Source organism: Papaver somniferum, chromosome 5 (genome assembly GCF_003573695.1).
Source record: "Papaver somniferum cultivar HN1 chromosome 5, ASM357369v1, whole genome shotgun sequence".
Classification (NCBI taxonomy): domain Eukaryota; kingdom Viridiplantae; phylum Streptophyta; class Magnoliopsida; order Ranunculales; family Papaveraceae; genus Papaver; species Papaver somniferum.
Genome location: NC_039362.1, coordinates 5,905,567 through 5,977,655, shown reverse-complemented (window position 1 = coordinate 5,977,655; position 72,089 = coordinate 5,905,567). Strand labels below are relative to the sequence as shown.

At 36.2% G+C, this 72,089-nt stretch overlaps 4 protein-coding genes across 6 annotated transcripts; 2 read left to right on the top strand and 2 right to left on the bottom strand.

The window, feature by feature from the left end:
* The first annotated feature begins 23,386 nt into the window (after positions 1-23,386).
* Positions 23,387-25,011, top strand: LOC113280936 (presenilin-like protein At2g29900). Of its 2 annotated transcripts, XM_026529545.1 has the most exons (2): positions 23,387-23,795; positions 24,042-25,011. In XM_026529545.1, the coding sequence occupies exons 1-2, from the start codon at positions 23,582-23,584 to the stop codon at positions 24,896-24,898; spliced, it is 1,071 nt and encodes a 356-aa protein (XP_026385330.1). In that variant the 5' UTR covers positions 23,387-23,581; the 3' UTR covers positions 24,899-25,011. The 2 variants fall into 2 exon arrangements, with proteins under 2 accessions (XP_026385330.1, XP_026385329.1); XM_026529544.1 differs by having other exon boundaries at positions 23,387-25,011.
* Positions 25,012-25,520: 509 nt separating this feature from the next.
* LOC113278684 (ankyrin repeat and protein kinase domain-containing protein 1-like) lies at positions 25,521-30,208 on the bottom strand. The gene is made up of 11 exons (XM_026527453.1): positions 30,124-30,208; positions 29,851-30,030; positions 29,322-29,453; positions 28,387-28,526; positions 28,071-28,160; positions 27,223-27,345; positions 26,700-26,852; positions 26,098-26,199; positions 25,824-25,994; positions 25,664-25,743; positions 25,521-25,557 (listed from the first exon to the last, which is right to left on the bottom strand). Exons 1-11 carry the CDS (start codon positions 30,206-30,208, stop codon positions 25,521-25,523), a joined length of 1,293 nt encoding a protein of 430 aa, XP_026383238.1.
* Positions 30,209-30,941: 733 nt separating this feature from the next.
* On the bottom strand, positions 30,942-41,190 carry LOC113280935 (ankyrin-1-like). The gene is made up of 13 exons (XM_026529543.1): positions 41,177-41,190; positions 35,804-35,806; positions 35,622-35,717; positions 35,332-35,541; positions 34,835-34,966; positions 34,049-34,230; positions 33,862-33,948; positions 33,343-33,468; positions 32,840-32,992; positions 32,171-32,272; positions 31,634-31,804; positions 31,473-31,552; positions 30,942-31,365 (listed from the first exon to the last, which is right to left on the bottom strand). Exons 3-13 carry the CDS (start codon positions 35,689-35,691, stop codon positions 31,308-31,310), a joined length of 1,371 nt encoding a protein of 456 aa, XP_026385328.1. The 5' UTR covers positions 35,692-35,717; positions 35,804-35,806; positions 41,177-41,190; the 3' UTR covers positions 30,942-31,307.
* Positions 41,191-54,840: 13,650 nt separating this feature from the next.
* On the top strand, positions 54,841-58,536 carry LOC113280933. 2 transcript variants are annotated; one of them, XM_026529542.1, is made up of 5 exons: positions 54,841-55,135; positions 55,832-55,975; positions 56,649-56,798; positions 57,094-57,937; positions 58,140-58,536. In XM_026529542.1, exons 4-5 carry the CDS (start codon positions 57,361-57,363, stop codon positions 58,244-58,246), a joined length of 684 nt encoding a protein of 227 aa, XP_026385327.1. In that variant the 5' UTR covers positions 54,841-55,135; positions 55,832-55,975; positions 56,649-56,798; positions 57,094-57,360; the 3' UTR covers positions 58,247-58,536. The 2 variants fall into 2 exon arrangements, with proteins under 2 accessions (XP_026385327.1, XP_026385326.1); XM_026529541.1 differs by having other exon boundaries at positions 55,832-56,555.
* Positions 58,537-72,089: the final 13,553 nt, after the last annotated feature.

Here is a 72,089-nt window from a genome sequence, read left to right as displayed (position 1 = left end):
CCTGTACGCATACTGGCGAAATCCAACGCTGGTCCAGGTCATCAAGGTTTTCGTACCAGTTCCCGTACCTTGATGAGATATGTTCTATTTTGGTTTTTACATAACATGAACTATTTAATAAATCATAAGGGATGCAATTACTTGAAAACCGTGGCTATAATTTTTCATGGTTGATTTATGTGAATCAAAGAAAATCGATCATGGTTCAATTGTGTCTTGTATACTTCTACGAGATTTTATAGCAACTGAATCATCTCCAAGAAATAGTTTCATTTGAGTCATTAGAACTAGTATGGGTAGAGATGAATATAGTTGAGAATAAAGTGCTCATGTGGTTAAGTTTGGTTGATTATGAATGAACCAACAAGGTGCACACGTTTAGGTACGGTTAGCCAAACCCAAATGAAGGTGCATTTCAATGGTGTGTAAGAGGCCAAGTTTGATCTAACGGTCTAAGTATATTGTCTTGAGTTTTAATCAGGTTTCATCTAACTGTGAATATTGAATGCTTTGTTACCAAGGTAACTTAGATTGAAAACCCTGATTTGAAAACTATATAAGGTAGAACTCTAGCAACTGGAAACCTAATCCCCACACCTCATGTGTGTTACTAGTTGCGACTATAGTCAATTCTCCTTTAACCTTATATTTTTCTCAAAACCCCGTAGGTTAACGACTTAAAAACTTCATCGGTATTGTGAAGCTAGACCCAACTATTTTCTCTGTAGTTGCGTGTTATGATCTTGCCCTATTCTGTCCTATTGAGTACTATCCTTTCTAAGATTTTCTCGATATCGAATCTCCGATAGGCAAGATTAAAAGTAATCACAAACATCTTCGTCCCATCGTTTGTGATTCCACAATATCTTGTTTCGCTACCATATGATTAAGATTATTGTGAGGTGATTCATATTATAGGTTGTTCTTCGGAAATATAAGTCTGGTGTATCAATTGGTTCTTGTTCACCTTGATTTATAAAAAGACGGAACAAACATCGTAGGTATATCTGTGGGAGACAGATCTATCTATTTCGCACTTTTCTGTGTGATACAGATTTTTTCTTAAAGTCTTCTTCTTTAAGTTGAAGAAACTCTTAGGATTGGGTGAGATCAACTAAGGGAATCAGGTGCGCAGAATCTGGCGTGGTTCAAGAGGAGTAAGGGAACGCGAATGTACCTTGATCAGTGTGATATTGGATAGATCTCAACTACATTCCAGTCCGAAGTTATCTTGTAGTAGGATAGTGTCTGTAGAGGCTTAATACAATATGGTGTTCAATCTGGACTAGGTCCCGGGGTTTTTCTGCATTTGCGGTTTCCTCGTTAACAAAATTTCTGGTGTCTGTGTTATTTTTATTCCGCATTTTATTTCGTATATAATTGAAATATCACAGGTTGTGCGTTAAGACTAATCAATTAGGAAATCCAACATTGGGTTGTTGATCGGTTTGTTTAGAACTTGAGCATTGGTCTTTGGTACCGTTCAAGTTCTTTCTCTTATATTCAATCGGGCTCGCAGATTTCTATTTGCTGATTGTAGATTGAATTTACAAATTGTGATTCAAACTCATAGAAACACTTTCTTCAAGTTTGAAGTATGGTTGTTTAGTCGATTCACTTGCAAATTGTTTTGGAGTTTGTCCATACGGATTGCTAAACGAAAATTTTGGGTGAGGTTGTTAGACCCCTGCTTTTTCACAAATTAGGTAAACAAGACTCCCAATTGAAGACTTAAAATGCCATTCATTAAAACACTAATTAAGAAAGACTACAATCACAGAACAAAAACAGAATCTCCAAAACTGCACAAAGAAAAACCACTTAGCCCCTTATCAAACACACACATAAGATAATAGATTCAACAGCAAACAGAATCTACACCCCTGATTCTGGTTCCTCAATCACAAATAATAAAACCCACAGCCTCAATCAAACGCAGAAATCCCTACATCAAATACTTCAAAACTGTACTTTGAAGTTTGATTCACTTAATCGAAACAACACCAGTATTAAACAATCCCCAGCTTCAACTATTTAATCTTAATCCACAAAAACCCCCGTTCTTCCAATACACCACTGAGGATTGATAATTAGTTGTATAAACCTCTCCCTTGCAATCAAACCACAAAACCCACCACTAATTCAACTTCAATTTCACCCAAATGTCAATCTGATCGAAAAACAACCTAACCCTGGGTTTCTCGGAAATACCTCTTTCAATCAAAACGAACCCTGTCCAATTCTACACTAAAAACTTTCTTGATTCAACTAACACACCACGATTCTGTGAATCATCCCCATAAAAATCCCCAACTGGTAGATTGATTCCCGACAAAAGAAAAGAAAAGAGATGAAGAACAAAACAGAAGAGGGTGCGAGAACAATCTAAAAACTTTCTATAATCGAGACAACCAACCAAGAAAAAACCTAAATGGGTTTCGATTCTCAGAGAAAAGATGATGAAGAAAAGAAGGGAAGAAACGGAAAAAAATCAAAGTCCCTAAAACGATCTCAGGGAAACTTTTTATTATGAAAATAACAAGAGTAATTATTACACGTTGGTAGGATAGCCAAGCAACAAGCTAGGCAACAAGTTATTATTATTATTATAACAGGTGTCACCGAGGCTTTTATTAGAAAAATAAATAGTATTACACTGAAACGGCAGGTAACATGCCAAGCATGAACTCAATATGTTTTCGGTTTAGGAACATGCCAAAACTTCATAGTACCCAACTAAGTTTCAATCCGTAAACTCAACAACAAATTTACAAAGTGTCCAGTAACACTTTGGAATCGGATGGTTCATGAACTGATTTCAGATCATGAACATCTGTGCACTTTGGAGTTTAACAACATCTTGAATTGCGTCGCGAATTGATGGTTTTAGTCTTATATTTGATAGACATATATTTTTGAAAAATAAAATTTTTCTCAACCTTAGAAGTGATAACACTTATGAACATTCAATTATTGGTCAAGTACAAGCTTGAATCAAAACTTCTTACTTGTAGTTCCTCATATACTAAAGCCACATGACATTGTCTCAAGAGATATAATGATAAATATAATGAGTAAATAGGATAGTAAGTCTTCACATACATTTGTTGATGAAGTTCTCGTAGATGTTTTCGATGTTCTTCAGTCTTTAATCTTCGAGGGTCGATGATTTATGATACTCAACTACCCTGCTCTAATCTTAGACGTCCTATACTGAATTTAGTAGACTATAAATCAATACATCGTTTTGATAATCTAACAATGACAACAAGCTTGACATATCAGTACTTGTAGGTTCAACCGAACAATACTCTAACATTAATAATCACAATTTTATGTTATAGGCAGTTGCACTTAAATTATTTCAGTGAAAATGCACAAGCTACCCTGTCAATAAATTTTGTAATTTTTTTCCTTTAACTCAACCTAATTTTATAATCAATGCAGTCATTATTTTACGTATATATTGGTATGAAACTTCCCAGATGTCATAACCCGGCCATCCTAATTTTTTAAGAATTAAAAATTATTCCATCTATGTGAAATCATTTAGTTAAAAAATATATAATTTTACTAATTTATGATTAATCAACGATATGATCTAATAAATAATTTTCCATTTTAACATTATCCTCAAGGTGTTCACGATTTTCTTGTTTTTGATAATTCTTTTGGTCGTCATTGTTTTTTCATTCGTTTCCAACATTTATCGTTTTTATCTTTTATTGGACTACCATCAAAAAATTTCTTCTTTCTTCGGTTAATTACCTCCATAGTTACAGCTTTCTACATTTTCAAAGAGTTTCGCATGGGGAACATGCAGCCATGTTGTCGTAATTTGTTTCACATATACAAACAACTTTGTTAGGTTCATATAAAAATGGATTACATGAAAATTACATAATATACAACATGACTTATAAAGATAAACACACAATTTTATCCATCTTCCAAGCTATGTGTCTTCTTATTGCGCGTATTTATATTTACACCAAGAGTATCATACCCTATCACAATCCCATCAACACATTTTATAGCTTATAGTACCTTCAACTTGAGTATGAAAATCATAAAAAAATAAGTAGCTTATTCATCGAAACTTACTTAATCAAAATTATGTTATAAAAATAGTTTATTTACTAAGATGCCTTTATGTGTAACTCTAGGGTTCGCAGATACTTATTCATCAAAACTGACACATAGTTTTATTTTTTCCCGTGTACGGATTCCACACCCTAATATCGGCGTCGGAAAGCATTAGACATACCAAACCGAAACAAGCACAAACAATTTGAATATATCGCCACATTAAATCTTTGTATGGAAAATCAGATGGTATTTTCTCTTTGACCTCCAAAGATAAATCCTCAATTATTGATTGAGTTAGTTAAGCGTATACTTTGAAATTTTGTGAACTTCATTTTTAATTGGAGATGATCTATGAAGTTAAAGTACAAGAATATTGATAACACTAGTGTGCTATGAATGAATTAGGGTAATTCAAGTACAGTTCGGTTCCAAAATTGGCTTTCCAGTCGGAGGTGGCTCATTGAAAGTGTAGAGCAAGACTGGTAGAAATTATTTATTATAATCTCCATCAGATCATCACATATAATAACATCATTTTCTTGGAGATTATGTAATCTTCATCTTCTTATTTGCTCTATATTTTTTTTCTCCATTAGATTTGCGCTAAAAACAAACACATTTATTATCTTACAAAAAGAAAAAGGTTTTTTTCTTTTTCTTTTTTTTGAAGCATGCATTTTATTAAACAATATTAGGTGACGTGGTATGTAGTACCCATGAAGTCATGTTATACAATTTGACTGAGCAAAACCGGGATTGCTTGGTCAAAAAAAAATGGTTGAGAAATTTTCCATTTGACTTAGAAAACCTTAATATTCTTTTTTTCTTCTTAGACTTTATTACAAATAATAATTTTGAATTTGTCCCTAAAGATCTGTCCTACTATTTTCTCTTTTGCAACTCTAAAAAAGAACTAAGAAACCTACGATCATATTTAATTTAAGAACTTTATTAAAATGGGGTAAAGCTTAACCCAATACTCAACGGAGGAAGCAAAATAAAAAAATTTACTAACCAAAGGTTGTTAAAAAATGAATAAATAAATCTTGATTGTAAATATTAAAAGTTTTTATTTTTATAATGAGAAAATAAGATGAGACCTTTTCGGCACGTCTTTAATTTCTAGTTTTCTTTAACTCGAAAATAAAGAATGAAAAAAGCAAAGTGAACTACGGATTACTTTAGAAACAAACCACATAAAGTAAATTTTTAACTGCTTTTCACAATTGTTAATGACTTGAGTCATTCCATTTTGTTTGCTTTTGGTTTATACCAAATTTAGGATACAAATTCTTTTATATTAATTTTTTTTTTTTTGCATATCAATTATAATACATTTTTAGTATGGTATGAACATAATTAGATGATTTTTTCTTTATTAACTTTTTGAAGAACAAGGATGAAAAATTAATAACAAAAACTCAAAAAATGTTTTTTTCTAAATTATCGATAAGTTTTCTATGTAAAGTCCTACCATTGATAAGTTTAAAGCCTAAGAGATTGTTTTTCGGTTCAATTCAACATAGTCTCTTAGTAAAATGGCCAAAAGAGGGCAACACTTATGTTGTTTGCTTTGGGCATCAATAATATTTGTTAGACCACTGCTCGGTCGAACTCGGAAGTTTTGCTATCTCAAGATTTGTCAATGTTAGATGCATAAAATTATATCTTGATTTTTAATCTACTAATGTCAGGTCTCAGACTAGGATAAGAGTATAGCAGTTGATTATCAGAAATCATCGAAAAACCTTGAAGATTGAAGACTGAACGACAACGAAGACATCAACGAGAACTTCATCAACAAAGTTATGTAGATACTGATTTCATTTGGAACTCTTGTTTAATTCTACTTTTCTAGTCTATCGAAAAAAGTGCTCACTCTATGGAACATTTTCTTTGACGGTACACTTATGCATGTACTCGAGGATATTTTAGCCAATAATTTTGTAAGAATTATTTTTATCCCTAGAAAGGTCCACATGAGAATACGAATTCAATGAGCCATCACTCAAATTCAGAGTTATAATGAATAAGTTATGAATGATTGATGCATAGTGGTATTTATGAAATACCATTTCTAGCCTTTCATTTATGTTCTCCATTTTACCTATTTCTCTTGTATTTTCTAGCTTAATTATCTTTATCTCTACTATATATTGTAAAACCCTAGATTTACTCTGGGGAGTTAAGTTTGTTTTATTTAGAAGAGGTGTGAGAACCTTGATCCTTCCTTAGAGAAGAGCCTCTATCAATTTGTAATTTTCAATTTGTAATAGGGTATAAATTGCAACTTGTAAGAGATGCCTCTTTTATTTCTAGTTTCCAATCTTAAAATTGGGTAGAAGTCGGAAGTGTTATTAGAGAAGAACCTTAAATATTTGCATCCTCCTTGTTCCAAAGGTAAAAAAAAAAATCCATTTGAAGGCTGGTTACTTTTGTTTTATGGTGTTTGATACAATTTTACGTTCCAATTTCAATTATCACTTTACATTAGTTGGTATGAAGATCTTTGGTTTGACATTTTTGGGAAAGGTTTGGTAAAGATATTAATTGTTAGTTAAGAACTACTTATATCATCATCAAGTATTTTGGGTTGTGTTTCTTTTGCTTGGTAGTTTGTTCAAATTGGGTTTTCAATCTTATGTTGATTTCACCATGGTTGCAAAAAGAAAAGTTAATTTAGGTAGGATGCATTCAAAGGATGTGTTAATGAATATTGTGCATGAAGTGTGATAATATGTATCAAAGAATGAGATAAATTTGTGAATAATATTATTGGAAACTTGAAAATCTCCATAACCAAGTAAGGATTTTCCCTAATGATTGTGATGATGAAAAGGAATTAAATGTATCAATTTTGTTTGGTGGATATGAGGATGAACAAATTGCTCACAAGGTTCTTGATAAAATGTCTCCACCAAGATTTGATGGAGATGAAGTGGAACTAAAGAGTTTAATATTCTTTGATGGAAATGAGCATCATGAAGTTTCCCACCATATGTTTGGTAAATTTTCTCCACCAAAGTTTGATACTTTTTCAAGTTGTGGGGAAATATTAGTGAAGATGTTTACTTTGATCCTAAGTCGCCACCCATATTTGATGAAGAACCTAATGAAGAATTTATCGTCGGTTATCAAATACAAAGATTGTGTGTCATAAACAAATACTCCATGCTTGAAGTTGACGATGGAGATCAAGGGACAGGGCATGATGCATTCCATACCACTTGTACCGTGGGAAGAAAGATAAGCAAGCTTGTTAATAACTCTGATAGTTATGTTTATGCAATATCCGAAAATGTAAAGAGATGAAATTTGGAACAAAAGTTCACCTAAATATTAAGTATTAGCAAAAAAAAAAATGAAAATTTACCTTGTGGATCCAATCTGGGTTTCCTTTGAAGATAAATATCATGGCTCTAGCCACCGTGCAAAGTTGGGAGAGCTACTTGGTGTTTTTTTTTCTTCTTGGGTATACACTTGACTATCACCATAAGAGGGTACACATGGTGAGTAATTATAAAGGAAAAAATCGAGGTCGAGTAGTTTTTAAGAAGGGAAGAAGTACATTCATGAATGAGTTCATTTTAATTTTGGACCACATAACATTAGAGCACGTCAATTTCCAAGAGAAGTTCTCGTCGATGCATGATAACTTGGTTTCTTATTTGCATCAATTCACTTGGTTTCATATTGGGGAAAAAAATGATACGGATGAAGAATATGACAATTCGAGAACTAATTTCTTTCAAGAAAGGGAGGATGATGCATAGTGGTATTTATGAAATACCATTTATAGCCTTTCATTTATGTTATCTAGTTTACCCATTTCTCTTAGTTTATTTCCTAGCTTATTTTTACCTTTACTATATATAGTATAAACCTTAGATTTACTTTGGGGAGCTAAGTTTGTGTTGTTTATAAGAGGTGTGAGAACCTTGACCCTTCTTTAGAAAAGAGCCTCTATCATTTTGAAATTTCCAATTTGTAACTGGGTAGAAATTGCAACTTGTAAGAGATTCCCCTTTTATCTTCTAGTTTTGAATCTTAGAATTCAGTAGAAATTGGTAATGTTATTGGAGGAGAAACTCAAATCTTTGCATCTTCCTTATTCCAAGGGTAGAAGAAGCTTCATTTCAAGGTTGGTTACTTTAGTTTTATGGTGTTTTTTACAATTTTACATTCGAATTTCAATTATAAGTATCACTTTGCATTAGTGATTTATTAAAGAAACACTTATTTTGTGCTATTAAGGAAGTTCGTGAATGGGAAACAGTCCACGAACTTTGAGCGAAGGTTCGCGGACTAAACCACAAAGACGTGACTAGATAACTATTTAAGGGATACACTTGGCATATAGCATAAGTCTGAAATGAACCTTAAATTATAGGGATCAACCCAAGTGTTTGGATTAACGAGGTATCAACACAAGGGATCAACCCAAGTGTTTGGATCAACACAAGGGATCAACCTAAAATAATAATTATAATTGCAAAAAGTAAAAGTAAAGACGTAACAAGATTTTGTTAACGAGAAAACTGAAAATGCAGAAAAACCTCGGGACCTAGTCCTGTTTTGAATACTCTAAGAATTAAGCCATTATACAAAGGCTAATACCAACTCCGTATAGTTGACACCAAGTAAACTACCCCTAGTTACCTAGTTTCGTCATTATCCTTGTTCCTATAACCATTATGGCAAATAAATGAGAATCCCAAGATAGAGTCCTCTATCTTAAGTTGCTCCATCTGTTGTAAAGATTTCAAGCACTCAACTCCTTTGGATCATCTTTCGAAATGGTAAAGAACTAATCTGTTCGATCAGCACTCTTTCAATCTCAAAAAGTAAATCAGAGATTATAGTTGAGTTACACAAAGGCTCTTCCGTTTAATCTAATAAACTCCTTTGTTGGGTAAGATCTACCAAAATATGTATTATCAACATAACCAGATCTAGGTATACAATTATAAATTCAGATGTTAGAGTACCACCAAATGATAGATTGCCGACTTACTATGACTAGCAATAATATGTCTATCAAAGATAAACAAGATCTATTCGGATCCCAACTGATTAGGTATGTGTACACGAAGTTAAATTACAATTATATAAAATCAATTATAAATCTTTTGGTCTTCAAATATTCTTATATATCTGCACAAATAAACTTGATTTCCTTGTGATCGATCACGCACAAAATGGAGTGTATTAACAATGGATGATCACAAGCCTACCATCATATCAAAAAATATATTTGATATATATGTTGATCCTTGGTCTAGTTTGAGTGGCCTTATATCAGAAGAGAATGTTCTCAGAATAAACAAACTAGGTGCAATCAAGGTCCAACCACCATTAGTCAATCAAATCAATAAACGAAAACTAAAATAACAATGTGAATTTTAGTTTCACACTAATGATACTATCTATACACTTTTTGATCTCACAAAAGTCTTTAAACTAGCGGACATAAGAGATTTCGCCTAATTAGGTTATTCTCCTCTATAATATAGTATTACAAGTAATGCTATTAGTCGGCTACAAAAGTGACTACAAAATAAAGTCCTCAGCCTGCCTCAAGATAAGATTTTAAGACGAACAAACTTCACTATTTATATACCAAGGTAGTTTGGACACCAAGGAATTTCCATAACCGAAAATATTCTCAAGATATGCAATAAACACCCATTTTCGGTTTTCTCTGATTCCAACCAAAATCTGTAATACCGAAATCCATGTTAGATTTCAACTTAGTATTAGCTATCATACAAGGTACTTAGCGAATATATTTTCCAGAGATATGTTTTGCTTGCTGGAAAAATAAAACATATATATCCAAAAATCTTAAAAGATAATTCTCAAACATTTCGGTTTGATATATCACATGTTCAAATTACTCACAATGTCGACATCTTAAACTTTCCTATTTCTCAAAACCAACTTCAAAATCACACAAACCCTAAAGTGTAGTGAGATCAGAGATCGATTTTTCCATGGGGATCAGTTCTGCTATAGATCCCTAATATGTAAGGAACAATTATTCTAGATATCCCTAATAGGGATCGGTCCTTCTAGTGATCCCCAAATCATAAGGATCAGTCTTATTATATATCCCCAATAGGAACCGGAACACCAATCCATTGATTTTCTTTCAACTACGAAACAAGTTTTTAAGTCTACTTCCTTACTCATGTAATCAAACATAGTTTTTTAGGCATGAAATCAATCCTAACATATTTACACAATCTAGTAAAAAGTTACCAAGATTATGTCTATGTCGCAATTACGAAGTTCAAAAGATGAGTGTTATACTTCGTGATTCAATATACCACAGTTGTCAAACAACTTGTACATTCTTCCTTGAAAGTTTGATTACAATAAGATGATGTTAGAGCATTTCTCGGTTGAACCCGCTAGCGTTGGTAGTCAATTTTAGTTTCCGAAATGCATTCTTGATTTAGTATACTAAAGATAGATCGGACTAGATTAAGTCTAAGAAGTAGAATCGAAGCTATCCTTGAAGGATGAAGTTTGAAGACTACAAGAAGACATAAAAAAGGAATTCATCAACAAAGGTATGTGATAATTTATTTCATTTGGATTCTTGTTCAATTATACCTTTCTAATCTATCGAATCAAATGCTCACTCTATGGAACAATTCCTATGACGGTAAATGTATATTTATGTATATATACTTGAGGTTATTTGAGCCACGATTTTTGTGCCTACAACCTTTATCCTTAGAAAGGTTCTCATGTTACAGTGAATGATCTTACGAATTCAACGAGCCAAGAATCACTCAATTCCGAGTTATAACGATGAAGTTATGAGTGATTTATTAAAGTAACAATTATAAGTATTGTTGTAATTGTTACAGTTCGTTAGTAGGAATCAATCCATGAACTAACTGTGACGGTTCACGGACTTGATCCCAATTACGTGACTAGAAGCCATTTTTGGTCAAGTTTTTGATATTTCCTTATCTAGGCAAGATAGATCCAAACATATTTGATACCATATTAAAGTGTTTGTGATTCCTTTCTAAGAAAAATTGTGATTTACTCACATAAATACAATATTTGCTAATTTAATTATTTATTTAATTATTTTGGTAAGAGATGTAACTCAAGAAAGACTCCCAAAATTAGAAGAGTCTTGAAAAATAAAAATAGCTTTGCTTATATTTCAAGCTATTGTTCACTATAAATAAAGGGTTCGTGAGTGCTACACGTTTTTCATCCCCTTTAGAAAATTGGTGTAAGCTTATAAGGTTGTTTTCCATGTCTTCTGTTCTTCGTGAACAAGAGTGAGATAAAGGTCTTTTTATTGGGGATCACAAAGCCGAGTTGGATTTAATATTCGTGATTGATCATACAACTTGTAATCTAGGTTTTTCACCTCTTGTTTATTCTAAGGTTTTCTCTTCTGATATAAAACCATTCAAGAGTTGTTGATCATAAACCCTAGGTTTTGATAGATTTCAGTTTCCAATCATATACCAACACTTGTTAGTCAAAATCGGAGACTAGAAAAAAAAACTTTGATTATGGTATCTCGTAAAATCCTTAAGAAGTTTTAAACAAGATAACTCTAGACTTATTCTAGTTGTTCTTGTTGTAGAATCATTAGGTTTGTCTTTCTATTTTTGAAGAGTATAATAAACCCTAATCTACAAGTTTGTTTTGATATTACTTTTACCTAGTAATTCTTTTTCTCAAAACAAACACAAGATTTCCAAAACCTTGATTCACATCTAAAGGGAAATCGAATCGGTGTTTTGTGAAAACAAAAGATCGAAAAGTATCAACCGTGTTGTTGCATCTTCTAAAGAGAGCTAACGTTCCGCTAGAAGATTTTCGAGAAGAATTCCTAAAGAGAGTCGATGATTCTTCTAGGAGTTTTATAAGTGATTGAATACATCTTATAATCAGTGTGTGTTTATTCTGGACTAGGTCCCGGGGTTCTTCTTCATTTGCGGTTTCCTCGTTAACAAAATTCTGGTATCTGTGTTATTCCTTTTTCCGCATTATATTTTTATATAATTGAAATATCACAGGTTGTGCGTAAAACTAATCAATTTGAAAATCCAACCTTTGGTTATTGATTAAATTGATTAGCACTTGAACATTGGTCTTTGGTACAGTTCAAGTTGTTTTACCTAATAATCAGGCTCACGGACTTTGTATGTTTGATTTGTTGATTAGTTTCTAAAAATGAGATATCAAACTCTTGGATACACTTTTCCTAAAGTTTGAGTATGATTGTTTAGTCGATTCACTTATAAGTGTATTGGAGTTTTTCCATATAGATTTCTAAGCGAAATATTTGGGCTGGTTGTTAGACCCCCGCTTTTTCAGATGATCAAGTCTCTAATACTAGAGTTTAATTTTAAACGACTTGAAAGTAACGTAAATAGAATTGTAAACAATTCAACTTGTATTATTAACCTCAAGTAAAAGGATATTTTCTTCTTTGATGTCGATAAGTATTTAGAATCTTCAGGTATTCAGAGTAATACTTGTATGTCTCAACATTTCTAGATTTCCTAGTCTAAGTTGACGCTAGTAATCTAGTCAAGTGACTTTGAGTTTTGACACTAAAATATGACAACCGACCTTGACATACCAACACTTGGTGGGTTCAACCGGTTAATGTTCTAACAATCTCCCCCTTTGTCAATTTTAGTGATAAAACTCTAATACATATGGAGAATACAGGAATTAAAAGATAAAGATATTTCATTACATAACCATCTTTTAACTCATTCTTCATACGCTTGATTCTAAGTTTCAACAGCACAATAATTCAAAGATAAATGTCGTTGTTGAAGCATTTGAATAAACAAAGCACTACTCCCCCTAAGGACAGCTAGGTAGATATACAATCCGAATATATTTGTTATTCCCCTTTTGTAGCATGATGATATGTTTCCACCCCCAAATCTACGATTTACTCTCCCATTAGATATATACTTTTCAACACATATATCATTTCTCAGTGATTAATTAAGTCACTGTATACTCCATATATTTATCCCCATTTTTGTCACAACAATGACAAAGAAATGAAAAAGTACATAAGCAGCCGAAAGGATTTACAAGTTCATAAGAACCCATACAACCTATAAGAGTTAAGAAAAAGGTTTAACATACCAATTTAGATAAGCAATACTAAAACTGAAAACTACTTAAGTAATTTGTTTTAGCCTCTTATCAAGGAAACAATTGCCCGAAGCAATTTTCCCTTTGATTTAATAAGTCAAACTAATATCATAATTATTTTAGTTACTTATCAGGATCCAATTATTCATAAAAAATAGTACCTCATTTAGACAAGACAAAACTAGGTTCGATAACTAGTTTTGAATAATCGTACCATGTTTTGATAAGCCTAAACTAATATCCAAATCAACTTAGTTTTTTTCTTATCAGGAATCAATTGGATTAAAGCAATTGAACCTCCTTTTGTTAAAAACAAAAAAAAAATAATCAAAATTGAATCAGTTTTTCTTAACCGGAACCAATTGCAACAACAACAAAAATTATATTGTATTTCTCTAAGCAAAAGCAAGAATAGGCAATTTAAATCAGATTTTATTAACATGAAAGCGATTAACGAAATAAAAATAAATCGTTACCTCTCTTTTCGATATGACAAACTACGTTTCGAACCGATCAAATTTTCATATCAGGAAAGAGATCAAAATAATTCTTTCCTCGATTTCCACAACACTCACCTCAAAGATATGACATTTAAGCACCAGTTCAATATATAACTCTCTTTATGAATTTTTTTATTCCCTGCTAGAAAATAAAATAGAAAAATAGACAGCCTTTGCCAGAGAAAGGTTGACAAGATGTTAGCTATTATGTACCAATGTAAAAAGCTAAAACTGAAATTCAAATGTATACTAAATACACAACTTATGAAACATAAATGGATAATAGTATTATCGTGACTTCACACATGAATTTACAAAATATCCACTTATGATATTTTTGATAAAGAAACCCAACAGGTTAATTAGTAAATCTTGTTAAATCTAAAAGTCACAAAATCATAAGAGATAAACCAATATATCGATATCAGAACATTAGGGTTATTGAAAACCGAAACTAAATCTCATAAATCGGAAGCAAAGTAAAGAGATGATCAATCGGAACAAGCAATACAATCGTAACTATCAAAAGAATAGATTAAGGCAAACTATTTTTATTGATATTTTGACTAAACTTTATATAAATATTGAAATCAATCAATAATTGATTAGTTTATTCTAAGAAAAACACAAAGAACCACTTCTAATCTTTAGACTTTTTCAAATGATTTCGGAGCAGTCTCCACAGAATCTAAGAGATTCCAGTCTTATTTAGTGATCAACAATCTTAATTCAAGACTTACAAGATTTTCATTAACTTCTTTTACTTCCCTTCGCAAATCCTTATTCATGTTTCGAACCTAATCAGATTTAATTCTAGAGAAAAATTCCTAAGATGATTATATTAAAATATGACAAATCTTTACAAGAACATCATCATTACTTAGATCTGAAACAAGATTTGATTCACCGTCATATGATTCCAGAAGAAGCTTTTTATTAGGAAAAAATATAGTCAAAAGTTTTTCAACTTTATGAGAATTACAACTAGATGAAGAAATTGTGTTAAAAATCTGTGAAATAAAATGTTATTTTCATTTATCTATTGAATTAATAGAGTTTCCTAGGAAATCTATAGAGATAATATATCTATAGAGATAATATAATATAGGAATGTGTCTTTATCAATGCAAAATTGTATTAACTGAAAATAGTTATTCAACAATATATTCAAAATAAATTTCGAAAATCCTTTGCATATTTACACAAACATATTTTCTGTTGTTAAATAACTTCTCTTAGAAATCATAGCTTTCTTATAGATCTTCTCAATCCAAGAACTCTTTGTGCCTTAAATGTTTGAGTTCTTTTCTTAGCTTGGAGATAAGATCCTGATATCCTGAAATCAAGTTATCTATGTTATCCATTTGACCCATCTTTGCATTATTTTTAACCTTAGATCGGTACATCGATAAATTTTTGATTTAGTTTTATCAGATAACCGGTGTGACCCCGTTCCTGAATTGTGTCTGCATTTATGTAACTTGTAGAGGAACTATTTCTTATGATGTCCCCGTTACTTACATAGGAAACACGACGTGGACAAGTTCTAAATACAAACCATGGATTTGGTAAAATTATCGAATTTCTTCCTTAAGTGTCTTTTATGTTTCCCAGCGATATATTGGGTTGATTTATATGAGTAATCACGAGTATTCCTTAGCTTAGAATTTACTACTTTCAGTTTCCTAATTTCATCATGAACACAATCAATATGATTGATAAGTTTAGATACACGTTTCTTTTTATAATCTAGAGAGAGTTCGGATTTTATTCTTTCGATCTCAGATTCCAAGGACCAAATATTTCTATCTTGACAAAGAAGCTTTTGTGAAAAACTCTTAGAGTTGAGCTCATTCTGTGTATATAATGTTCAACATGAATCAGGATTGTGGTTTTCTGCAATAGTTGCAACATATTGTGTTTGACAATCTTGATCGTTCTCATCAAGAGAATAGTCAAGAGTTGCAGTATATGCATTTATCTTACTTCAAATATCCTTAGTAGGATAGTCTAGAGAGATATGAACCAAATACTTGACACTTGTTCATCATTATCATCCCATGTATCTTCCTTTTTAGTGACAGGTAGTTCATTTCTAGCAGATATTCAGTCTGACAATCTTGATCGTTCTCATCAAGAGAATAGTCAAGAGTTGCAGTATATGCATTTATCTTCCATCAAATATCCTTGGTAGGATAGTATGGAGAGATATGACCAAAATCCTTGATACTTGTGGCATTGAGGAATATCATCTTTATCATCCCATGTATCTTCCTTTTTAGTGACAGGTAGTTCATTTCTAGCAGATACAAGATGAACTCTCTTTCGACGGCTCATTAGATTTTTAAACTATTAAGTAATGAGAAATAAATGATTAAATTCAACTTCCTGTGTCTTTTTTTTGTTATATTTGAAATGACGTTAAATGTCGTGCCTGTGTCTTTTTATTTATTAGACCTAAACTCACGATAATTTTTTATTATTATTATTATCAAGAGATTATAGTTGATAAAAAAACCTTTTTCTTCTCCTACAAGTGAGCTTTTTTCAGAGAAGAAAGATCAATGGTTTCAATGATGACATGTTTTCGTATCTGGAAGGAAACGATATGAGAATTTTGCATACGATATCCTTTTCAGAGATAGACTTTCCAAGAGACGAAAAAAGCATTAACAATCTCAAAGAGTTAAATATGAAACTATTCAAATATGTCATTTTCATCCATTTGAAGTTTTTCCCAGTCATAAGTAAGAGTTTGAAGTCTAGCTTCCTTTTCAGAGGAGTTTCCTTCGAACACCTTTCTAAGATTGTCCCATGCTTATTTATAGGTTATACATTTATATAAATGATGCTAAAGATATCGACTTACTGTATGTATTATATCATTTAAACCATCTGAATTCTTCTTAGCGAGAGCCTTTTCTTCACTTGAGTATGCAGATCTGAGAAGGAAAAACTTGTTTCCATTTGATGAAGAACCATTTATCATTTGTAATCAAATCTAAATATGAACTATAAAAACAAATCTGAATCTTAGACGACTACACAATTGAGAATACCGTAAAACTCATCTAAGAAACACCAATTTTGATCACCAACAGAAGAATGATATGATGAAGAAAAAATGAAAATTGAAACCTTAATTCTTATCAAAGACCAGATCAAAAACGTGAAATTGATTTCATCTGCGAATGACACGATATGTGATTGATTTGAACTGAAGTTTGCAGGAACATTTCGAATATCTAAGTTAAAAGGAGACGAACAACTTAACCCTAAACTTTCAGAGATTTTCTAGCACAGGAACGCAAGAATGAATGAAAATAGAAAAGAATAATGTACAATTTTTTGTATAAAGGGAAATTTCGTTATTTGAAAAATACAGTTTTGGAAAGAAACACTCATTTTAAAAATGTGAAATTTGGATCTCCGAGTACCAGGACTGAGGAAGCTGGACTAGAAAGTAAAAATCCCAACTAATATAGGATTAAACGACAATTTCTACTTCTTACAATCGAAACGAAAAGAATTTGTTCTTGCCCTCTCAATTTGAGGGTTAAAAATGTCATACAGTCACACACGCGGTTTGTCGGTTTATATTTTTCTTCTTTTCAGAACTTTCCTCGACGGCTAGTCCCTTGTTAGAGCACTGCCCGTTCGAACTCGCAAGCTTTGTTATCTCAAGATTTTTTGTCAAGTTTAGTTACCAAAACTATAAGTCTTGATTTATAGTCTACTTATAGCTAAGTCTCGGATTATGATAGAATGTTTAGTTGAGCTTAGAATTCATGCCATTCATCGATTGAAGACCAATAACTACTAAGGCCTTTTCCTATGCACATGCAAAACTCATATATTTGGCGTATACGCACCCACTATGGGTATGCCAAACTGCCAAACTCATATACCTATATGCCATGAATAACATATAGGCATACACGACAGATTGTTTATCGAACGATGAGAGTCCATCGCTCGATGGTCATAACATCGCTCGCTAGTCTTTATAGCGCCAGCGATGATCAATCTCTCGCTCGCTGGTCTGATCATTGCTTATCGGATCTTCATTCAACGGCTACCAATTTCCCCCTATAAATACCTAATTTCAACTCATTACAACCCAACTTCAAATTCATTTCAACATGCATAGTGCTCGCATAACCGAAGTGGATTTTACTCCAAAGGAAGATGCTTCTCTAATTCAATGTTGAGTTTCAGTTGCAAGTGATAAAGATTTCTATTTATAGAATTTTAACTTATGGGACACTGTGTTTCAAAGGTTTACAACGTTAAGTCACGTAAATCCAAGAAGAACAAATGAGTGTCTTCAAAATCGTTATTGTTTCATCAATAACAATGTTAGAAAGTATCAGCAAATTATATGGTTGATAAAATCGGACAATCCTAGCTTGTCAAATGAAGAACTAAAAATTAGAGCTCGTACCAAATTCGCCAAAGACAATGGAAGATGGCTTAGTCATGACGAATGTTATGAACTCTACAATGTTCATGTGCAGGGATTCAAATTTTAAGTATTGTGTTATGCAATCAAGGTTAATTTTTAATAAAATGTAAAACTAGTTTCTATTTGAATATTAATATAAAAAAAAAGATCCCATTAATTTTTTTTTAAATTACATTTCAATTAAAAAAAATACATTTCAACTAAAAAAAAATTACACTTCAACTAAATTGCTTACATTTAAACTACTTATTACCTTGTCCATTTCCTCCCGGACCAAAGATCTAATTGCCCGCGTTTTCTGGATCAAGAGTGTTGTTCAACATATCAGTTAGCGAGGCGGTTTGAGACTCACTTGGTTAGTAAATTTTCCATGTGAAAATAACAAACAAATAGTGTGAAAAATATTGGTTCTTACCTCCAGAACTCCCCAAAAAGCATTAAAACTATCTTTGACACACGATGAGCAATCACCGAGGGCCATGTAAATCTCTGATAAAATCGGAGACCCCCAATCATATATTGGTGCTTTCTCTAAATCTTTTAATGCTTCAAGAAAACCAATTAACACCACTGAGCTAGCATTTGGAAATAAACATTGGCCTAGTGTCTAAAATACAAACAGACGTTCGAGCTCCTCATAATGGTCAGGGAACAAATATTGATTATGAGCTACTCTGTTTGCTTCCATTTTCATAGCATAACATTGTAAAATTATTTTCAACCCAACCATTTTTAACCCATGCGCTTTTATTTTTCTATGTGTATCATTTCCTTCTACATCATTTGAGTTTAAAGGAAGTCTTTGTTTCCATCTATCTTTTGATAACCAATTTAGTTTGTTAAATGGAAGTAAGTTCCAACACATGGAATTCCCGTTAACATGTACAAATCTACCGGTGCAACTCCTGTTAACAACAATTATTCATAATTAGAGTTTGTTGATTTTTATTTAAAAAAAATAATTTAAAATTTAAACTACTAGAAAAAACTAACTTACCGCATACAAAGTCCTTGAAAAAGAATGTGTTTGTAGTCTTCCACCATCATTCTAATATAACTTGAACTCCTTGAGTCATGTGGTTCTAGGTTGTATATGATATAGATGTTGCCAAGGATATCTTCTAACTCTCTCTTGCACAACAGGGGGAAGTTGTTGAAAAATCGTATGTAACTCACTCCACCCACCTCTTTGAGCTACCGAACTACTCGCTCCTCATGGTCATATATGTGATTGAACATACCTTTACCGGCTACTTGTTTAACGTTATTAAACTTATAATTTGTATCCAAACAAAACTTATTCCACTGGCTAGGGTACTAGTACATCCTTTGGCTCTTTTGTTTCTTTTTTTTTCTTTCTATATTTGTATAAGAAGTAAAACGAAAGATAATTGTTTAAAAAGAAGAACATAAGAGTTGAGAAGGGGAGTGTGGGAATAAATAAACAAGGTTCGGTATTTATACGCGTTAGAATGTCGTACGTTGGAGATATTGATTATAACGGCAACGACAGAGTTTCCAGCGAGCGTTATTGACAATATCGCCAGCGCTAAAGTCTTTATCTCTGGCGATATTATCAATAGCGCTCGCTAGAAACTCTATCACTCAGTGGTTTTCCAATAGTGGCGCAATTGGTTTTTCCATAGTGGCGCAATTAGTTGTCAAAACTATAAGTATTGATTTCTAGTTTACATATAGCTAAGTCTCGGATAGGATAGAAAGTGTAGTTGATCCTAGACTTCACGGCGTTCATCGATTGAAGACGAAGAACTATCAATAAGAACTTGTAGAACTTCTTAGACAAATGGTATGTGAAGACTTGAACTCATCTTTCACTTGAAAAGTCCAGTTACTCTATCTCCTTCTTGAGACACAGTCGTTTAGCTATATAGATTTCTTTTATGCACAATTGATATTTAGAGCTGAGTGTTAACTCGCTTTCATATTTCTCTAAATATGTGTTGGTAAGCTTTTAGCTTCAACCAAGTTCATCTTGCATACTTGACGAAAGTCAAAAGATGATCATATGAAAATTGCAAAGTTATGTGACTCAGAATGTTTCATGATTGATCATAATTTCGATTATCTAAAAATTTCTTTGATACTCTAGTTTGTGGTAAACAACTATTATGGTCCTATGGGAATGTTTCAGTAATTGAAAAGGAGAATAGAACATCTATTGGTTTACATAGTGTGCATACTTGCATGTGCGTAATCCATGTATGGGATCCATAGTATACATACCCGTATGCGTACCCATTGGTCTATGAAAATTCGAGTACCCAGTACAAGTACATATACGCGTACTTGCGTAAGGTATGGGTCCGAACTTTTCTGCTGGAGTTTGGTATAACTTTAGGTATGCGTACCTGCTCGCATACTGGTGAAGCCAACTCTAGTCCGTGTCATTAAGGTTTGCGTACCCGTTTTCATACCTTAATGAGATATGTTCTAATTCGGTTTTAAACATGAACTAAATTATAAGGAATGCAATCACTTGAAAACCGTGGATATAGTTATTCATGGTTGATTTATGTGAATCAACAAAAACCGATTTTGGTTCAATTGTGTCTTGTATACTTCTATGAGATATATAAATTGAATCAACTCCAAAGAACTAGTTTCATTTGAGTCATTTGAACTAGTATGTGTAGAGATGAATATGGTTGAGAAGAAAGTGCTCATGTGGTTAACTTTGGTTGACTATGAATGAACCAACAAGGTGTACATGTTTAGGTACGGTTACCCAAACCTAAATGAGGGTACATTTTAATTGTGTGTAACAAGCCAAGTTGATCTAACGGTCTAAGTATATTGGCTTGAGTTTAATCAGGTTTTCATCTAACGGTGAATATTGAATGCTTTGTTACCAAGGTAACTTAGATTGCAAACCCTGATTTGAAAACTATATAAGGGAGAAATCTAGCAACTGGGAAAACTAATCCCCACACCTCATGTGTGCTACTAGTTGTGACTAGAGTCGATTCTCCTTTAACCTTAGGTTTTTTCTCAAAACCCCGTAGGTTAACGACTTAAAGACTTCATTGGGATTGTGAAGCCCGACCCAACTATTTTCTCTGTAGTTGCGTGTTCTGATCTTGTTGTATCTATCATATAGAGTATTATCTTCTCTAAGATTTGCTCGAGGTTTTATATCTCCGATAGGAAAGATAAAAAGAAGTCACAAACAACTTCGTCCCATCGTTTGTGATTCCGCGAAATCTTGTTTCGTTTCATACAATTAAGATTATCCTGAGGTGATTGATATTATGTTAGATCACTACTCGGTCGAACTCGCAATTGTTTCTATCTCAAGCTTGTTTGTCAAGTTTATTTGTCAAAACTATAAGTCTTGATTTCTAGTCTATATATAGCTAAGTCTCGGATAGGATAGAAAGTGTGGTTGAGCCTAGACTTCACGAAGTTCATCGATTGAAGACGAAGAACTATCAAGCGGAACTTGTGGAAATTCTCCGAAAAAGGGTATGTGGAGACTTGAATTCATCTTTTTCACTTGCGTAAGCATAATCAATCCAACCTTTGGTTGTCGAGTAAATTGATTAGCACTTGAACATTGGTCTTTGGTACTGTTCAAGTTGTTTTACCTAATAATCAGGCTCACAGACTTAGTCTGTTTTATTTGCTGGTTAGTTTGTAACATAGAGATGTAAACTATTTAGATACACTTTCTTTCAAGTTTGAAGTCTGAATGTCTAGTCGATTCACTTGTAAAGTGTATTGGAGTTTGTCTGTACAACTTGCCAAACGAAAATTTTGGGATGGTTGTTAGACCCCCGCTTTTTCAAATCTCCGATAGGGAAGATTAAAAGTAGTCACAAACATCTTCGTCTCATCGTTTGTGATTTCACAATATCTTGTTTTGCTTCCGTACGATTAAGATTATTGTGAGGTGATTGATATTACTAGGTTGTTCTTCGGGAATATAAGTCCGGTGTATCAATCGGTTCATGTTCACATTGATTTATCAAAAGATGGAATAAAACTCGTAGGTATATCCGTGGGAGACATATTTATGTATTCAATATACTTTTTGGTGTGATACAGATTTGTTTATCAAAGTCTTCGGCTTTGGGTCGTAGAAAATCTTAGTTGTGGGTGAGATCAGCTAAGGGAATCAAGTGCGCAGAATCCGGCGTGGTTCAAGAAGCGTAAGGGAGCGCGACTGTACCTCGATCAGTTTGAGATTGGTTAGGGCTCAACTACATTCCAGTCCGAAGTTAACTTGTAGTAGGCTCGTGTCTGTAACGGCTAAATACAGTGTGGTGTTCAATCTGGACTAGGTCCAGGGGTTTTTATGCATTTGTGATTTCCTCGTTAACAACATTTCTAGTGTCTGTGTTATTTCTTTTCCACATTATATTTTTATATAATTGAAATATCACAGGTTGTGTGTGAGTTCAATCGTGTTCTTGAATCCGGCCTTTGGGTTGTTGATTGAATTGATTGACACTTGAACATTGGTCTTTGGTACTGTTCAAGTTGTTTTACACATTAATCAGGCTCACAGACTCTGTCTGTTTGATTTGATGATTACTCTGTAAAACAGAGATATAACTCTTGGATATACTTTTCTAAAGATTGAGTCTAACTGTCTAGTTGATTCTCTTGAAAGTATATTGGAGTTTGTCCATATATATTGCTAACGAAATATTGGGTGCGGTTGTTAGACCCCGTTTTTTCATCTTTTCGTTGGAATATGTCCCGTTTTCACTAACTTATTTGGGAATCTATCCCACAACAGAAAAAAATTAAGGAATTTATCCCGGAGAGAGAAAAACAACGTTAAATAGTTAGAATCGCACATGTGTGATGTTGTACGTTCCATTTTTACCCTAAGATCATTTATTAGGATGGTTGTGTTATTTTATTTGTACTCTATAGAGAAAGAAACCGAGAGAAACTTAAGGGATTGGCAGAAATAAATCAAAAGACCAAGAGAATGAAAGAGATAGATAGAGCGAAATAGTTTATGTGTTTTTGGTGATGATTACGTATTATTGAAGTAAGAAGAACTCAACTGATTTCTAGAAGTCAAAAATAACTTCTGAGTGCGCGTCCACTGTTAGTTACCATGTCGTCTGAGCCAAATAAGTCAACATTGCTAATGGGGTACAGGATCACTCGGGAGGAATCCTGTACCCCATTAGCAGCATTGCAAACAAGTCCCAACCAATATTCTTCTTCCCTTTTTCTTCTTTCAATCGGGTTTCCCCGAACAAATGAAGGGCAGAAGTACCCACCATTGTTAAAATAAATAAAAACACATTCTTATCAATTTCTTCAATTGAAACCCCAATTTAATCCCAAATAATCTCATTTCAATTTTTCCCAGAAAGAAAAAAAAATGGATGAAAATCGGAAAAGGTCAAGCATACTTGAAACTGTAGGAGAAGAAATGGTTAGAATCATAACCCCGGTATCCATTTGTATGTTTTTAGTTGTTCTTCTTGTTTCAATCCTTAATAATGATTCTTCCTCTTCACAAGCATCAATTTCATCTATAGCCACAATTGCTTACAATGAAGATACTTCAGATTCAGATTGGGCAAAATTCAAAGGTGCTCTCTTGAATTCACTTGTATTTGTAGCTATGATCACGATTGCCACTTTTCTATTAGTTCTTATGTTTTACTTCAGATTTACTAAATTCCTCAAATATTACATGGGTTTTTCAGCATTCATGGTTTTAGGGTTCATGGGTGGTGATATTACATTGCTATTGGTTAAAAAATTTAGAATCCCAATTGATTCTATTACATTTTTATTTGTTTTGTTCAATTTCTCTGTGGTTGGGGTGATGGCAGTTTTCATGTCAAACATGGCTATTTTGATTACACAAGGTTATTTAGTAGTTATTGGGATGTTTGTTGCTTATTGGTTTACAATGTTACCTGAATGGACTACTTGGGCACTTTTGATTGCTCTGGCTTTCTATGATCTTGCTGCGGTTTTATTACCTGGTGGACCGTTGAGGCTTTTGTTAGAACTAGCAATTTCGAGGGATGAAGATATCCCTGCATTGGTTTACGAAGCTCGGCCTGTGATAAATCATCATGAATCTGCCGCTAGACAGGGTGTACCTAGAAGGTTGTGGAAAGAAACTGGGAATTCATCAACTGTTGGAGGAAGTGGGGAAGTTGGTTCTACTTCGGATGAGAATTCTAATGCCGTAGTAAATATGGGGTCTCCGCCAAATCCAGGATCTGAGACTTTATCATCTGATACGGTGAATCGAATGGAGACAAGGCTGGTTATTTCTGAAGAGGCTATGGTTTCTGAAAGAGCAAATGAGCTAGTGGCACCATTGATTGATAGACAATTGCAGAGGACTGGACAAGGAGAAGATGTTGCAACTGAAAGTACCCCGTTTGAGGGTATTGGTTTAGGTTCATCTGGTGCAATTAAGTTAGGGCTTGGTGATTTCATCTTCTACAGTGTGTTGGTTGGTCGAGCGGCAATGTACGATTTCATGACAGTCTATGCTTGTTACCTTGCTATCATAGCTGGTCTTGGTGTTACTCTGATGCTTCTGGCGCTTTATCGGAAGGCTTTGCCAGCTCTTCCTGTGTCGATTTTGCTAGGTGTGTTGTTCTATGTCTTGACTCGGTTTTTCTTAGAAGCTTTTGTTGTAGAGTGCTCTGTTAATCTATTGATGTTCTAGAATTTGAAATCTTGTTGGTTGAGATGGTGTACAATTTCTGAACAGTGTTATGACAACAATTTCTGAACTGTATTTTATGTCCTCTAAATGAATCTCTGAACTTTCGACCATGATCTTTAGTGTAGGTTTATCATATTGTGACTTGTATATTGGATTTCTCTTATTGCTGTTTTTAAGTTGGTTTGAAACAAAGGAAAAGGTGAGTTTTTTAATGCGGCTGCGGCCAGACACTTGAAGTGACACTAGCCTGGTAATCGGCAAAATGGATAAAGTATATGTCCCTCTTCTTTTCTTAAAATGGATGAGAAAGATAAATGGATTCTGGTTCTAAATAGAACAGTTGGAAGATAAACAAGAGGAGGCAAGAACACAATAAGGTGTCACTCAAGAAAACTTTGTGAGTTCAATAAAACCACGGGGTATTCACTAATTCAATCCTGGGAAGAAAATTGGGCCTTGCATTGAAAACTAATATGAATGTGATCTTAGTGCCAAAAAAATAAAGCTCCACCTTTCAGCTTGAATTGCAGCTTTCAGTCAGCTGTTGATAGCTTTCCTGACCAGGGTCTTCCTATTTAGTAAGTTTTTCCAAAAGACATGTGGCAGATCTTCTGCTTCCTCACTACTTGGTAGAGTTCAATCTATCTTCCATAGCTTTCCTGTAAAGAAACAACAATGTTAGTATGAAGAAACTAACTAGATCCGTCAAGCTGGAAAAAAAATCATCAGGGCTCTTAATGTTGCGATTGAAGGTATCAACTTTACATGTAGGCATCTTTAAGCTCTTTGTTTCTTGGATCGAGCGTCAAACCCTTGTTAAAGGCATTGGCTGCGTCACCGTATCTCTGTGTCAAAAAATGCAGGAATAAGTTGACAAGGATATTGTTTACTGGAGAAAGTAAGGAAATAGAGTGGAGATACATACTTTTAATATATTGAGCGCAACACCTAACCTATAGTACACTTTAGGCCATTCAGGCCTTTCATTCATGCATTTAGTGGCATATTCAAGTGCATTGAACCCGTCACCCAGACGCGCATAACATGCACTCATGTTGGACAGTACTGCTGGATCCTTTGGGCAAATGTCCAAGGCCTATTTCCATTACAAACCAGACAATGTTGAATACCATGTTCAAACTACTCATAGTTTGAATACCATGCAAAAGCGTAAAGAATTACAATCCACTGGAAACTACCTCATTGAACCAATTCACTGCCATAAGATACTGCTCTTCCTGGAATGCATCTCTTCCTTTTGATTTTGCCTGATGAAATTTCTCCTTCTTATAGACTTCCCTCTGCGAAAGACTTTCCAAATTAGTATTGATGCACCAAAACTGGAAGAATTTTACAGGTCTGCCTGTCTGGTACTAACATCCAAAACTAACCGGGCATGCTAACGACACAAGCCCTGCCTGAGCCTGACCCTGGCCTGATATAGAGTGGGCCACACCCGTTGGCTAGCCTGTGTGTGTTGTTTTAGATTTGTGTACACAAATTCTGTTGTGAGAGACAGTAAATAGTCCAGGAACTACAAACTGTTTCATATACAACTTCAAAGTACATGCAGCCATCCCAAAGAGTGTGAATGAGGTTCCATTATGGAGTGAACGAGCCTAAAATTTGATGGTACCACAAGTAATTGACTAGCTGAGAAAATAACACCATAGCAAGACAAGTATGCAGTCATGAGCCATGTTATCGTGCCACACCTGCTTCGGAGAATATTATAAATGTACAAAGGAGGCAGAAAAAGCCATTTGCTAAGTTACCGTTGAAGTAAGGAAAAACTCCATACCTGCAATTTGAATGCATCAGAATGTACATGCCTTATTAGTCCGCCAATGCTCCAATCAGGATAAGTAGGAATGCGAGACGTCACAGGAAAAAGTATTTCAACAATTTGATAATTGCATCTCATAGCGGCAATTTCTAACGCTGTCAGCCCTACCTGCGATAGAACATGGGAGCGTAATTAGATAAGAAACCGAATGTCACACAGCAGGACAATTTAGTACTGAAAAACAAGCTACTTGTGTAATTCCAACACAATAAGGTTTATAAAGCAGTTGGGAAATCTTACACAGATTTTCTTTTTCCGCTTGGCGTTTACATTGATATGAAATAGACTACCAAAAATAACTATCGAAGGTATCAAACATGGGCAGAGAAGTAATGCCCAGACTAGGCAGTAGGATACAAAATTTATGATGAAGTTATGGACCTGCATAATCATCTATGTACGCAGATAGCACAAACTCGAACACAATATCAATATTTGGACAAAAATGGAGCAAGAAGCAAAGTTGATACAGCCGTACACTCTTATGATTTGGATCTGCACCAGCTTCCAGTAAGCGTGTAGTGACACCTACATATTCCTCCTTTGCTGCAAGTATAAGTGGTGTATTTCCATATGACTCAGCACTTGGGTTAGCACCTGCCTATGTATATGCAAATTGGAAGAAGTGCTTATTACATGATCCAGGACAGTAAAGCTATGAAGGAATTTAAATGTAATAGGATGTAAATTTACAAAAGCATCTGGTGTTGAAAATGCCAAGTGATAAGTATAACCCAAGTTTCCAGAATTATCACTCCCATTATTATGGTGCATAAAAGTTAGGAGGCGCTATACCAAACTTTTAGTTTTTGTTGAAAATTTCAAGATTAATTCTGAGAGCTTGAACAATGAAAATGTATAATACTACCTCCGTTTCTGGAAAAGGTACTATAACTTTTTCAAAAAATATAAGTAACAATTAGGGTGGACATCAGAGCTTCATTCGCAAAAAGCAGACAGGTTTATGGCTCGGCACAAGGTCAGCCAGAGAAATACTGTAATCGATTCACCTCATTCAGTTAGAACAACATTTGGATGACCAAATCCAAATGAACCATATAGACAAGGCTTTCTACAAGATCAAATAAGAAAGGCACAACTAATGACATGCCTCATAAGTTAAATAAATGCTATAAAGTAAGCCCTGTTAGATGCTAGTACAAAAAAGAAAATTGTGAAAATTCGCAACAACACACACATGTAAACACTATTGGTAATTGCCTCTTCTGATTTATAAAGGACATGCAGTTTTAACTTCCAAACAATGCCTCAGTCTGAGAAAACAATAAAACATCGTGCCACCAGAAGGTTTAGGAATTCTGTTACCTGCAGTAAAAGTTCCATACATTCCCATGACTCAAAAAGAATCGCCGCCATTAGTGGTCTAAGCATACCCGGACTAATGACAGCGTTAGGCTGCAAGGTAAAAGAAACTTAATTAATTTTGAGAACAATTGAATAAGCAGGTGCCATAAGGGACTCTCAAAAGAGCTAATCGTCCTAATTATTTTTTAAAAGTAAAATAAACTTCATAAAGTTACAAAAAGAGAAGGTTGGAAATGTTAAGAGTTGGAAACAAACATAAAGATCGACTACCATACAACAAACAACTGTTCAATACCAGCAGGAGAACCCAACTTACATTTGCACCGTGATCCAACAACACTTTAACAGCATCTCGATGACCATGACCAGCAGCATACTGAAGGGCAGTGCCAATCCTAGTTGCAGCCTCTACGTGAACACCCCTTGATAGCAGCAAGGTTAGTATCTTTGTATCACCTGCACAAAATACCTTCAAAATTTCGCATGCAAGCAATGCCTATCTATTTGTTCAAATAAACAAAGATGCACTGGTAGGAAGTTAAGAAACATCTTATTGCTATTCAGACTTCCTAATCTAATTCGAGGAAGTCTAGGCGCTAGACAAGTCTAGTGAGAACTGGTAATTTTCCATGTCTGCTGAACCATTGGAAGGCACTTAAAACATTTTCATGTGGACCTGAACTTGGGGCGAGAATATTTCTCAACCGCCAAATCACAGTGGCTCACTAGTGGATTGACCATCCAGCCAGGCATAGAGGTATTTTTAAACTACGACAACCTTTTAGTTGACTATGAATTAACTGATTCAACAAATTGGCCAGGGCTGTCAGGGTGGCTCACCAATAGGTCGACCATCCACCCAGGCAAGGAGGTCATCGACTATGACATCCTTTTGGTTGGCTAAGAGTTAACTGATCCAACAAATTGGCCAGGGCTTTGCCTCCTTGACAGGCAATCTAGTCTCAGCATGTAACTAGGTCTACCAGTAAATTCGAGATAATAAACGAGCAATAACAACCTAATCTACGCAACGAAGTACATCTTTTAGTGTGTTCAGATATGTGAAATTTTTAGTGCAGTCACAAGTGTTTCCATGTAGTAAATTATTAATATATAGGTGTAATATAACTAAAATCCAGCAAAGGTATAACAAAATTTTAAGGTAGGTCGACATGTTTAGATACAAAAGCAGCAATGAAGGTCTAGTATCCAACAGAAGACTGAAGTACATAGCATCTAGAGAGATAGTACCTGTCTTTGCAGCAAAATGTAAAGGAGCGTAATTCTCATTACTAGATGCATCAGCATTGGCACCCTTTTCAAGAAGATATCTAACAAGGTCCAAATGGCCTTTGAAAATTGCATGATGCAAGGGTGCGTAACCTGTAAAATAGATACAACAAGGAGAAATATCTATTTAGTGTTTACAATAGCAAATTACGAACAGTTTGAACAAAAAGATTCCCCGTCAGTATGTCTCAGACTCTCAATGGCATGATAGCTAAGTCCTAATCAAACTTCCAAACCACTAGCCTTCTATACAGTTAAAGCATAAGAAAACAAAGTGTTTGGATGTTTTCATTTCGATTGACAACTATTGTATTCACATTGACCACATTAGAGTTTTCCCAACAGAAATAACTAACAAAAAAATCAGTCCCAAAGGAAGAAATTAAAAATCATTCTAACCCTAAAAGAGTATATGATTCCTCAAACCAGACAAAATCTCTAAGTATTTTAATGGTTAAAAAAAAAGAGAGATATAAATTATAAATATTACCATCTCCATCCTTGAAATCCACATCAAGTTTCAACGTCTCAACCAAGTATTTGCAAACGTTTAAACTTCCTCCTGCAGCAGCAGCATGAAGAAGAGAATCACCGACGGCTTCATCTACAAGCTCTCGAATCGCTTTCCCTACTTCAATCCCTTCAGCTTTAGCATGATCCAAAGCCAACCCTAATACAAAACCAAACAAAAATCAAAAAGGATAAATAAAAAAATAAGAAAAGATATACACTGTCTTTTTCTTTTTTCTTTTTTTTTTCTTACTCTTGAAGCGATTGAGTTTCCCAGTATAAGCAGCATCAAACAACTCAAAATGAAGCATTATCGGTGAATATCCTTGTCTATCCATAGCTTGTCAGAATCAAAATCAAGATCAAATCAAAATGAAACTAAAGAGTTTTCACAGAAAAATGAAGAGAGCTCTCGGTTTTAGGGTTCAGAAGGGTTTCCTTTGAGGTGTCTTTTGGAGATCAGAGATGGGGGTTGGGAATAGTGTGGGTTTAGAGGATTTTTTTGTTTCTTTTTTTGGGAATAAAAAAATGCGCGCGGAAATGACATTTACGACTTAGAAGTAGTTGACGACTATCTAACCGTCATGAAAATGGGACCAATGGGATCCATGCGAAAGCTCCGATTCCAGTACTCACTCCATAATAATCCATATTTAACTTCGATCAGCAGTTCGGTTAGAATTCCTAGCGGGGGGATGTAAAAGATGTTAAAAAAAAAAACTATTCAAATTTGGCTTTCGCTTAACAAGCACCGAAAAAAAGAGAGAGTTTGTTTGTTTCTGTTCTCATCTACTTGATGGGTTTTGTCTCCCGTTTTGTTTCTGCACCAAGAAAGTAACGAAGAAGAGTTGCACACTTGCACTACGTTAGTAGATGAGATCAAGGGTTAGGACATGTACATTCCTTTTATGTTCACGCATTGATAGTTCGTTCGTTCATTTATCCACCCTCCAGACTAGTGATTTGTCAAGAGTAAATCAAGGGGTGTAAAATATCTGGCGTGTAGAGGGTAGAGATGCCACAAATTGGCTTTACTCTCCAGGCTTGGGATGATAACAATTAACAATGACGTAGCTTGGTAACCTTAAACAGTATGGTAAGTATTATCCAGCAAGCCCCAAAAAATAGAGCCCAATCTGATAAATTACAGAACAATACTATTCAAAGCAACAGTTGCTAGAAAACTAAAAATTAAAAAGCATACAATAGTGACTTCTCAGAAGTCAAAAGATAACCAATCCATCGGTACAGTCTTCTGGCTAGATTGATAATTTGGGGCTAGTTTGATCAAAATAACACCTCCGGTAATAACATGCCTCAAATGGACAAAATACTACACAATTCAGTTACCAACAAATGTCTTTAGAATACTTCATTTACAGTATCCGTTCCCTAGTGAGTACAGCTTTTCGTTGTTTTAATTCTTTCATATCCACATTACTTAGCATTATCTTCTTCCACTTTGAGAGCGTTCATTTTATTTTCGATAGCTTTCCTGTCAAGAGACAAAACAATATCAGTATAAAGAAACAAACTAGATCCTTAAAGCTGAAAAAATTGCATCAGGGTTCTCAATATTGGAAGTGAAAGTATCAACTTTACATGTACGCATCTTTGAGCTCTTTGTTTCTCGGATCAAGTGTCAAACCCTTGTTAAAGGCATCTGCTGCCTCACCGTACATCTGTGACAATAAATGCAGCAAAAAGTTGAAAATGGATGTAGTTTACTGGACAGAGTAAGAAAATGAAGAGAAGATACGTACTTTCTGTACATTGCATGCGACACCGAACCTATAGTGTGCCTTAGGCCATTCAGGCCTTTCAGAACCGCATTTCATAGCATAGTCAAGTGCTAAAATTCCTTCACCCGCACGCGCATAACAGGCGCTCAGGTTGGATAGTACTGCTGGATCTTTTGGGGAAATCTCCAAAGCCTATTTCCATTACAACAAAGACAAAATCAACTTAAGAGGAATGTCAACTCAGTTTATCAAAAGTATTCCTGTAAAAAGTGAGTCTAGAGCAATTTGTAATACAACTGATAATGTGCTAATACAATTATAATGGTACATCGGCGGATAGTACCAGAAAACCAAATATGTTCAGTTGTCAAAACCAACCAAAAGAACTAGTTTAAGTTTTCATGTAAAATTTGAGACCATAAAAAGACCAAAGAAAAGCTGGGGTGCTGATCTCCAAGAGAACTTATATGCTATATGGAGTTCAGTTCAGTAACCATTATGGATATCTAAGGATCACTACACGCGCAACCGTAAAGAACTCCATCGATTGAAACATACCTCTTCGTACCAATGTGCTGCCATATGATAGTGCTCTCCCTGGAAGGCATCCCTTCCTTTTGACTTTGCCTGACGAAATTTCTCCATCTCATGGGCTTTCCTCTGCCAATAATTTTCCAAATTCGTAGATAAAATCAGATCAAAATTACCAATGGCGCATTCGGAGTTCTAAATTAGTGGTGAATGCATATAAGAATAAGATAAGCGAGATAGTAGAAATTAGTATTGGCACACCATAACAGGATGCGTCAAACAAGTCCGCCTATCTAGTAACAGCCACAGCCGACATGGCATGCTAACAACTCAAATACGCGCAGCCTGAGCCATTGGCTAGCCTGTGTGCATGAGTTATAAATAATTCTCTTGTGAGAGACAGTAAATAATCCTGGAACTACAATGTTTCATTTTCGACTTCAAAATATATGTAGCCATCTCAAAGACCGTGAATGGCATTCCAATATTGGGTGAACAAGCCAAAAACTCGACAGCATGCTCCACAGGTAAATTAACTAATTGAGAAAATTACACCATAGCATGTGGTCATCACTAATTAAGAAAATAACTAATTGTAAAAAGGAGCCAGAAGACCCATTTGCACGCTGTCGTGAACGTAAGGACAAGAAGCCAAGTCAGACAAAACATCAGGCAAGAATGATATAAACTCCATACCTGCATTTTGTTTGCATCAGAATATAAATGACTCAATAGTCCGGCAATGCTCCAATCGGGATATGTTGGAATGCGAGAAGTCACAGGAAAAAGAACCCCAACACTTTGATGATTGCAGAGAACAGCGGCCATTTCTAATGCTGTCAGCCCTGCCTGTGATGGAAAACAGAAACAAAATTAGATAAGAAACTGAATGCCACACCACATGACATTTTAATACTGAACATACAGGTTATTTGAAGTTCTGATGCAATAAGGTTTATTGCAGTTGGGAAATCTTAGGAGGTTTTTTCTTTCTACGGTAGGCGTGAAATAGACTATGTACATAAACTATCAAAGGTATAGGCCAATAAATGATGCCCAGAGTAGTCATTATTTGGGAAAACAATTTATAAAGAACTTCTATGGACCTGCATAATGATCTGTGTGCAGATAACATACTCTCACATGATATCAAAATTTGGACAAAAATGGAGCAAGAAGCAAAGTTAATAAATCCATACATTCATCTTATAGTTTGGATCTGCACCAGCTTCAAGTAAGCGCATGACGACATCTGTGCGTCCATCCCTTGCTGCAGCTATCAGGGGTGTAGTTCCACATGACACAGCATTTGGGTCAGCGCCTGCCTATATATATATGCAAATTGGTGGACGTTATAAACATGCTCCAAGATAGAACTGCTATGAAAGTCTATATTACATCTTCCATAAGATTAAAGGATGTAAATTTACAGAAGCATGTCGTTTCGCAAATGCCAAGTGATAACCTCCAGAAATACCACTCCCGTTTTAAAAACAATATAAAAAAAACAAATGCTATGAAGTAAACCCTGTTAGACGACAGTCAAAGAAGAAAAAAGCGAAATCCCTATCAAGTTTTGAATGACTTTCTAGTCAGATCCTTCCTCCGTTTCGGATATGAAGTCTCATCCGAAGCTTTAGTTACAACTTTCAAAACATGCCTTAGTCTGATTAAACAAAAAAAGGTTGTTCCACTAGAAGGTTTAGTAGTTTTGTTACCTGTAGTAAAAGTTCCACAGATTCCCATGACTTGGCATAAATTGCCAAAATGAGCGGCCTATGCAGACTCGGACTGGCAACATTAGGCTGCAACGTAAAAGAAAATCAATAAATCCGGTTTGACATCAATTGAAAAAGCTGACATTCTATGGACATGTTAGATTTTCTTCTTGATCGACCGCCTTACAGACGAACAACTACTCAATACCAGCAGAAGAACCCAACCCACATTTGCACCGTGATCCAACAACATCTTAACAGCATTTTGATGACCCAATTGAGCAGCCATCTCAAGTGCAGTGCCAACCCTATTTGCAACATCTAGGTGTACACCCTTAGAAAGTAACGAGGCTATTATCTTTGTATCACCTGCACATGGTATCTCATAGGAATCACATGCCAATTATTTGCTCAAATAAATCAAAAAAATTACTAGTAGGAAGTTAAAAAACATCTTATTGCCATTCTAACTTTAGAACCAGAAGTCTATGCTCTATACAGAGTATCTTGCCATGTCTGATGAAGCATCGGAAAGCATTATAATATTTTTACGTTAACTTGAACATCTAAAAGATCAAATCAAGATGGCCAAATCAAGATGGCTCGTTACTAGGCCAACCATCCAGCCAGGCAAAAAGGTCATTTTCAACTATCGCATCCTTCTGGTTGACTATGAGATAACTGGTCTGACTGATCCTACAAATTTGCCAAGGCTATGCATCCTTAACAGGTAATCTGATCCTAGCATGTAGCTAGGTCTACTAGTAACTTACAGATCACATACTAGCACTAGTTACCTAATTGATGCAATGACAGGCATCCTAAAACTATTATTAGGTGTAATGTGTAAACGCTATTAATATCCATATAAAGGTATAACAAAATCTTAAGGCGGGTCGACATGTTTGGAATTTAAAGCAGCAAAGAAGGGTATCTAACGAAAGACTGAAAGTACCATCTAGAGAGCGAGTACCTGACTTTACAGCAATTTGTAAAGGAGTGTAGTTCGTATCATCTGGCGCATCAGCATTGGCACCCTTTTCAAGAAGATATCTAACTGTGTCTAAATGCCCCTTTTCAATTGCTCGACACAAGGGTGTGTAACCTGTAAAATAGATACAAAAAAGGGACATAACTGTTTAGTATTTACAGTAGCAATTATGAACAGTACAAATGAAGATGCATCCTCGTCAGTGACAAGACATACTAGGTAGGTCTTAAACATACTTTGAACCACTACCCATCTCTACAGTAAGCATAAGAAAACAAAGTATTTCTTTCGATTTACAGCAATCGTATTCACATTTTGTGGCAACTTAAGTACAATTCTAATCCTACTTCCACTTTAAAGTAACATGCATCAGGAATGATCAATCAAAGCCAACCGTAAAAAAACAAGAATATGATTCCTGAATCGAGACAAAATCTCTTAGTATTCTAATTTGTTAATAAAGAGATATATATACATACCCTTTCCATCTATGGCATCCACATCAACCTTCAAACTGTCAAGCAAGTACTTGCAAACGTTCAAACTTCCTCCTTCAGCAGCAAAATGAAGACATCCTCTTCCTCCTTCATCGAAAATCTTTCCTAATCCTTTTCCTCCAACATCTACAAGCTTTCCAATTGCTTTTCCTACTTCAATTCCTTGAGCTTCAGCATGTTTCAAAGCCAACCCTAAAAAAAACAACCACACTAAAAATTAATAAAATAGAAAGAAAAAATAAATAAAAAGAGACATGTAGAGTTTTTCTTACTCTTGAATCGACTGAGATTTCCAGTGTAAGCAGTCTTAAACAACTCAGAACGGAAAATCCCCTGATCCATAGCTTGTAAAAACTTTGATTTTCGAACTGTAAATGAAATGGAAAAATCAAAACAAAACCAAGATTTTTGAACTGTAAGAGGAAGAGGAAAAGCTTTCCGCAACAACACGAACCTTCTTCAGAGCTCTGGATTTTAGGTTTTTAGGGTTTCACTGTTCACTGAGAGCGGAGACGAGATGGAGAAAAGTAGTGTTTCTAGCTGCTTTTATGATCTTTTGCTTTTTGTTCTTGGGAACGAAAAAGTGAAGCGCGCGGGGAAGTGACATTACGACTCAGTGGAAAGTGCGTAACTACTACTCACCACGGCGTTACTTCACTATCACTCTCTGATTAAATCGGCCCCTTCATTTTGAGTACGATACTTCTGAACGTATCGGGCGTAAATACCGTAAAATCTACCGTGATACCAACAGTTTTTTTGACTGTTGGAGGTGGAAAATTCCGGAAAGAATTTCCAAATCAGAAATTCTCGTCGGACCCTAAGATAATTTCTAACAAGTTGGTTAGGATAAGAAAAGGCAATTGATGTAATCTTAAGGGAATTAGAAGTCATCTAGTTCTAAGAAAAGGAAAGACATGTAATAAGGTAATAGGACTAGGAAAGGAATTCATAGTTCTATATATATGATCACCAAAGTTGTGGTTGGTCATATGAGCAAGATTAGAGCTTGTGTTTAGTTTTGAGAGATTTTCTAAACATCAATAAAGAGAGTTGTCTTTATATAAGCTAAGTTTCATCTTGCAGTTGCCATTAATTGGTATCAGAGTTTGTTTCTGAGCCATGGAAAACGAAACCACCATTGTGGGTGCAAAAAAGTTCACGCCACCATCAATACAAGTTCCAATCCTCAACGCCACAAACTACACAGTATGGGCCATGAGAATGAAGGTACTGATGAAAATCTACAAAGTTTGGGAAACAATTGATCCTGGTACATTGGACCCAGACAAAAACAATGTTGCCATTGGATTACTCTTTCAAGCAATACCAGAATGTCTTGTTCTACAAGTTGGTGAACAGGAAACTTCAAAGAAAATTTGGGATGCAATAAAGGCACGTAATCTCGGAGCTGATCGAGTTAAAGAAGCCCGCCTGCAAACCTTAATGTCTGAATTTGAAAGAGTGAAGATGAAAGACACTGATACTATTGATAGCTTTGCAGGAAAGCTATCAGAGATAGCCTCAAAAGCTGCGTCACTTGGACAATCCATTGATGAAGATAAACTGGTAAATAAGTTTCTCAATAGTTTACCAAGATCCAAGTATATTCATATCTTAGCTTCTCTCGAACAAGTCTTAGATTTAAAGAAGACTAGCTATGAAGATATAATTGGAAGATTGAAAGCATATGAAGAGAGAATCCTTGATGAAGAAAACAATGGAGAAACTCAAGGCAAACTCTTGTACACAAAATCTTACCAACAAAACTCTGCGACAAGAGGAAGAGGTCGTGGAAGAGGTGGTAGAGTAAACAGAGGCCGAGGAAGGGGAGGAAGGTTTAACTCACAAGATAGAACAACAAGTCAGAATGATCAAAACCAAGGGAAAGAAAAGAAGGATAGATCAAACATTATTTGTTACAGATGTGATAAACCAGGACACTTTTCCTCTGTATGCCCTGAAAGAATACAAAAGATGGAAGAAGCAAACAAGAATGAAACAAGGGAAGCAGATACAGCTCTTTTCATGCACGAAGTTGTATTATTAAACGAAGGGAAACTAATACCAAAGAACTGCGAATCAAAGGATGAAGAAGAAGGAATATGGTATTTAGATAATGGGGCCAGCAATCACATGACTGGTAAGAAACACTACTTTTCTGAACTCAATGAGAAAATCAAAGGACAAGTGAAGTTTGGGGATGGATCTTCTGTAGAAATTGAAGGGAAAGGATCAATTCTATTTCAGAGCAAGACCGGAGAACAGAAGCTTGTCACAAACATCTACTTCATCCCAAACTTACAAAGCAACATTCTAAATTTAGGACAAGCTACAGAAGTTGGATGTGATGTTAGAATGCAACAAGATTATCTAACAGTTCATGACCCAAGTGGAAGACTTTTAGTTAGAGTCTCACGCTCACAGAATAGACTCTACAAGATAAATCTCATGATTGGAAGGCCATTGTGTCTGAATATGAGACTGGAAGATCAGACATGGAAGTGGCATGCAAGGTTAGGACACATAAGTTTCAGAACCTTAAAAACTATGTCTCAGAACAAGATGGTTCGAGGGATACCACAGATAAATGATGAATCAAGGATCTGTGAATCATGTTTAGTTGGGAAACAAACGCGCCAAGGTTTTTCAAAAGCAACAACATTCAGAGCCTCAAAGCCATTAGAGCTTCTTCATGCTGATTTATGTGGTCTTATTACACCACAAACCCTTGCAAATAACAAATACATATTTGTTATTATAGATGACTTCTCAAGATATATGTGGTCTATTCTTATGAAAGAAAAGAGTGAAGCATTTGACAGATTCAAAGCTTTCAGAAATCTGATAGAAAAATAGTTAAAAGAGGAGGTCAAAATGCTTAGAACTGATAGAGGAGGAAAGTTCACTTCCTTAGAGTTCAACAAGTTCTGTGAGTCAAATGGAAACAAAAGGCAACTCACATCACCATATACACCACTGGAGTGGTAGAGAGAAGAAATCGAACTCTAATGGAGATGACGAGAAGTTCATTAAAAGCTATGATGGTACCTAATTATCTATGGGGAGAAGCTGTACGAAACTCCACATACCTAATAAACAGGATACCTACGAAAGCTCTTAACAACATGACTCCATACGAAAGTTTGCGCAAGAGAAAACCAAACCTAGACCACTTAAGAGTGTTTGGTTGCAAAGCATACGCAAAAGTTGATTCTGCAACTCTTAAGAAACTGGATGATCGATCTCAGACTCTTGTGCATTTAGGAATTGAGACTGGATCCAAAGCTTACAGATTATTCAATCCAACAACGAAAAGAGTAATAGTGAGTCGAGATGTGGTATTCGATGAAAAATCAAACTGGAACTGGAAAGAAACTAATGATGGACCAAGTAGGGATCCAGGAATGTTTCACATGAGATGGGGTCAAGTAATTGATGAAGGCGAAGGACCCATAATCATCAATACCAATGGAAACAATGATGTTAATCAAGAAGAAGAAGAGAATAATGAAAACACTGAGAATAACGAAGAAGTAGAAGAATAAGAAGAAGAAGAAGAAGAAGAAGAGATCTATGAAATAACTCAACCCATTCTACTGCGAAAATCAACAAGACAGATACAAAAGCCACGGTATCTGGAGGATTATGTTCTTCAAGCTGCAGAAGAATGTGAGATTATGCTACTTTCTGTTAATGATGAACCAAGGAATTTTCAGGAAGCAAAGGTCTCGACTAAATGGACACAAGCATGTAGAGAAGAAATCATTTCAATCAACAGAAACAAGACTTGGTTTCTAGTTGATAAGCCAGGTGGGGTAAAAGTGATTGGCCTCAAGTGGATCTTCAAGGTTAAAAGAAATGCTGATGGAACTATTAACAAATATAAGGCAAGACTTGTAGCTAAGGGATACGTTCAAGAATCAGGCATAGACTTTGATGAAGTTTTCGCACCAGTTGCTAGAATTGAAACAATACGCTTATTAATTGCAGAGGCAGCATCAAACTCATGGGAAATTCACCACTTAGACGTTAAGACAGCATTCTTACATGGTGAATTGCGAGAAGATATGTATGTTGAACAACCAGAAGGTTTTGAAGTAAAAGGACAAGAGCATAAGGTTTATAAGTTATCAAAAGCTCTATATGGTCTAAGACAAGCTCCTCGACCCTGGAATACAAAGTTAGATCAAATCTTAAGAGAAAACAGATTTGTTAAGTGCTCTAAAGAAACATCAGTATACAGAAGAGAAGAAAAGGGAACGCTTCTTGTGATTGCAGTCTATGCAGATGATCTATTTTTGACTGGCAACTCCCTTAAGGTGATCAATGAGTTCAAGAGAGAAATGTCATCAAAGTTTGAGATGTCAGTCCTCGGAAAACTCACTTATTACCTTGGCATAGAAGTCCATCAAGGAGTAGATGGGATTCAGATTAAACAAGAAGCTTATGCAAGGAGAATTCTGAAAGAAGCAGGACTTGAAACTTGTAAGCCAACAAGAATTCCAATGGAATTTGGACGGAAAATTTCAAAAGCATAAGAGGAGCATGAGATTGATCCAACGAGTTATAGAAGAAATGTTGGATGCCTAAGATACTTATTACACAGAAGACCAGATTTGGCTTTCTCTGTGGGAGTAGCAAGCCGTTATATACAGAGTCCACGCAAGTCTCATGGTGATGTAATAAAGCAGATATTGAGATATCTAAGAGGAACAATCAGCTGCGGATTGAAGTATGGTCGAGGAGGATCAAAAGGAATTGTTGGGTATAGTGACAGCAGTCATAATATTGACCAAGATGATGGAAAAGGTACAACTGGTCATATATTTTATCTAGGTGAATCACCTATTACATGGTGTTCACAGAAGCAAGACACTGTTGCCCTCTCATACTGTGAAGCTGAGTTTATGGCCGCAACAGAAGCAGCTAAACAATCAATATGGCTTCAATAACTGTTGGGTGAAATCAAAGGAAGAGAACCTGAAAAATTTCTCATCAAGATTGATAATAAGTCTGCAATTGCACTCACTAAAAATCCAGTGTTTCATGGGAAGACGAAACACATTCACAAAAGGTATCATTTCATACGAGAATGTATCGAGAAGGAGATCATACCAGGAACTGAGCAGAAAGCAGATATATTGACAAAGACATTAACTCGGATCAAGTTTGAAGAAATGAGACAACTGATTGGAGTACAAGATATGTCACGGGTAAGGTTGAAGCTTAATGGGGAGAATGTTGGTTAAACTTCAACATTAAGCCTAAGATAATCTCTAACAAGTTGGTTAGGATAAGAAAAGGCAATTGATGTAATCCTAAGGGAATTAGAAGTCATCTAGTTCTAAGAAAAGGAAATACATGTAATAAGGTAATAGGACTAGGAAAAGGAATTCATAGTTCTATATATATATGATCACCAAAGTTGTGGTTGATCATATGAGCAAGATTAGAGCTTGTGTTTAGTTTTGAGAGATTTTCTAAACATCAATAAAGAGAGTTGTCTTTATACAAGCTAAGTTTCATCTTGCAGTTGCCATTACAACATGTTTCAAAGCCAACTCTAAAAAAACAACCACACAAAAATTAAATAAAATAGAAAGAAAAATAAGAGGAATGGAGACATGTAGAGTTTTTCTTACTCTTGAAGCGACCGAGATTTCCAGTGTAAGCAGTCTTAAACAACTCAGAACGGGAAATCCTCTGATCCCTAGCTTGTAAAAACTTGGATTATTGAACTGTAAATGAAATGGAAAAATTAAAAAAAAAAAACCAAGATTAAAAACTAAGAGGAAGAGGAAAAGCTTTCCTCGACAACATGAACCTTCAGAGCTCTGGATTTTAATTTTTTAGGGTTTCACTGAGAGCGGAGACGAGATGGGGAAAGTATCATTTCTAGCTGCTTTTTATGATGATTTAATGGATCTTGGCTTTTTTTTTTGTCATTTTTTTTCGTGGGAACTAAGGAAAAGAAAAAGTGGGCGGGCAAGTGACTTTAACACAGTGGCAGGTGCGTAATTATTACGCACCACGTCGTTAGTTAACTATTCCTCTCCGATTAAATCGGTTGTTTCCTATGAAGGTTATTATTGGGGCGTCACATTCCTTTAGAGGGGCGTCACCTAATAAGATAAAAACGGGTCACCCATAAGCAATATCAAAAACCCCTTATCTCAAATAATTTTATAATGACCAAACAATCCTTGTTCTGTTAATTTTAATTTAGCGTAATTATTATCTAATCTAATTAGATTAAGAAGATGAATTTTGTTATATACTTGTGAATTCTGGGACAAGGTTTTTGTGGGAAGAAAAACTAGAAAAACGAAAACTTTTGGAGATTTTTTTCAAAACCTAGATTTTTTGATTCACTCAACCAAAATGGATGAAACAAGTTGCCAATTCGAGGTGGGTGAATCTTTGTATGATAGAGAGAACAAGTTTTACATTCCTCATGTTGGAGACCAAGTGATTGATGATTTTTTAGATGGTAGAGAGGGTTTAACACAAAGTGATGATGAATCTCCACCAATTGAAGAAATAAATCAACAAAGTGAAGAATCAGCGGTTGAAAATCAACAGGTACACCTCTAAACTATCTCCCATGAATTCAATTTCGCTCAAAACTAGTTAAGTACGATAAAAAGTATGATATTTTTAGACTTTCATGGAAAATTACGGTTGGGTTGGGCTTCGTTCCAACCGTAATTCAGTCTAACGTCTGGGTTTGGAAGAGGGTTGTGCTTCGTTACCAACCGTAAGTTTTGTTTACGCCTAGCTTTAGAATAATTCCAAACGTAACTGATTTCCAATAGGACAAACCTTGAGAATTATGTCTAGGTTAGATTCATCCAAAACCCAGACGTAAATAGTTTTTGCATGGGTATTTATTACTTTTTTTACGTCTAGGTTAGGGTTTTGGATTTCCAAATGTAAGTTGAAACGTCTAGGTTGGATTTTCTTCGTTCCCAACCGTAACTGAAAACGTCTAGGTTAGAGGTTGAATTTTTCAACCGTAACCTTTCTTATGCCTAAAACGTCTGGGTCTGTGTACCTTACAACCTGGACGTAATGTTGGTTTTCCTTCTTTTTTTTTGACTAATGTTGTGATATTTTGGTTCATAGATCGTTCTTCCACCTATCCTAATGCCTTCTCAACCTAATGCAAACGAAATTCTAACTGAAGATTCATCCCATCACTATTTGAATGACTTGGTAAGTGTTTTTTTCTTTTTTGAAACTAATGGAAAGATATGTTGCTTATTCATTATGTTTTTATTTTTTTTACTAACTTTGAGTTTTTGGAATATGTAGACATGGAAAGATAAAAAGATGCAAAGAAATGGGCTATAGAACATGGCAAGTTAATTATGTGTGTTATAGTTTGTAATTCTTGGCTTGAGGATATATATTTTAGAGTGTCGCATCGTGCAATTGATATGATCATGAAAGAAGTGATACAATTTGAGTTGGGTAACTTTGACGGAGGAGAGTGTGTTTGTCCTAATATGACAAGTTTGGGCCTCCCATGTCGGCATGTCATAGCCAATTACAAAGAAAGAGTTATTCCGCTATAATATGTTGATCCCTTTTGGCAAAAACTAACGTTCGATGAAACAATAGTTGACCAAGATTTTGGAGGAACAATAGTTAAACAATTAGCAAGAAATATAGGAAAAAGTCCAATGGTTGGAATATTTCCGTCAAGTGAAAGGAAGGGAACGGTTCGTATTCCAAACGTAACTTACAAACCACCCCTAGAGATGAACTACGTGAGCACCAAGATTATTACATACCAATGATGAGATTTGAAAAAGACGAGTCTGAGACGGTGTTAAACGAAAGGTTTGTCGCATGGGAAAAGCGGTTACAAGGAAATAAATGTTTGACAAGTGGGTATTGGATGTCAATGCCAATAAACGGCCAACTACTCGCCAATGCATTCAATTGCACTGTCCATTATATCTCAAATTCATTGAGCTTCACATTTGCACCAACAAGAATACCATATGATGAAGAATTGCAAATAAGAAGAGTGGTGATTGGTTACGTGCACGGAAATCATTTAATCGTCCTCCAAATTAGTGAAGGATGCCCTATCACCTCCCCACGTTCTTCTACCGCCTTTCGTGTTCCTCCAAACATATATTTCAGATTCTTCAACATTATCTTCTTGACAGGCATAGATGGACCTTCTCTTGGTTCATCTCCACCGGCCCACTTAAATTGTTTCTTCGTCTCAGCTCTCTCCCATCCAAGTGTGTCTTTGACAAGGATGATGAGTGCTAAAAAGTGCATATTTCTATATATTTTTCTTGGCATTTAACTCATCTTTTGTGCATTAATTCTACATTTTATCCCATATTCTGTATTTTCATTGTTTTCAAGAATAAATACTTTTCTTAATTAATTTTGCATTTTTAGGTACTAAATAAAGCCTGGTTATCTCACAGAGCGAAAAGAGCAAAGGAACGGCAAAGACTCTCGCTAGGAGGAAGCGAAGAATGATGTTTGCAAGAGCCGGATCAACTAGAAGTGGGCTTGAAGAGGAAGAATTGTTCTTAAAGAAGATATGGGCTTGGCATACCCAAGACACAAAACCCTTACCCAAATCCATTTCCATTATCCATACCCATTTCCATAAGAGCCGTCAGATTGGATCCATCTTGCCATCCAACGGTCGCCTCATCATTGTGCATCAAAATCCGAAGCTCCTGTCAAACACTATAGTACCTAACTCCATCTGAAGCCGTCAGTTTTGTTGTATCTCATCATCCAACGGTCGTTCCTATCGCGCCGTTGGATTATTCCATCATCTTTTCATCCTACGCTTTCGCTTCGCTGAGCATCAACCTTTTATACGTCCGTCTAACACCCTAGTCACCGAACCCTATTACCCAACCAAACAGACCCTTCTTCTCTATTGGGTTCTTCTTCTCATCTTCCCCAAAAACTCCACAGTCCTACCACCATACCGCCTGCAACTCCACTGCCACCACCATCTCTTCCATCACCACCTCGAGCTTCACCATCTCCATCCTCCCGACCAAATCAGAGCCATCACCATCATCCAGCTCCCTAGTATTTCCCTCTCTTGTTCTTAGCATCAACCCTAAGTGCTACAAATAAGAAAGAGAAAAGCTAGGGCATCAGTAGACGCAATTGAGAGCAGTTCAAGCTGAGGAGGAGCAGAGGGAACAGCAACAGGGCCTGGGTCGAGCAGAATTCACACATGGGTGACAGAATTTGATTTTCCCCAAATCAATTTAGGGTTTTCAAAATTAGGGTTTTTAGAAATTAGGGATTTGATGTAAGCTATAAATAGAAACTGATGTAGAATGTTTAAACGGTTCTTGGGTTATCCGAGATACCCCCTAATTGGGTTAATTTCATGTTTAATTTCAATTTCAATTCCATAATACTATCAGTACATGTTCTTCACTGTTAAATTTTGTTCTTGTGTTCTAAACTTTGTTCTGATGTTATGTTCATGCTCTTGTGAATCTTCTACTGTTAGTCCTGTAATTCCCCTGTTTACTCACATGTTCTTGTTTTGAGTCTTAATGCTTGACAAACATGAAAACTCCTAACTTCAGCATGTTCTAAATCCACCACTAGGGTGAGAAGACCCTTAAGCCTTGTTGGTTAGCCTTTAGGTTGATTCTTGTAGAACTCAAAATAGTCTAGGCTAGCTAAATTCCTAAAAGCCTCACTGACTTGTGATTAGTGGTGCTGTAAAAAGACCACTAATGCTAGGGGTTAGTGGTAGTTCTAAGGGATTAACCAGCCATATTAGTTAGAGACCTAGAAACCTAAATGACCTGTGATTGTTTATGCTTTAATCAGATAGCCAATGCTAGGGGTTAATCTAAGGATTTTAGGTTAGATAACTTGCCACATGAATTGCCCTGGCCAAGAGACTAGCTTGAACTAGACCCTCTTGTCCATTAGGGACAAGGATTTATCCCAGGCTAACTAGCTAGGTGAAAGAGAATTCTCATCCATCTCCATACACTTCCATTCCCACTGTTTTCATTTTCTTCACTACTTTTCCACTTTGTTTCCCTGTCACTGCCTTTGGCCCTTGGCCATTGTCTTTGTTTTGTCACATTGTTACTATATCACTACCTCACTGTAAATATATCACCTTCACTGTCGTTGTACATATGCATTGTAGCCTTGTTTCCCTGCCTTGGCCTATCCCTCATTGTCACTGCCTTGCATATAGAATTAGCTTAGCTAGGAAAACTTCATAACACCCCAAGTCCCTGTGGATTCGACCCGTACTTGTGCACTCACTGCAACAACACCGTGCACTTGCGGTATCACTGTAGGCATCCATTTATTCATCTTATTTACACATCTATATTCGCCTACCAAGTTTTTGGCGCCGCTGCCGGGGACTCGGTAGCGGTGCCATTGTTGTTTTATTTTTCTTTACTTTACCCTGTACATATTTTGTTTAGTTTTTTCTTTTCAGTCATTGCTACTGCAACTGTGTAGTTCTGCATCATTTGCATACTACTTGTATATATGTGTTAGCTGTACTGTTAGTTGTAGTTTTAGCTTTTCAGTAAATCGCATCATTGTTTTATCTCACATTTAGTTTAAGTCACCTGCATCATAAGTCCTGTAACATATCCTTGTTGTTTTTCTTTCCTTGCTCATTTGCTTGCTGTTGCTCTTCGCTTGCAGCTACACTTGCATCATTTGCTGTTTACATTGCATTCTTGCTGTTTGCATCTTCATCTAGTTGTTTGCTTGTTGTTCTTGCACAGCATCAGAGCATCTTCTTGCCTGTTGCTTTATTGCACTGCTGTGAACTGCTTAGCCCATTTGCACCTTTGTTGCTGGTTCTTCCTTGAACCTGGTGCTGCTGCTGCTTGCACTGCCTCTACTGTTGCTGGTGAACTGGTGGAACTGAGGCTGTTACTTTCCCTGTTGCTGCCTGCTGCTGCCTTCTGCACCTGTTGCTGTGTGACCTGACCCAAAGCCTGCTGTTGTGCTGTTGCTGCTACTGCTGATCTGCTCCTGCTGCTAGGCCTGAAGTGGTGCTGCTGCCATTCATAAGCCAAGCCCAACTGGGCCTCAACAAAGACAAAAGCTTAGGATGATCCAAAGCCCAACTGGGCTTTTGCAACCAAACTGAGCAGTTGGGCTGTGCTTAAGCAAGTAAGCCTAAACCCATTAAGAGAACCCAACCTGTGGGCTTCCATTTTTTATTTGTGGGCTTGTAATAATTTCTTCCATTTTCTATTGGGTTTGTAATTTGAACAGAACTGTGGGCTTGACCCAGCAAAAATTTGAAAAACGTTTTTAGGCCCAAGTGGGCCTCGCACTTTGGCTCTCTGATAGCCCAAAAATCAAATACCCAGCTGGGCCTCGTGCATTCATGGGCTTGGTTCCCTGAACTCGTTAGTTGGGCCTTGTACTCAAATCTCTAGGCCGTTCGCTGGGCTTGTCCCACAGAAAATTTGAACCAGTTAGCTGGGCCTCATCCCATTAAAACCAAAAGGAGTTTTCAAATCCCATAAAAAAACCAAATGTTTTTCATTCCCATCAAAACCAAAATTTTCCCATAAAAAACCAAATTTTTGAAAACCCATTAAAACCAAATAGTGGGCTTTGTGTCTTTTCAATATGGGCCAACCTCGTGCTCTCCATGAATACATGTATCCCACAATAAAAATTCCATTATCATGTATTGTCTTACCTCAAACCAATAACCCTTTTAAAATAAATACAAGCATGATACAAATACTTCCTATATTTCGAGGGTTCGATTCTGAGAACCCCTATACTCATGTAAGAGAGTTTGAACAAATTTTTCGGACTATGCAACCTGATCATATGTCCGAAGACTCTCTGAAATTGCGTTTGTTTACATTTTCTCTAAAGGAAAGGGCCAAAACATGGTTTTACGGTTTGAGACCACAATCAATCAACACTTGGGATCAACTCACAGATCTATTTTTCAGAAAATTCTTTCCACATCATAGGACCATCGCTATTCGTCAAAGTATCAATTGTTTTGTCCAATTGGATGAGGAAACTGTTTTTCACTATTTTGAACGTTTTAATGATTTGTTGAGCGAATGTCCGCACCATGGATTTGAGAAGTGGAGACTTGTCGTCATCCTCTATGAGGGACTAGACTTTAAATCTCGAACCATGGTTGAGTCTATGTGTAATGGTAAATTTCTTGATAAATCTGTGGATGATGCATGGAAATTTTTAGCTGAGATTGCAGAGAAAACCCATCAATGGGAATCTGTTAGGGAAACAGGGACAACACCACATGGTATGAGTCACCCCCATGAGTTAGAGTCTTATTCTTGTGATAGCTCCGACCTTAGGATTGAAAATTATCCTAGATTGCAAAATCCCTATCATGATGATGATGATGATTATGATGTTATGTTAGAAGAACATGTCTATACTGAAAATGTTATGGAACCTTTAGGTTCAATTACATTAGGCTTCTCTGCCTCGACCTTCATGAATGATGTTTCTTCTAGTATTCCATATACATGTGATGTTGATACTGATTTTGAGCATGTGCATCTGTCCTATGAAAATGACTTAGGTAATATAGAATCTTCTGTTGACACTAATATGCATGAAAATATGTGTCTGATTCTCTACCTAGGTCACATTGTGATATTTCTCCTGATTTGCCGATGCATGAGAATAAATTTGTTGATGATGTTGATGACTATGATTGTGATCTGGCCAATTTGTTTGATGATTGTGAGCATGTTGTGACACGTGTAGAAGACTTAGGAGATGTTGATGTGATTAGTAATGATGTGCCTATCGTCCTACATAAGTCACAATCTGATGGCCTTCCACCCAACCTAGATTTGGTTTGTACCCATATTGTCAAACCGATTTTTCTGAGAGTCCCTAATCTAGGTTTGGAACTGTGTGCTTCCCAAGTCCTTTTGGACTATTTTGCATCTAAGTATAATATCTTTGAGGAGCCACAGTTTGAATTAGCATGTTTGCCCGTCCCTAGCAAAGTTCATTTCGAGCTAGACCTTGTGCATGATGAACCCCCAAAACTGCGAGATTTTGTTTCCAAAATTTTATCCGTTGAAAAATCCAGGTTTGGGGGTAGCTCATTTTGTTTCACAGTTTCACTTGCGTTTCTTTCCTGTTATATTTGTGTGAAGCTGTTGAAACCTCTACACTTTGTCTTTTGGGTTGATCCTCAACTCTTTAGATTGTTAGTGTATGGTGAATTTTTTGTATATAATCCAGTAGATAAAATTTCTTAAAAACCTTTTTGTTTCTTTTGTATATATTTTGCTAATCCAATATGATCTCGGCTGACATATGTTGGATTTTTTTCCTTGAATAACGGAGTTCTAATCTTGCTTTCGCCGAAATCGGGTATTCTCTTTCCTTTTTCTCTACTCAACATGATCCTCTTCATATGTTGTATTATAATTTTGTTCATATTTTGAAACATTGAGGACAATGTTTAGTTTAGGTTTGGGGGTGAAAATTAGATACTTTGATAATATGCCATAATTGAAAACAAGAACTTCTTCTTTTTGAAAAAAATGAAAAAATGAAAATAAAAAATAAAAAATTGAAAAAAACATAAAAATGGAGCTCATTTACCTTGAAATGTTGACTCTTGTGCAAATATGTAATTTTTAGGAGTCTTAGTCTAGATATTTAGGCACCCTGATTCTAGCACAATTCACATAGTGATAAGAAATTTGCACGCGCACGATCTACCAATACATGTATAGCCTCATCCTTGAGGTGTTCTATCGGAAGTTTTAGTTGCCAATCACTTTAGAATACTGAACGAAACTTGACTAGCTTGTTCTTTGGTTGGTTGGGATAGAAGGTGGAGGTTACATTAAGAAAGACAACCATCGAATTTAACTGGGTGCATCAAAAAGGGCTACCTCTTGCAAAATGTCATGTAATCTTTTGTTTCCTTTTGTATATGTATCAAAAGTGTTTCCTTGTAAAAAAAAAATAAAAAAAAAAATGATGTATATATTCAAAAAATAAAAAAAATAAAAAAAATAAAAAAAAAGAATGAAAAGAATGAAAAAATCAACTATTTTTCAATTCTATCCTCTCTTGTTCCAAAAATAAAAGAGAGTAGTCAATGTAAATAAGAGTCATGTAAAGAGTCATCTTTTGTGTTTTTGTGTTATAAGCAAGGAAGGGTGTATGCCATTGATGTACAACGCGAGTAATTGTGAAATACCTCCAACTCATTCACAATTCTCGTAAAGTCCGGACAGCTAGCTATATTTCGACCTTGGTTCTTAGCCTGAGAAACTATCTCTTGGTGATTAGTAGTCATAACATCCGATCTTTCTTTACACATGTGTAGATACACTTTACACTCTTATCACATGTCTTTATTTGTTATCAGTGCTAGGATTGTGCCTTCGATAGCTAGATTGACATCTCCATTTTGCTGTGAGCTTCTACTGACTTGCGCATGTCACATTTGATGGAATCTGAGCTTATATTTTGTCCTAGAACTTTGTAGGTACGTTCTAAGCAAACCTTCACGAGACTTCAACTCGTCCACTAGGGACACTTAGTGGTTTAAAAGGCTTAGTGCATACGCTAAATGCATTCGAGAGACCAGCGACAGTGGTATAGGTAGGATTTCCTTAGTTTTGTTTTACTTGAGGACAAGTAAAATTCAGGTTTGTGGGTATTTGATGAGTGCTAAAAAGTGCATATTTCTATATATTTTTCTTGGCATTTAACTCATCTTTTGTGCATTAATTCTACATTTTATCCCATATTCTGTATTTTCATTGTTTTCAAGAATAAATATTTTTCTTAATTAATTTTGCATTTTTAGGTACTAAATAAAGCCTGGTTATCTCACGGAGCGAAAAGAGCAAAGGAACGGCAAAGACTCTCGCTAGGAGGAAGCGAAGAATGATGTTTGCAAGAGCCGGATCAACTAGAAGTGGGCTTGAAGAGGAAGAATTGTTCTTAAAGAAGATATGGGCTTGGCATACCCAAGACCCAAAACCCTTACCCAAATCCATTTCCATTATCCATACCCATTTCCATGAGAGCCGTCAGATTGGATCCATCTTGTCATCCAACAGTCGCCTCATCATTGTGCATCAAAATTCGAAGCTCCTGTCAAACACTATAGTACCTAACTCCATCTGAAGCCGTCAGTTTTGTTGTATCTCATCATCCAACGGTCGTTCCTATCGCGCCGTTGGATCATTCCATCATCTTTTCATCCTACGCTTTCGCTTCGCCGAGCATCAACCTTTGATACGTCCGTCTAACACCCTAGTCACCGAACCTTATTACCCAACCAAACAGACCCTTCTTCTCCATCGGGTTCTTCTTCTCATCTTCCCCAAAAACTCCACAGTCCTACCACCATACCGCCTGCAACTCCACTGCCACCACCATCTCTTCCATCACCACCTCGAGCTTCACCATCTCCATCCTCCCGACCAAATCAGAGCCATCACCATCATCCAGCTCCCTAGTATTTCCCTCTCTTGTTCTTAGCATCAACCCTAAGTGCTACAAATAAGAAAGAGAAAATCTAGGGCATCAGTAGACGCAATTGGGAGCAGTTCAAGCTGAGGAGGGGCAGAGGGAACAGCAACAGGGCATGGGTCGAGCAGAATTCACACATGGGTGAGAGAATTTGATTTTCCCCAAATCAATTTAGGGTTTTCAAAATTAGGGTTTTTAGAAATTAGGGATTTGATGTAAGCTATAAATAGAAACTGATGTAGAATGTTTAAACGGTTCTTGGGTTATCCGAGATATCCCCTAATTGGGTTAATTTCATGTTTAATTTCAATTTCAATTCCATAATACTATCAGTACATGTTCTTCACTGTTAAATTTTGTTCTTGTGTTCTAAACTTTGTTCTGATGTTATGTTCATGCTCTTGTGAATCTTCTACTGTTAGTCCTGTAATTCCCCTGTTTACTCACATGTTCTTGTTTTGAGTCTTAATGCTTGACAAACATGAAAACTCCTAACTTCAGCATGTTCTAAATCCACCACTAGGGTGAGAAGACCCTTAAGACTTGTTGGTTAGCCTTTAGGTTGATTCTTGTAGAACTCAAAATAGTCTAGGCTAGCTAAATTCCTAAAAGCCTCACTGACTTGTGATTAGTGGTGTTGTAAAAAGACCACTAATGCTAGGGGTTAGTGGTAGTTCTAAGGGATTAACCAGCCATATTAGTTAGAGACCTAGAAACCTAAATGACCTGTGATTGTTTATGCTTTAATCAGATAGGCAATGCTAGGGGTTAATCTAAGGATTTTAGGTTAGATAACTTGCCACATGAATTTCCCTGTCCAAGAGACTAGCTTGAACTAGACCCTCTTGTCCATTAGGGACAGGGATTTATCCCAGGCTAACTAGCTAGGTGAAAGAGAATTCTCATCCATCTCCATACACTTCCATTCCCACTGTTTTCATTTTCTTCACTACTTTTCCACTTTGTTTCCCTGTCACTGCCTTTGGCCATTGGCCATTGTCTTTGTTTTGTCACATTGTTACTATATCACTACCTCACTGTAAATATATCACCTTCACTGTCGTTGTACATATGCATTGTAGCCTTGTTTCCCTGCCTTGGCCTATCCCTCATTGTCACTGCCTTGCATATACAATTAGCTTAGCTAGGAAAACTTCATAACACCCCAAGTCCCTGTGGATTCGACCCGTACTTGTGCACTCACTGCAACAACACCGTGCACTTGCGGTAGCACTGTAGACATCCATTTATTCATCTTATTTACACATCTATATTCGCCTACCAAAGGACATAAAGGTCTTCCCAACTCATATTGTTGTCAAAACCTTCATAAACAGATTTTCCCTCAATGGCTAAGTCCAATATTTGCTTCGTGTCATCCGGCGTTATTGTCATCTCACCGAATGGGAGATGAAAAGTATCGGTTTCTAACCAATATTGCTCTCTAAAGGCAGTGGCAACAATAGAATCAAACTCATGCTGATGGTTGAGAATTCCATTACCTAGCCTTGTATCCGCTACAAGATCACGAACCGCTTTACATTCTTCCTCTAACGGCCAATAACCACCTTTTTTATGTTTCAATTTCTATATCGCAACTTCATGATCCTGCGAATAATGTCTAAACAACAAAATTGTTAACTTTCTAAATTATACCAAATAATATCAAGTTGAACAAAATCATGCAAAATAAGTAAAATTTTGAGATTATTACCTTGGTTTGGAAAACCTTAGCAGCCCATGAATATGGATAACCAAATAAGACCGTAGATTGATCAGGCGCTTCAACCCAAAGTCTACCATTCTTCTTCGAAGGAAAAAAATCATCGCCTTTAGGAATATGCTTGTCTATTGGTGAAGGTATCTTCCTCGGATTCTTTTCCTTCACTTGAGGTTTAGGTGTAGCTTCAGGTGAAGCAACAACAACTTGTTTCCCTTTGCCTTGAACAACAATTTCTTCTTCTTCTTGTTGATTTGGTGGATCCCTAATCACAAGTGTACTTACCGATATCATTGGTAGTTGAAATTGATCCCCTTCAATTACTAGATCTTGGAAAACATCATCTTCAATTTCAGGACATGTTGAGCTACTTCCTTGAATCATATCCTTCTTCTTGTTAGCATCCTTGGGTGACCTCTATAATCGAACCCACAATGAATTTCATGGCGAGGTGTAGGAGTATCTTTTGGTGTTAAGTTATTTCCTCTATTCTTTTTAGGCTTTGCTCTATCACGATTCCTGCAAATTACAAGAAATTCCACTTATACAATCAGTATTGATGAATTAGTAACACAAGTCGATCTATAAAAAAAAAAGATGTTCAGGATGAATTACGCCTAGACGCGACATATAGAAAACCTGGACGTCCATCTTTACGCCTTGGAAATGTAGTGGAAGAACCTATGCGTAAACCCAAAGTTGGAATTCTTCAAAACATCCAAGATAAATTACGCCTAGGTTCGACATTTAGAAAACCTGGACCTCCAACATTACGCCTGGGAAGTGTAGTGCAAGAACCTAGACGTAAACCCAAAGTTGGAATTCTTCAAAACATCCAGGAAGAATTGCGCCTAGGTTCTACATATATCAAACCTAGACGTCTTAAATTACGCCTAGATTCTTAAATTTGAACTTTGAAACCCAAAGTTCAAATTTCTTCAAAACATCCAGGAAGAATTACGCCTAGGTTTCAATCGAAACGTAAAACTAAAATTACGCCTAGGTTCACGATGGGAAAATTCAATAACTAAACCTAGGCGTGAAATTGGAATTACGCCTGGAAATCAACTAAACCTACACGTGAACGACATGCAGATCAAAGTTTACGCTTGCATTGAACTAAACCTAGGCGTAAGTTCTTCAAAAACTAAATTATGATTGAAAAATCTAGTACCGTACCCAGGCGTAACACTAGCAGAAAGTAAATAAAACCCTAATTTTACTTCGATTTCATTCGATTTAAGCACAAAAACGAGTACAAAAAGATGGGTTTGTTCGATTATTACCTTACATACACCATGGGTTGTTGTTGAGGAGTTTGAAAACTTGATTCTTCAATTGATTGAATCGGTGGAATGAGTTGAGGATGAAGTTGAGGTTGATTGAGATGTTGATTACCATCACTAGGATCAGTTTGCTTCTTCCTCATCTTTCATATAGATTTCGATCCAACGATGTTAAGGTTTTCGAATCGCCGATTAATCGAAAACGATGAAATGAACTGATGTGAAAATAGAAATTTACTGTGAAGAAGAAGAAGAGAAAGAGGAGAAGAAGAAGAGAGCAGGAGTCAAAAAGTGTGAAGATTAAGTTTTTATTCTGTTTTTCTCTTAGTTTTAATTGAAGGGTAATTTTGACAAATTGCTATGGAATCAAAAGTATCCCTTAACCAGATTTTTGGTCACCAGATATCCAAGTGAAGCCCCTCTAATGGAGTGTGATGCCCCAATAACAACCATCTTATTTATAGGTGGGACCATAACGATTAGGTCCTATGGCAAAATACGGTTATCATTTAGTCCATAATTGTTTAAAAATACATAAAATTGGTTAAAAAGACCAAAATCAACAATTCCTGGGTAAAAAAGACATGTAAATTTTGATATTGTTCAAATGGACGAGAATGCAAAAATAGTCAGGATGTGAACAGTTTCATCCTACCCTTTTTCAAATATTTTTTCTTATTTTTAATTTACATCATGATGCATCCAACTTCATCCTCACTATTTTTTAAGTTTAAGCCAAGATGAATCCATTTTTATTCTTGCTATTTTTTTGGTGTCAATTTCACCCATATTAATTTTTACTCGTCCATTAGAACCATGCTTTAAAAATATTTGGACAAATGACCCATTTTCCGTTAAAAATATGGAAAATGACCAATATATCCTTCCATAGAAATTACCGCCTTAAAGGCGAGGAACCGTATAACTTCATTTCTTCTCTATATTCCAGAAACGTTTCACTTCTCTTTCTTCTCCGTTCTTCTCTATTTTCACACATATTCAGAGACAAAAATTGAAATATACTCTAATAAACTAATCAAAACCCTCTGATATTATTTCAGAATCAAAACTATTCAACTGCTATATTCAATTTCATCCAAAAAAATCACCGATCAATTTCATCCGAAAACTCTAAAAATGAAGAAATCAAAGAATAATTCACAATCAAATACAGATAAAAACAAGCAAATAGTTATAGTTGAACAACAATCAACTGTGCAAGAAGAAACGGAGGAACATATTCAAGAAATCCAAGGTACGTTTCAGAAACCTAATTTCAGATCTAAATTTTTCATCTGTGTTATTCAAATTCTTTACGCTTCGGAGATGGAGTTTACCTAGGATGATGAACTCCGTGCTTTATGTATGTTTCTTGATGAGAGTTCACCAATGTTGATGAACTATGTTGTGCTAGACTTGCTTTTGGAGACGAAGTTCACCAAGGATGATGAACTTTGTGCTTTTTGTATGTTTCTTGGTGAGAGTTCACTATTGTTGGTGAACTATGTTATGCTAGACTTGCTTTTGGAGACGGAGTTCACCAAGGGTGATGAACTCCGTGCTTTATGTATGGTTTTTGGTGAGAGTTCACCACTGTTGATGAACTATGTTGTGCTTGTCCTGCTTTTGGAGATGCTTTATGAGAGTTCACCACTGTTGGTGAACTATGTTGTGCTAGTCCTGCTTTTGAAGACGGAGTTCATCACCTTTGGTATGTTTTGCGGCGGGAGTTCATCAATGTTGGTGAACTATGTTTTTGCTAGTCCTGCATATGGATATGGAGTTCACCTTCTTTGGTGAACTCCGTGCTTTATGTAAGCTTTATGAACTCTAGACTTTGTAGTGGGAGTTCAACATGCTTTGTAGTAGGAGTTCATTATTTATATTGTTATCATAGATGGTTCTTGTCCAGAGTTCATTTATAACTTACGTTTTTCCTTTTTATATGTAGATGAGGATGGGAATAAAGCTAGTAAAAAGTCAACTATAAAGTTCAAAGGTAGCTTTGCTGCTTTCAATTTGCTTGCTAGCAGTATTATGAAACTGCAAGGAGGAGAAGCTTTAAATGCAGAGCAGATTGCACTGCTGAAAAAGAGTAGGTTTGGAATGTGATGCATGTATTTCTAGTAGACAAAATTGCTAGCTCTGAGTGAAATAAGAAAGTCAAACCATGTCAACTCCTATGGAAAGCACACAAAATAATTCCTGGAAAAGATTGTGTATTTGAATTCACATTTGGAGAAAAAACATACATCTTAAGATCTTCTCCTGAAAAGCTTTCAATAATGTATGGCATTCCGTGTATGCAAGATGGATGAATAAAATATGTATTGCTAGAGTCTCCAACAATTAGTGATTGCAGATATGGAAGGTTCTATAAAGCACATGGATTTACTCCACCTGACAGAAGAAAGTATGACATAAGAAATGCTGAATTAAAATCTAAGAACCTTGAGTTGGTTAAAGAGAAAACACATAATGAAGATCTTGTTACAATGATGGAACTTTTTTTGTTGTCAACACTTTTTCTTACTACTGGTGATGGAGGTTCCATCCATTGTAAGTACATTGTCTTACTAGAGTCTGGTAGAGTGTCCTGGCCTCATCTAATTCACAATCATATCATGGAAAGTGTAGCGAGAGAGTATACTGAAGGATGTTACATGTATTTATTGGTAAGATGAAACATATAATGAAATGCATATTATAAATAGCTTGTTTATTTGTTGGTGTTGTTAACTAACTGGTAAAAGTTGTTTTGTTTATAGACTTGGCTTGCTGAGCATTCCAAAGAATTGATACCCAGGTGGAAAGTAGAAGATAAAAACAATTAGAACAATTACCGTCCCAGGTTCGCAAGGTGGAACATCAGAGATATCTTCAAATCATTGGAAATGAATATTTCAGACTTTGGAGAGGTAAAGTTCATTTCTTACAGAAATTCATGATCTTTGATGAGCAATGGATTTTATTATTATTGAGTTGAATCCTCTTATTGATTCCTCTTTAAATGACTTCGTACTTTGTTACTTATAAGGGTTCATTTTGTTTAGTGAACACCTAAATTACATTGTTGATTTCTTTTAAGAGTTTATTTTTCTAGGTGAAATCTTAGATTCCTTGTTGTTTATTAGTTGTTACCTATTCTTATTTAATAGTAGTTCATTCTGTTTAATGAATTCCTAATTGTGAATCAATTTTCTTTATGTGCAGTTGTCACAAAATTTCATGGAGAATTACACTGATATTTAACAAACAATACTGAACCAAGTAAGGATGAAGACAAAGGTTGAATTGCTTAAAGAAGAGTATGATGGTATGGTTGTTCAAATTGAAGAATTAGAAACTAAGTGTACCGAATAGCTTAAAGCACTGAAATCTAAGCATGCTGCGGAGATTAAAGAAATGAGGCGTATCCATAAAGGGTAAATAGCAGAACTTGAGGTTAGACAACAAGAATTGGAAGCTCTACTTGCATAAATGACAGTTGGAAAGTTGTCTTTTGATCACAAGGTTGACTCTCTTTCTAGACACTTAACATCTAAGAAATCTGAAGTTGATGATATTCTGCAAAGAAAAGGAGTTAAATCCGCAGTTCAGTATATGACAAAATTGGCAACAAAATTCTTGCAAGTTGCTTTCCAACTTGAGTACAAGAATGAATTGTTGGGTGATGAAATTAACAACTTACTGAATGATCAAGGTGTCAATGAAGCTGGCAATCAAGTTGTAGAAAATGTAAATGAAGTTGATGGATTTGAAACTGGAAACCAAGGTGCAGAAAATCCACATGAGAATAATGAAATGGAAGTCGAAGAAGATACTATTTTACCTAGTAATGATGAAGAAGCTGTGAATCTTAACTCTGATGAAGGTGTTAGTGCGCTTCAAATCAATTTCCCAATGTTTAATGTTCAAAATATCTCTGAAGAAATAGATGTCAGTGGATTGGAGAGTAGGCTGCAGAAATTGATTCATGAAGATGTTGGATTATTACCATCACTCAACAGTTCAGATGAAATTCTTTCTGAATATGAACCCCAACCTATGGATCTAGGTAATCTTTTTTTCTTCTTGAACTCTTCCTATTTTCGGTTAATTTTAAATGAACACTATATACTATATCATACAATATAATCTGTTCTTGTCAGTTCATTTTGCAACATTTTAAGAAGAAATGAACTCTATTCATTTCTTGATTTTAATACAGCTCTAACATTTTATTATGTTGTTTTGTCATTTCCTTTTCTAATTAACAGAAAACAACATCCAAATATGTACATTGCCAGAGCTTGAAGAGTATGCAAATCTGCAACTCCATACGTTGTCAGAAGAAGTAGATGCTAAGCTTCAGAAGAATGGATAGTTGAATGAAATGGAATTTTTTGTAGCTGTAACAGATACGCTCCACCAAATAAATTCTAGTCGTCATTCTTTCTCAATTGGGATGACACGGATTGTACAAGTTGTTGATCCAGCAAACAAGATTGAGACAGTTTCACAGACTGTTGCAGATTTGAATGAACATGGTCTTGGTTCTTTTTATGTTTTGTTTTTTTACCTTTGCATAGCATGTTTGTAGAAGTTACCCAACACTTTATTTTGATCTTTGTTCAATTTGGAGAAGAACACAAACAAGTCATGAGCGTTTATACTAATCACACATATTGGTAATTCAAAAGATATGCAATGAATAAAAATACCAATAATGTCTGGCGATTTCCTTTTCGATTCACAAAACAAGTTCATGAAATTAATTCCTTAAAACATTGTTTCCTAGGATGAAATCCTCATCTCATACCCATACATAATCACAATAGCATTCACACGATCATGTCGACGTCTTATATACAAAGTTTAATGGTTAAGCTATAAACCTCGTATTGTATTCCTTAATACTATATCTATCTAGAGTTTTCATGCTTCGCAGTTTTGTTTTCAATATGCACGACTTGAAAGATACGTTAGGGAATGAAACAGTTCAAGTCAAATATCATTAATCTCAAGTGGAAGGATGCTGTTGTCGTTGTAGCTCCTTACTTCTTCACTTCTTCAAGTCTTCGCAATACTTGTAATGTCTCATATCATAATACTTTCAAGCTAACCTATACGAAGTTGATTCTAGTACATAATCAAGCGACTCTTTAAATGAGTTTTGATTCACTAAAATATGACAACCAAACTTGACATACCAACGCTTGGTGGGTTCAACCGAGCAATGCTCTAACAATCTCCCCCTTTGTCAATTTTAGTGACAAAACTCTTATATCATATGGATAAACAAATTAAAAGAATTTATTACACATACGCTTGATTCTCGAATTCAACAACACAAAAACATGTATATATTCAATCCATAAATGTCGTTGTTGACATTATAATAACAAAGCTAATACTTCCCCTAAAGGTAAGATAGGTAGATTTTCAATCCGCACGTCTTTGTTATTCCCTTGTAGTCCATAATAACTACAATCACATGATATGTTACTCCCCCTTAGTCTGTGCTTTCACTCTTTCTTTAGATAAACGTTTAAGCACCAATGTTCTTTCCCTTAGTGATACCAATAAATATAAATCAATACCACTATCACTTGTTTACTCCATATATTTCTCCCCCTTTTTGTCACAAAATGACAAAGAAACGAAAAAAAAATAAAGGACAAACCGGAAGGATCTTACAAATCTCAATAGACTTGCAACCTATAGAGTTAAGAACGAGGGTTCTATACACCATTTTAAATAACCAATATCAAAACCGAAACTACAAAGTAATTTTGTTTTGATATGTTAGCAAGGAAACAATTGCCTGAAGCAATTTTCCCAAATAGTTAAACCAAAAATCAACTAAGCACTTTAGTTCCTTTGCTAAACCGATTGTACAAATACAACCGCTTGTTCGATAAGACCAAAATAAAGATACCTCTATTTTTCTCATCAGGTTCTAATTATCCATATAACTTAGACCTTTAACTTTTGAACAAGACAAGTACAAGGTTAGTTAACTAACATTTCTTGTTAAGGCATTTGATTAGACTTGAATAATCGAAACCTCCACTTTGATAAGTCTAACTAAGATCAAAATTAACTTAGTTTCTCTTATCCGTAATCGAATTGGACTAAACAATTCATCCCGTAAACCTTTTCTTTCGTTAATCCATAAAAAATTCATACAAACCAAATAAATTAACTTGCATAATTATTCACCTCAACCGGAAGCAATTGAAACAACATAGACATTAAAGCACCGCAATTGCACCGAAATTTTGTAAGCCTAAATACCAAACAATAAAGCAAGATAACAATAGTTTTTCTTAACCGGAACCAATTGAATCATACACACATCCATACAAAAATAATGGAATAAAACATCAATTGTACCGAAATTTTGTTAAGCAAAAGCAATAAATATACGCAATAAAATCAGGCTTTTCTTAAACAGGAAAATAATTAACTAACAAGATTGTTACCTCAAATTTCGTATCCTTTTCTCCAATATGTTTGCATCTTCTTCCAAGGAGAATTGATATCGAGTTATCATTATGTTGTCATCCTTATGCAAAACAAAAGAATAACAACAACCAACTGTTGATGGTGGTTTTTAGTATAGGGTGAGAACTGTAAAAGTCTATCTACCTGACCCGGCGTCAGATGTAGTAGACATTAATATGTCTATATTCCACAGGAAATTTGGAGAATATATCAAAATCTGATGAGTGCCTATGTATCTCTTCATATTATATTGAAACTCAAGCTCCTAGATGAATTGTTCACTAGTATAGATCCTAATGAGTATATAAGCTCCTAGATGCATTACTCACTAATGCCGGACCCTGCCGAGTATTTTTCCTATGCTATGTTCCCCAGCTGAACCATTAATATTGATATGGCATGACAATTTGTGTTCACTCACAGCAGAGTAGCACGAATTTCCAAGTATCAAGGTTAAGGTCCTTGCATAAAAGTACTCAATCGGAAAGCATGCTACTCTCTGGCAATGAACTTAAAGAACTCTGTGTCAACACATAGAATTCAATCAATTTTTTGATAATTCACAAGATTCAGATATTACCCTAACTAATTTGAAAAATTAGGGTTTTGCGCCTTGCGCATTTGTTTGTGGGTGAAAACTGTTTCTGCTGATTTTGGTAATTTTGGGTGTGTGGGATGAGAAACGAATCTAAACCCTAAACAATGCACTGCACGGGAGTACTTTTGATTCGAGAGATCAATCTATACAATCCTGTCCTAAACCAAGAAATGGTTGTTCCAGGCTTGCTTCGGTCACAAAATGAAGGAGAAGGGTTGGTCTTAGGGAAGGAAGCGAAGAAAGTGTTGAGACCAGAATCGTTGATTCTGAAGGTGTGGTTTTTTTACGACTTATATTAGAAAGTAGAACTGGCTAGAAAAATGGAAATCTATCAGGTGATTTCTGGATATTGTTTTTGTTCTATGACCAAAACTTGTTCTTTGGTGGAAAATAGGTGAAGCCTATTTATACAAGTCATATTTAAACGTACCCTGGTCTCGTAGGAAGTGGGAACGATTGGATGATGGAAGAGTGGAGTGACGTATAACCGTCAGAAACACATGCTTCCATGATGAAGGAAGTTGATCCGTTTACACTCGTTACTTCTTGCCGCCACTAATTGCCCCGCTTCATGACACTTTCTTATAACGGACGTATTGCACGCCGCACACTGTAAACCGCCAGACCAATCCCCTGATGAGTAAACCCATTTTGTGACATGTTTCATATCTCGAGTGTTTTCTTGGAAAACGTGCAGCAGGTTGCTATGTGCGGTAAGTCAAAGTCAAGAGTCTTGCCGTAGTAAAATAGCATGTGATGCTATTAGGCACATCTTGGCTGGTCGCCTGAAACTTGCCACAAGTCCGTCAATTCGGTGGAGAACTTGGATGGCTGAGATTTCATCTCATGAGGAAGGGTAACCGTTGATTATGGATACCTTTTGTTGGCGCCTGGTAACGACACATTGGCGTTTTTGGTGTATGCCAGTGGCACTGTGGCATGACTGGTATAGATCGTGCATGCCAGTGGCACGATGGTATAAGTGGCGCCTGGCGTAGCCATGGCCACGAGATTTAAGCGGCTGGTCGCCTAAAACTTGCAACAAGTTTGTCAGTTCGGTGGCGAATTTGGATGTCTGAGATTGCATCTCATGAGAAAGGATGGCCATTGATTATGGCCATATCTTGTTGTATAGCAAAGTGGCGCCATTGGCATAGTGGCGTCTGGCGTAGCCATAGCGTAACGACATGCCAGTGGCGTAGTCGTGGCAGCTGTTTTGGCATATTGGTGTTAGACCCAAATATGGCTATGGCAACATTTGCTATGTTGCTAAGTTTCAAAAAGCGGGGGTCTAACAACACCACCCAATATTTCGCTTAGCAATTTGTATGGACTAAGTTTGAAATACTTTGCTAGAGAATCAACTAGACAGTCAGACTCAATCTAGATAAAAAGTATCTCAAAGAGTTATTATCTCAATCTCTCGATTTGATTTCTACTCAAGCTAAAATCAATAGCGAGTCTTTATCAAAGAGAGATAACTTGGACGGTACCAAAGACCAATGTCCAAGGATCAATCAACTACAATCAACAATCAAAGTTTGGATTAGAGAAGTTGATGACCACGAACACACAACCTGTATTATTTCTATTATATAAAATATAATGCGGAAAAGAAATAATACAGACACCAGAAGTTTTGTTAACGAGGAAACCGCAAATGCAGAAAAACCCCGGGACCTAGTCCAGATTGAATACACACTGTATTAAGCCGCTACAGACACTAGCCTACTCCAAGCTAACTTCGGACTGGACTATAGTTGAACCCCAATCAGTCTCCCACCGATCCAAGGTACAGTTGTACTCCTACGCCTCTGATCCCAGCAGGACACTGCGTACTTGATTCCCTTAGCTGATCTCACCCACAACTAAGAGTTGCTACGACCCAAAGGCGAAGACTTTAATAAACAAATCTGCATCACAAAGAAAAGTCTATCAAAAGGATAAATCTGTCTCCCACAGATAAACCCTAGGTTTTGTTTCGTCTTTAGATATAAAATCAAGGTAACAGGAACCAATTGATAATTCAGACTTATATTCCCGAAGAACAGCCTAGATTAATCAATCACCTCTCTATAATCCTTCCTGACTACACAAGCAGATTGTCGAGGAATCACAAACAGTGAGACGAAGATTTTTGTGACTTCTTTATCTTGCCTATCGGAGAACTCTCACGATCTCAAGACAATCAATCGATTGTACTCGTACGATAGAAGATGCAAGATCATATCACACAACTACGATAAAAGTAGTATCAGTCTGGCTTCACAATCCCAATGAAGTCTTTAAGTCGTTAACTCGAGTTTAGTGAAGAAACTCAAGAGTTAATGGAGATCGACTCTAGAGAGAGCACTAGTAGCACACAGACGTGTGAGGATTAGGTTTGCTCAATGCTAGATGTCTCCTTTATATAGCCTTCAAATCAAGGTTTTGTCTTAGGTACAAAGCAAACTCTATTCACCGTTAGATGAAATCCTGATTTAGATTCAAGCCAATATCTCTCGACCGTTAGATCGAAAGACATAGCTTGTCATACACACTTGGGTACTGATGAGTGCTAAAAAGTGCATATTTCTATATATTTTTCTTGGCATTTAACTCATCTTTTGTGCATTAATTCTACATTTTATCCCATATTCTGTATTTTCATTGTTTTCAAGAATAAATATTTTTCTTACTTAATTTTGCATTTTTAGGTAATAAATAAAGTCTGGATGACTTGCGGAGCGGAAAAGAGCTGAAGAGTGGTGAAAAGCCGGAAGAAATTACGCAAGGAAGCCGCGAAGAACGTTGTGCACAAAACCAAGAGGCTAGGAATGGTCTTGAAGAAGAAGAATTGTCCTTAAAGAAGATATGGGCTTGGCATACCCAAGGCCCAAAACCATTATTCAAACACATTTCCACTATCCAAGCCCGTCTCGGATTTCAGCCGTCAGATCGAAGCATCTCAGCATCCTACGGTCGCTCCATCATCGCACATCAAACTCCGAAGCCCCCGCTTTACATCGCAACGCCCATCTCCATCTTGGGTCGTCCGTTTTGCTACATCCCTTCATCCGACGGTCGCTCCACGCTTACCTCCGTATCGCCGTTGGATCCACCTACCATCTTCACATCCGACGGATCTCCTCGCTGCGCATCAACTTCAGATGATTCCGCTCAACACCTTAGCCATCAAACCCATCGACCCAAAACAAACACCCACCTTCTTCTTCCCCAAAACTCACTTCCCCCAAATTTCTCCTCTTCCCCCGACCATGGCAGACACTGCCATGCCCGCTCCGCCGTCTCCATCTCCACCACGACCACAAGGACACCACCACCATCACCTACCTCTTCCCTAGTCGTGTCTGTCTTGTTCTTAACATTAATTTTTGATGCTACCAAGAAGACAAACATAGCTAGGGTTTCACAATGGAGAGAAGAAGGAAATTGGAGCAGCGTTCGAGTAGAGGATTAGCGGAGGAGGAGAAGTACAAGCATGGTTCGGGTCTATTTGCATCAGAGGGTGAGTTAATTTTAGTTATTCTCGAAACCCTAATCCTGCTGATTTGGGGATTTTCAATTTAGGGTTTTGTTGTAAACTATAAAAGGGAAGTGATGTAGGATGTTAAAGGTTGTTCTTGGTTAGCCGAGAAACCCCCTAATTGGGTTAATTTAATGTTTGTTCTTTGCTGATTTCACTGTTAATTTTTAGGGTTCTTCTTTTGCAATTTTCATTCACTGTTAGTAGTTTAAATGATCATGTTTAGTTCCATTGTAGTGTTAATTATGTTCTGAGTTCACTGCTGAGGCTCAGATGAAGCTTTAGTGGACTGTTAGATAGTGGAATGCTAGGTTAGAGCCTTAGTGCAGTGTGTTGATTGAGCAATGGGAAGAGATTGATGCTCATAGTTCCTGTGATTGATTGTTCTGTCAAAAGACAGTCAATGCTAGGGGCAAACTAGTGAGCAAATTAGTTTTCCTCCCATTCTAGATGTATGCATAGGATTTTCAACTCAACCTAGGATCATGATGAGTGCTAAAAAGTGCATATTTCTATATATTTTTCTTGGCATTTAACTCATCTTTTGTGCATTAATTCTACATTTTATCCCATATTCTGTATTTTCATTGTTTTCAAGAATAAATATTTTTCTTACTTAATTTTGTATTTTTAGGTAATAAATAAAGTCTGGATGACTTGCGGAGCAGAAAAGAGCTGAAGAGTGGTGAAAAGCCGGAAGAAATTACGCAAGGAAGCCGCAAAGAATGGAGCGCACGTCCAAAAAGCTGGAAATGGGCTCAAGAAGGAAGAATTGTTCTTAAAGAAGAAATGGGCTTGGCATACCCAAGGCCCAAAACCCTTACCCAAACCCATTTTCTATATCCATACCCGCCTCCATTCTCAGCTGTTAGATTGGATCCATCTCATCATCCAATGATCGCTTCTTCATCGTGCATCAAAGTCTGAAGTCCCTGCAAAACACCATAGTGCCTAAATTCCAAGCCTTCAGATTAGATCACATTTAGATCCTACGGTCACTCCTTTGCCTGCGCATCAAATCTCGATACTTCCGCTTAACACTACAGTACCTAACATCATCTAACACCGTTGACTTCGTTGTGTTTCAAAATCCAACGGTTGCATCTATTCATCTCTCATCTCACCGTTAGATCTACCAACCATCTTCGCATCCCGCAGCTCAGAGTCACAAAACATCAAAATTTGATGCGCCCGCTCAACACCCTAGTACCTAATATCTATACCCCAAAACAAACGATCCCTAAACCTAAATCCATCGACCTCTTCTCCTCCACCTCCTCCCTCACCCTCTGCAGAAAACCCATGTCCGCCATCACCACCACCTGCTCTACCTATACCGCCATCACCACCACCTGCTCTGCCTATACCGCCACCACTACACTCCATCATTCTCCTATCCCCTAGCCACTCATTACATCAACCCCTCAACCTATTCTTCCCAATGAAACCCTAGTTTTAGGGGTTGATGAAATTAGTGAGCTAGAAACGCAATTAAAGGAGTGGGAAGCATCAGGAGACCATAAGGAAGCATGGGTCGAGACTACATGGAAGAAATTTCCTCGATTTGGGTGAGTATCACTAACCCTAATTTCTCTGTAATTTGGGGGTTTCTCTAGAAACCCTAATTCATGTTGGGACCGTACCAGGAGAGGATTAGAGTAGGGAAATGGGCTCAATTAGACCCATGACATTAGAAAAACAGTAAACCTAATTGTACTGTTTTATTTTGGGATTTTGGGAAAATGGGTGATAACCCTAATTTGATGTTTTGGGTATAAATAGAACTGGAGGGTGTGTGTGAGAGAGTATGCTGGACTAGCCAGTGTCCAGAACTTTGTTCTGTTAATGTTCACTTTTTTTTGCTGTTCATATTATGTTCTGTTCTGTGTATGCTCTCTGTTCTGTGTATGTTCTCTGTTAATGTGTATGTTCTGCTCTGTCTTGTAATGTTCTCATGTTGTTCATGTCATTCTTAGATGTGTGAAATGTTCTAGGATAGAATTGAATCAAGGTAAACCACATTTTACTCTCACAGTGCATATCATGTATGCTTTGTAGTTAGGATAAAACTATGTGATATTACCACAACTCATACCTTATTGTCATTGTCAAATTCTCTGACTAATTGTGCTTTAATCAGACATTTAGTGCTTAGGATTGACACTTTAGTTGTGATTCAACTGTCCATTGGTGAAACACCTTAGGTAAAAGGCAGGCTTGAACCTTTACCTTTACCTGCTTTAAGGAAGAATTGGCATGATCAGTTGAGTTCATCCTCTTGTCCTCACTGTTTTGTTTTTATTTTGCTCTTTTGCATGTTTAGACTCATTCCATTCTTTACTGTTTTCTTTCTTTCATTTGCTATTTTCTTCACATCACTGCCCTTGGCTTAGGCCTTGGTATGCAACTGTTTCTTTATCACTCTTGTTCCTGTTCTTTCTGTCTTTAGTTTCTTTGCTGTTTTGCTCCTTTCTTCTCACTATCTTGCTCACTGTTACCAAAGACTTAGTGCAATTCAAATAAATTCAGAAGCCCAGCTCAAGTTAAGGCCCAGTTCACTTTTACTGTGAAAGTTCACTGTGAAAGCCCAGCTCAACCCAAAGCTCAAACCAAGCCCAGGTGTGAAGACCAAAGGCCCATCAGTCCACTGAACTTAACCAAAGCCCAGGTCATAAGCTACAAAGCCCAAGGTTTAGTTCACAACCAAAGGCCCAGAAATAGGTTCAAAACAAGAAAAGCCTAGCTTAACCTGAGGCTCATCCAACTGAACCCAAGGCTCAGTTCACTCCATTGAACCCAAGTTCATATCCAAGCCCAGTAAACTTCAGAGGCTCAAGGCCCAGATCACTTCACTAATCCCATAGTCCAAAACAGAAGGGTACTCAAAGCCCATTGACCACTCAAAAGCCCAATAGTAAATTAGAACCCAAAATAGCTAGAAACTCCAAACACACCCAGTCTCTGTGGATCGACCCGTACTTGCACGAGCTACAACCGACGACTGTGCACTTGCGGTATTACTGTAGGCCCGCGTTTCATTTCACTTCAATTTTATACACATTTCCGGGCCCACCAGATCACATTGTTTGGCTAGGACACAAGGGTGGATTCAAAGCCTTAGCTTAACCCACATTTTGTTTTCACAGTCACTTGCAACTTAACTGTTTTGTTACTTCTTCTCCTCCCTTCCCTTGGCTAACAGCCTTGGTTTATTTGGTTTTGTTTCCTGTTAACTGCCACTGTTACCATTTGTTTCATTGCTGCTCCCTTGCCTTAGGCTAACTGCCTTTGTGCCTCATTGCCACTGATTTTTGCTTCTTTCCCATGATCATTGTTAGTTTGTTTCACTACCATCTTCATTGTCATTGTAAATGCCATCCTTGGCCCTGTGTGATTTTGTTTCATGTATGCCTAGAGCCTGCTTTACCTTGTCTGCCTGCACAGCTCCTGCTCTCCCTTTCCCTGCTGAGCATCTGCCTTTGCTTCTGCTGCCTTGTTCTCCCCAGCTGCTACTACTTGCTACTGCTTTTGCTGCTGCTGTGCACTGCTTCTGCTGCTGCTGAAGCCACCACTGCTGCTGCTGCTTCCTCTCCAGTCCATCCTTGTCTGCTGCTGCTCCAAACAACTAGCTTAGAACCAAAGACTAAAAGCCCAGGTTCATAGCTAAAAAGCCTAGCTCCAGCTAAGGCCCAAATCATACCAAAAGCCCAGGTTAAGGCCTAAGGCCCAGTTCACATCAAAAGAACCCAAGCCTAAGTTTAAGGCCAAAGCCTAGTTCACAGTTCATTATCATTCAAAGGCCCAAGGCCTAAAGCACTTCATCATTACAACAAACCCATTAAGCCCATTTACTCAAAGGGTATTCCAAGCCCAACATTTCCAAAGGGTATTCATAACCCATTGGTACCACAACCCTTTGATACCTAAAGCCCAATAGCCAACTAGAACCCAAAATAGCTAAACACTACAAAACACCCCAGTCTCTGTGGATCGACCCGTACTTGCACGAGCTACAACTGACAACCGTGCACTTGCGGTATTACTGTAGGCCCGTTTCATTTCACTTCAATTTTATACGCTTTCCCGGGCCCACCAAGTTTTTGGCGCCGCTGCCGGGGATTGGTGATGTGTTTTTCTTGTAGTTTTATTAGCTATTTTTGCATTTCACTGCACAGCATTTGCATCTGCTTCACTTTATTTGCTATTGGACCTGCTGTTCTGAACCTGTTTTTCCTCTGCTGGGACGCCACCAAGGAAAAGAACCAAAGCCCAACTGGGTTTTTGCAACAATATCAGAGCAGCTGGGCTGTGCTTAAAAGGTAACCCATTTAAGAGAACCCGAATTGTGGGCTTCCAATTTTTAATTGTGGGCTTGTAATATTAAAGCCAATTTTTGGGCTTTTTATTTTCTGTTGGGTTTGTAATTAATTTTTGTGGGCTTGTTTGTTTAATTTGTGGGCTTGTATTTAATTTTTGTGAGCTTGTTTAATTTGGACTTGTATTTTGTATTCTGGGTTTTTAAACCCAGCTGAGCTTGTAACCGATCACGCTAGGTTAACTCGTTAGTGGGCCGAGTACCCAAATTCTAGGCCGAGATTTTGGACTCAGTTTCACCAAACGTTTTCAAACCAGCTGAGCCAAAGCAAACACAAAACCAACAGTGGGCTTGCTCCCATTCAAAAACCAAATTTTATTTTCTTTTAAAAAAAAAAAAAAAAAAAAAAAAAACCAAAATTTTGCTCCTAATTTCAAAAACCAAAACTTTTCTCCCATTCAAAAACCAAATTTTACTTGCTCCCATTTTAACAACCAAATTTTTTTCTTTTAACCCATTAAAACCAAACTTGCTCCCAAAATTTTAAAAAACCAAAAAAATGTCTCCCACCAAAACCAAATTTTTCCCAAAAATCCAAACCCTTTAAAAACCAAATTCTGAGCTTTGTACATTCTTTACTTAGCTTTTGAGCCAATCATGAATAGATCTTTTTCTACAGTTGGGGAGTACAACAAATCCCTTAGAGAACTTGCATATGGACAAACTTCACGTTATGAACCTTCACGGACCATGATGTCAATAGTCATAGGAATTATTATGGACATTTTCAAAGTCCCGAGCCGCAATACATGAACCCTAATGACTATTCATACATGCATCATTCATCGCAACGTGAAAATGAACATTCTGCTAGAGCCTCACTCACACAATCATCACTTATGGATCAAATAGAAGCTCGAATCACAGCTTTAGAAATGCAATCACATGAGGAATCTGTCACATCTAATTTTCTTAGGCAACCTGAAATCTATGCATGTCCCGCATGTGGTAGTTTAGACCACCCTGTTGAGAATTGTCATATTTTGCATAATTTTAGGCAATCTAGAGAAAATCCAAGGTATGAAATGCCCATAAATTGTGAGAATGGTAGTCATTGGGACCATAATCAATCCTTTGAGGGTTGCGATCAATATTTTGTAAACCCTAATGACCATGCACACATGTACCATTCACCACAATTTGAACATGAAGAATTTTACTCCCATGAATTTAGACTCCACCACAGAAGCTTTAAGACTCTGCAAGCAAGACTATGATAGATCTACATCACGAATTCATGCATATTTAGATCAGATTTTGCTTCACCTACAAAAGGAGGAAATTCATGAGGAAATGTATGTTGTCCCTAATGAAGTGTCTAGTCCCATTCATGTAAATAATGTTGAATATGAACCTAATTTAGAGGAACATGAATCGACTAATGACACCACCACTGTTAATGAGGACCAATATGCATGCTACCATGATGATGATTATGATGATTATGATGATATGTTAGAAGAACATGAAAATATTGTGGAACCTGTTGGTTCAAAAACATATGGCTTCTCGCCCTCGACCTTCATGCATGTTGTTCTTTCTAATACTCATTGTAATTCATATGATTTTGATATTGACATGGGATTCGTACAATTATTCTGTGAAGATGAGCATGACATAGGAATAGTTGAATCTTCTGTAGACACTAATATGCATGAAAATATTTTGATGTGTCTGATTCTCTACCTAGGTCACATTGTGATATTTCTCCTGATTTGCCGATGCATGAGAATGAATCTGTTGATGATGTTGATGACTCTGATTGTGATCTTGCCAATTTGTTTGATGATTGTGAGCATGTTGTGACACTGTAGAAGACTTAGGAGATGTTGATGTGATTAATAATGATGTGCCTATCGTCCTACATAAGTCACAATCTGATGGCCTTCCACCCAACCTAGATTTGGTTTGTACCCATATTGTCAAACCGACTTTTCTGAGAGTCCCTAATCTAGGTTTGGAACTGTGTGCTTCCCAAGTCCTCTTGGACTATTTTGCTTCTAAGTATAATACATTTGAGGAACCACAGTTGGAATTAGCATGTTTGCCCGTCCCTAGCACAGTTCATTTCGAGCTAGACCTTGTGCATGATGAACCCCCGAAACTGCGCGATTTTGTTTTCAAATATATCTTCTGTAAAATCCAGGTTTGGGGGTAGCTCATTTTGTTTCACAGCTTCACTTGCATGCCTACATATTATTATTGTGTGAAGCTGTTGAAACCTCTACACTTTGTCTTTTGGGTTGATCCTCAACTCTTTAGATTGTTAGTGTATGGTGAATTTTTGTATATAATCCAGTAGATAAAATTTCTTAAAAACCTTTTTGTTCCTTTTGTATATATTTTGCTAATCCAATATGATCTCGGCTGACATATGTTGGATTCTTGCCTTGAATAACGGAGTTCTAATATTGCTTTCGCCGAAATCGGGTATTCTCTTTCCTTTTTCTCTACTCAACATGATCCTCTTCATATGTTGTTTATAATTTTTCATATTTTGAAACATTGAGGACAATGTTTAGTTTAGGTTTGGGGGTGAAAAGTAGATACTTTGATAATATGCCATAATTGAAAACAACTCCTTTTTGAAAAAAATTGAAAAAAAAATGAAAAATCAAAATAAAAAATTAAAAATTGAAAAAAAACATAAAAATGGAGCTCATTTACCTTGAAATGTTGACTCTTGTGCAAATATGTAATTATTAGGAGTCTTAGTCTAGATATTTAGGCACCCTGATTCTAGCACAATTCACATAGTGATAAGAAATTTGCACGCGCACGATCTACCAATACATGTATGGCCTCGATCTTCAAGGTGTTTGATAGGAAGTCACGATTGCCAATCACTTTAGAATACTGAACGAAACTTGACTAGCTTGTTCTTTGGTTGGTTGGGATAGAAGGTGGAGGTTACATTAAGAAAGACAACCATCGAATTTAACTGGGTGCATCAAAAAGGGCTACCTCTTGCAAAGTGTCATGTAATTTTTTGTTTCTTTTGTTATGTATCAAAAGAGCCATATGTAAAATCAATTTCAAGTTCTTCAAAAAAAAAAAAAAAAAAAAAAAAAAAAAAAAAACGATGTATATATTCAGAAAAAAAATATCAGAAAAATACAAAAAAAAATCAAGTATTTTTCAATTCCATCCTCTCTTGTTCCAAAAATAAAAGAGAGTAGTCAATGTAAATAAGAGTCATGTAAAGAGTCATTTTGTTGTTT

Excerpts from the sequence above, each read along its gene's own strand:
- LOC113280936 (XM_026529544.1), top strand. The coding sequence starts at position 23,582 with ATGGATGAAAATCGGAAAAGGTCAAGCATACTTGAAACTGTAGGAGAA.
- LOC113278684 (XM_026527453.1), bottom strand. The coding sequence starts at position 30,208 with ATGGATAGACAAGGATATTCACCGATAATGCTTCATTTTGAGTTGTTT. Across the intron at positions 29,454-29,850 it reads GGATTTCAAGGATGGAGATG|GTTACGCACCCTTGCATCAT; the intron begins GTAATATTTATA and ends TCTATTTTACAG. Across the intron at positions 25,558-25,663 it reads GAGCTTAAAGATGCCTACAT|GAAAGCTATGGAAGATAGAT; the intron begins GTAAAGTTGATA and ends GTTTCTTTACAG.
- LOC113280935 (XM_026529543.1), bottom strand. The coding sequence starts at position 35,691 with ATGGATCAGGGGATTTTCCGTTCTGAGTTGTTTAAGACTGCTTACACT. Across the intron at positions 32,993-33,342 it reads ATCCAAACTATAAGATGAAT|GCAGGGCTGACAGCATTAGA; the intron begins GTATGGATTTAT and ends TTTCCATCACAG. Across the intron at positions 31,805-32,170 it reads CAGCACATTGGTACGAAGAG|GCTTTGGAGATTTCCCCAAA; the intron begins GTATGTTTCAAT and ends TAATGGAAATAG.
- LOC113280933 (XM_026529542.1), top strand. The coding sequence starts at position 57,361 with ATGACAGTTGGAAAGTTGTCTTTTGATCACAAGGTTGACTCTCTTTCT. Across the intron at positions 57,938-58,139 it reads ACCCCAACCTATGGATCTAG|AAAACAACATCCAAATATGT; the intron begins GTAATCTTTTTT and ends TCTAATTAACAG.